The 71,067-nt window shown below is 42.5% G+C and overlaps 2 protein-coding genes, 2 long non-coding RNA genes and 1 pseudogene across 10 annotated transcripts; 2 read left to right on the forward strand and 3 right to left on the reverse strand.

Annotated features, from left to right (window-relative positions):
• Positions 1-717: 717 nt before the first annotated feature.
• On the reverse strand, positions 718-3,022 carry LOC147343550 (condensin-2 complex subunit H2 pseudogene; annotated as a pseudogene). Its single transcript, XR_015156099.1, has one exon. The product of XR_015156099.1 is annotated as a condensin-2 complex subunit H2 pseudogene (transcript).
• A 3,596-nt stretch (positions 3,023-6,618) lies between these two features.
• Positions 6,619-10,153, forward strand: CDKN2AIP (CDKN2A interacting protein). 2 transcript variants are annotated; one of them, XM_086379910.1, is made up of 3 exons: positions 6,619-7,057; positions 7,503-7,633; positions 8,051-10,153. In XM_086379910.1, exons 1-3 carry the CDS (start codon positions 6,786-6,788, stop codon positions 9,388-9,390), a joined length of 1,743 nt encoding a protein of 580 aa, XP_086236036.1. In that variant the 5' UTR covers positions 6,619-6,785; the 3' UTR covers positions 9,391-10,153. The 2 variants fall into 2 exon arrangements, with proteins under 2 accessions (XP_086236036.1, XP_086236037.1); XM_086379911.1 differs by having other exon boundaries at positions 7,503-7,602.
• A 3,270-nt stretch (positions 10,154-13,423) lies between these two features.
• Positions 13,424-14,762, reverse strand: LOC147343552 (uncharacterized). Its single transcript, XR_015156105.1, has 2 exons — positions 14,514-14,762; positions 13,424-14,205 (listed from the first exon to the last, which is right to left on the reverse strand). It is a non-coding gene; the product is annotated as an uncharacterized LOC147343552 (long non-coding RNA).
• Positions 14,763-24,301: 9,539 nt separating this feature from the next.
• LOC147343553 (uncharacterized) lies at positions 24,302-47,207 on the reverse strand. 5 transcript variants are annotated; one of them, XR_015156102.1, is made up of 4 exons: positions 47,074-47,207; positions 39,787-39,858; positions 25,715-26,189; positions 24,302-24,594 (listed from the first exon to the last, which is right to left on the reverse strand). It is a non-coding gene; the product is annotated as an uncharacterized LOC147343553 (long non-coding RNA). The 5 variants fall into 5 exon arrangements; XR_015156103.1 differs by having other exon boundaries at positions 46,943-47,083; XR_015156101.1 differs by lacking the exon at positions 24,302-24,594 and adding an exon at positions 24,904-25,617.
• ING2 (inhibitor of growth family member 2) lies at positions 47,064-53,994 on the forward strand. The gene is made up of 2 exons (XM_086379912.1): positions 47,064-48,340; positions 53,176-53,994. Exons 1-2 carry the CDS (start codon positions 48,160-48,162, stop codon positions 53,844-53,846), a joined length of 852 nt encoding a protein of 283 aa, XP_086236038.1. The 5' UTR covers positions 47,064-48,159; the 3' UTR covers positions 53,847-53,994.
• The last annotated feature ends 17,073 nt before the right edge of the window (positions 53,995-71,067 follow it).

Genomic DNA, 71,067 nt, shown 5'->3' on the forward strand with positions numbered 1-71,067 from the left:
ACTCTCATCTTAAATTTAAAAACTGCCTGGATCCATGACCCTCTCTAGCTTCCTCTCTCTTCTCTCTTTCACAGCCAGTGTCTCCGCTTCCTACTCCTGAAGTTACTCCAAGACAGAGCCTGCCTCCATCACTCCACCAAAACTACTTTTGCTAAGCCAATGGTTCCAGTCTCTAATGTGTGTGTTCTGTGTGCTCTGTCATGTCAGCCTCTTTGTGACCCCATGGACTTTAGCCCACCAGGTCCCTCTGTCCATGGGATTTTCCCAGAAAGAATACTGGAGTAGGGATTGAATCCATGTCTCCTGCATTGGCAGGCGGATTCTTTACCACTGAGCCTCCTGGGAAGCCACTGGATCATTAATACCAGTATTCCTCGCTTTTGATTTCTCCACAGGGTTGACCTAAAACAATAAGACAGTCAGTTGTTTTCCCAGTAAAAATGGATTTACTCAGGAACAGCAAAGGATTGCAATTTAGAACATGCAAATTTGGATTGCCATTTCCTTCTCCAGAGATCTTCCCAACCCAGGGCTTGAACCCAGATTTCCCGGGATTGTAGACAGACGCTTTACCGTCTGAGCCACCAGGGAAGTATATAGGCCAGATAGAAAAAATAGGCAAGTCCAAAAACCAAAGGAGAGGAGGGCTGTTTTATAGAGGAGAAGGAATTGGGTAGGGCTAGTATAAACAAAGAGTCCATTGGAGGAAACTGGAAGTTTGAAGTGTAGTGGCTTTTTAAATTTTTCATTTTTAATTGACAGATAATTGTGTTACAGTATTGTGTTGGTTTCTACCAAACGTCAACATGAATCAGCTGTAGGTTTACCCATGTCCCCTCCCACTTGAACATCCCACCCACCTCTTTCCCATTCCACCCCTCTAGGTTGTTACCGAGCTTGAGTTCCTCGGCTGATTTTCAGTCTCTCATTGACTAGGTTGTTGCCTGGGGAGGAGAAATTCATCCCCCAGCTGGGTTGTGAAGTAATAGCCTGTTTCCTGTTGAAGACACAAAGGCACCTTTTCTTACTGGGTCAGCAATTGACCTTGAGTGTAACGGCTTGAGCAGGCTCCCTTCTGGACTCCCCACTTCATCGTATTTTTTTTTTTTTTAAGGGACTGGTGAGATGGCAACACTTTATTAGGCTGGGCCAGCCAGGAAGCAAAGTGGACTGAGCCAATGCATGCCCAGCATCTGCGGGGGATGGGCTCCAGGGCACAACCCTGGTGCTCCCCACTCAGGGCGGCACCGTGGAGGGGGCACCGTAGGTCTGGAAGTGTTCATGGGCCCGCTGGTATGTGAGCAGTCTCAGGGACATGGTGGCCACGGCCACCTCTAGCCCCAGATGCTGGGTGATCTCCACTGTGTTGTCATTAGCCAGCTACAAGGAGGCCAGCACGAAGCGACACACTTCAAAAGCAGCCTGGCCTGCCACCAGCTTTGCAAAGGGACGCCACTGGTTGAGTTGGCTGAACCTCGAGACCTGGTCCCCACAGGTATGGATGTCAAAGGGCATGTGCTCCTCCTGTTCCTGGAGCAGGGTCTGGATGGTGTCCTCCCAGTCCCGGACGTGCTGCTTCAGCTCTGTCTCCTGGACGAGCTCCTGCTTCCAGGTGGTGACGAAGAGCTCCACATTCTTTTGGACCAGCTCCTCCCAGCGCAGGGACACTGGTGTGGCTGCCGCTTCCCTCTCTGCCTTTTCCCCGGGCTCTGCCGCCTTGGGCTCTGTGTACTCCTCGGGCTCTAGGAAGTCATCTGCTGCTCCCAGGTCTTCCACGGAGTCCTACAGGCAGACTTCCTCCACAGACCACGGCCCCTCCTCAGCCCTTGGAAGTGGCACTGCTCAGCCATCTTCCTTCTCTGCAGCTTCTGGAGTGTCTCCAGCTGCTCCCTCACATGCTTCCAGTACAGAACCTCCATGGCTGCGAAGGAAGGGCCCTTTCGCCAGGGCCTCCTGCTGCCGGCGTGGGGCCGAGTACTAGTGAAAGTCCTGCAGCTTGACGCCACCCTTCCTCTTTCGCTTCTGTCCTGGCACCTCCTCCACGCGGGAGGCACGGAGTAGGGCCTCCCTTTCCTGCAGCGCTCAGAATCCAGGGACTCGAAGGGCTCCAGGCCCTGCCAGGGGTCTGGGGTCTCCTTCAGCCAGGATGCAGGCTCCAAGGCCTCCTTCCGCTCCCGGAGTGGGCTCTTGAGGCTCGATCGGGACCTCAGGGGCTGAGGCCTCAGTGGGCTCCGCTGTCCGCTATGCATTCTCTTCAGCCTTTTCCGCACCCCAGCTTCTGGGCACTGGGCCCTCCGGAGAGGTGCCTGGCTCCTGGGAGATGCTGAGCACCCGGCCGGGACTCCCCCACAGAGAGACTTCCATGGGCTGCTCCTCAACCCTACCAGGCTCCTTCTGGTTCCTTGGCAGCAGTGCCTCCATGAGGGACACTCCCACCGGCTCCAACAAGAACGTTATTCTGGGGCGGGGATTCATCCTAAAATGCTTCCGGCGGGCCAGGACCTCCCCCTGCCGGCTGTACAGGGGGTTACTATTCTTCATCTCGTCAGGGGCTACCAGGGCATCAGGCAGGAGGCTGATGAGGGTCCTACTGGGGACCTGGTCACCCCGAGAGCCGCATTAACACAGGAGTCAGAGAGGTCGTCCAACGACAGGAACTTATGCGCCACCTTCTGGGGGGCCCTAGAGTTGCCTCCCCTACGGTCCCATCTTCCAGCTCGGAGAAGGGCTGCTTGGCCCGCTTCTGGCCAGAGATGAAGTTGAGAGCCTGGTGCGCCAGGGAGTAGAGCTAGTCCGCCTTCTGACTGGAGATACAAAGGAGCCTTGCATCAACTGTGCCGCTTCAGTGAAGTTCATTGTGGTTTTGCCTTTGTCAAAAGAAACGCAGATCTGGTCCAGCTCCTCTAGATATTCGCCCAGCTGGGCCGTCACGTCCACCTCCCAGTTTCTGCTGAGGTAGCGGGTGGGTAGCAGGAGGTGGGCGAAGAAGCTCCTCAACGTCCTCCATGTTCTGGAGGGGCCGGATCAGCCCGGGGACCGCAGTGCCGGCTTCAAGAGGGGCCAGTGTGCTCAGCCCGCCACTAGTTCTGGAGCCATTTTCCTCCACTCCATTTTAAATGGTTTCTCTCTGTTCACAGAACAGCTTCTGACACAGGGGACTATGCTCTTCTTAAAACAGTCTCGTCATTGACTTTCAGGACACACACACATCACCACTGTGATTATGTTATCAAAAGCTCGGCCTCCCTGTACACCAATGCTGAATCAAATCCTGGAAACAGAGTTTTGGGAGAAGTAAAAAAGGGTAGATAGTTTTATTGCTTTACCAGACAAAAGGCGGCAGACTAGACTTCTGCCTCGAAAAACTGTGTCTCAACCCTGGAGAACTTGCTAAGGGGTTTGAACAGGAGTTCAAAAGGTGGGGGTCTCTGACAAGATTAGGGCATGAGCACGGCTTGTGTGTGTGTGTGTGTGTTGCTCATATCCTCTGTCCGTGGGATTCTCCATGGCAAGAATACTGGAGCAGGTTGTCATGCCCTTCTCCAGGGGATTTCCCAACCCAGGGATCTAACCTGGGTCTCCTGCATTACAGGCAGATTCTTTACCATCTGAGCCCCCAGGGAAGCCCTTAATCTTGTCTCACGTGATGGCCTCCTAATCTTAGTAAGTTTGTCTGATCCCTTTAATCTCATGTCAGGTGATTTCTTGATCTTCTCTGTGCTCACTTCTCTCCTAAAGGCCAGCCCAACCTGGTTCAGGGCACTAGTGGCTTGTCTTTTTCCAAAGGTCCAGGCAGAGCCTCCAAGCCAGGCTTTAACAATACATGAACTATGAACTTCCAGATGTTCAGGCTGGTTTTAGAAAAGGCAGAGAAACCAGAGATCAGATTGCCAACATCTGCTGGATCATCAAAAAAGCAAGAGAATTCCAGAAAAACATCTATTTCTGCTTTATTGATTATGCCAAAGCCTTGGACTGTGTGGATCACAGTAAACTGTGGAAAATTCTGAAAGAGATGGGAATACCAGACCACCTGACCTGCCTCCTGAGAGATCCGTACACAGGTCAGGAAGCAACAGTTAGAACTGGATATGGAGCAACAGACAAGTTCCACATAGGAAAAGGAATACCTCAAGGCTGTATATTGTCACCCTGCTTATTCAACTTATATGCAGAGTACATCATGAGAAACGCTGGGCTGGAAGAAGCACAAGCTGGAATCAAGATTGCTGGGAGAAATATCAATAACCTCAGATATGCAGATGACACCCCTTTATGGCAGAAAGTGAAGAAGAACTAAAGAGCCTCTTGGTTTTTCCTTTGATGAATTATCTGGCATGGGGGAGACAACAAGTATGATTCCACACCTAGATGATATCTGGACATTTTATTTTTTTTATTTAAATTTTTTATTGGAATATAATTGCTTTACAGTGTTGTTAGTGTCTCCTGTATAACCAGGTGAATCAGCTATATGTATCCATATACCCCTCCCTCTTGAGCTTCCCTCCTGAGCCTCCCTCCCACACATGCCACCCTTCTAGCTCATCACAGAGCACTAAGCTGAGCTCCCTGTGCTATACAACCTCTCCTTCTCCCGTGAGTTCACAAGTCCATTCTCTTAAGTCTGCATCTTTATTCCTGTCCTGCAAATAGGTTCATCAGTATCATTTTTCTAGAATCCACATCTATGCATTAATATACGATATTTGTTTTCCTCTTCCTTTTAAAAAAATATGCAGATTCTACTTCGCCAAAAAAGAGGCTAATGATTTACATTTAATAACTTCAAATTATATGTGTGTGTGTGTATATATATATAAACTTAGTCTAAGAAATAAAAATGACCTTTCAATGTTCCTAGCTATTCAAAAATAAATTACTTTTATTTGTAATATAGAGAAAACATGATTGCTAGTTTGGGGTATTTAATAACTTAGTAAATTGAGTTATTTGTGGTTTTCCTCAAATAACATAATTTCAGATTAGCATTACTGTAGAGTGCTCAGTCTCTAAGTCATGTCCCACTCTTTGTGACCCCATGAACTGCAGCCCACAGGCTCCTCTGTCGATGGGGTTTTCCAGGCAAGGATACTGGATATCTGGACATTTTAAACCAAGAATTTCCTTTTCTTTTTTTTCCCCTGTTGCTTTGGAGGGCACTCAAATAGAGCCTGGATTTCAAAATTGATTGTTAAAATTATAATAAAAGCATTTTGGGCTGAAAGCTGGAGTATTTATTTGAAGGAGCCAGATGCTTGACCTAAAAGATATGTCTTTTTTTTTTTTTTTAAAGGTTTACTTTGCATCTGAAGGTTCAGGGCATAGATCACGGACCACAAAGTTAAGAATAATAGCATATATCGTACTAAAAAAAAAAACCTGCCTTCTCACTATTAGGAGACAAATCACTGGACTAGAGGGAGGAAGGATTCGGAGAGAAAAGGAGAGAAGGGAACTTGTGAAAACCAATGAGGGTAGGGTAGGCTGAGAGGGAGGGACTGTTGACTCCGCCTCAGTTCAGTTCAGTCGCTCAGTCCTCCGACTCTTTGCGACCCCATGGACTGCAGCATGCCAGGCCTCCCTGTCCATCACCAGCTCCCGGATTTACTCAAACTCATGCCTATTGAGTCGGTGATGCCATCCAACCATCTCAACACCTAATATTGGAAACATAAGCAAGTCGGGAGTAATGTTAAGTGTGGACATTCTAAAATGGGGGGGAAAAATGCAAAGAAAAAAGTGCTCTAAGAGGGTAAAGTTGGGGTCATGGAGACAAATGACTTCTTTCCGTCCAGCTAGGCGTCACTCTTTATAAATTTAACGAAATACGGAGCCAGAAGTTCCTGGGGCAGCGTTTGGTATTGACCAAAAATCCACCCAAGAGGAAGCAGTACAGCTTGAGTTGAACTGCGGAAACCAAACCCATATCTGCGGGGTCAGGGCTGGTTTCAAAGACTGGACTCCACAGAGCAACATCGACCTGGATAAAAGTTATCATTGATCTTTAATAGCACAATTTAAACGAATATGCCCCTGCATATCCCTAAATGCCCCGAGACCCGAACGGCTTCAAAATGCCTCGCCTATCTATATTCGAAACGGCGCTGGATGCTGTTTTCCACATAACCAAAAGATGAAAGCGAGCTTTATTTTGGCCCTGCTCGAAACCAGCGTCCTGGGGCCGAGACGCCAGACCTCGCGTTGGGACAGCAGCTCGAGTCGGCGGGGACGCGCGCTACACGCGAGGACTCGGCCGGCCCCGCCCAGCCAGTCCGCATTCCCAGATGCCCTCGGCCGCCCCCAGGAGCGGCGGGCCAGAGGCGGGAGGGAGGAAGCCAGAGCGCGCGGCGTCACAAAGCCGACCCGGAACGGGGAGGCGGGCGCAGAGGTCGAGGGTACCCCAGGCCAACCCACAGGCGAACCGCCCTCTTGGGGCGGGAGGCGCGCGCCCGCCTGCCCTTGCTCCGCCTCCCCTCCCCCCGCTGCCGTCGGGGCCGCGGCGTCGCGGCAGCTCGCGCGCCGCAAAGCGTCCTGGGAGAGCCGGCTCGCGCCGGAAGGACGCGCGGGCGCTCGGCGGCTACGAGGTTATAAAAGGGAAGGAGCCGGCGGCGGGCGGAAGTGGGCGGTTCAGCTGCTCCCGGCGCTGTTGTTTGGGCTTCTGGAGGGGCGTTCTCTGGAGGGCCGCCGGTGCAGGCCGCAGTGACAGGGCCGCTCACCTCGCGCCCCGCGCCTGCCTCCCGGCTCAGAGTCCGCTCCCGGCTTCCGCGACCCGCAGGCCCAACATGGCGCAGGAGGTGTCGGAATACCTGAGCCAGAACCCGCGGGTGGCCGCTTGGGTGGAGGCGCTGCGCTGCGACGGCGAGACCGACAAACACTGGCGCCACCGCCGAGAGTTCCTGCTCCGCAACGCCGGGGACCTGGCCCCCGCCGGCGGCGCTGCCTCCGCTCCCCGGGAGGAGGCCGCCGATGCCGAGAGCGGGACCCGCAATCGGCAGCTGCAGCAGCTCATCTCCTTTTCCATGGCCTGGGCCAACCACGTCTTCCTCGGGTGCCGGTGAGTGAGCCCGCGTCCCCGAGCAGCTCTCCCGAGGCCCGGAGCCGTCGGCCGAGAGGGGGAGTGGTGAAGCGCGGGAATCCGCGGGACCTGCTGCCCTCTAAGGGCGAGAAGGGCGTCTCTTGGCAGAAGCCGACACAATTCACGGTCCGGAGGTGCCCCCGTAGCGTGGGGGAGCTGCCGTTGGTGTCGTTGGCGATGAGCTGACAATGCTCTTGTGGGGAAAGTGACACTAAATCTAAATTAGGATTGTAAGAAAGGGCCCCGCCTCCCAGACCCTGGGCGTTTGTGTGTGAAGTTCCAGGAAACCGAAAGTTCCTGGCGGTTGGTTCAGTTTCTTGTTTACTACCAGGAAATGCAGTTCCTGTGGCCTGCAGTTTTTGTACCCTAGAGGTGGCAGCGGAGCAGAAACACTTTCTGAAGCGTCTCTCCCTTCTTGTTACAGGTACCCTCAAAAAGTTATGGATAAAATACTTAGTATGGCTGAAGGCATCAAAGTGACAGATGCTCCAATCCATATCACAAGAGACGAACTGGTTGCCAAGGTGAAGAAAAGAGGGATATCGAGTAGCAATGGTTAGCAGATCATAGATGTGAACATACATAGGAGTTTAGAACTTAAGTTTGATGTAATTAGGAATTATCGTTACTAATTTTTTAATGAGTTATAATTTTTATAATGTTAATAATGTTAAATTATGTGTTTATATGCTTTAGGCTTTGAATTTGATAGTTTCCTTTGACTGCCATGAGATTTCGAAGTGTCAAATGTTACCTATGCTGTTAATGTTTTAATGTTAGAAATTATTGATGTTATTCAACGCTGTTTTAAGAATTAATGAAGTTATTCCACACTTTGTAAAGAATTTACAAATCCTGAAGTAATTTCACCTTACCTTGTGCCTTTGTTTTAATATGTGTATCTGTCTTGTACATTTTGAGCTGATGTGTGTGTGTGAAGTAGACTTATATATCTGCTTTCCTTTTTTTCAGAAGGGGTAGAAGAGCCAGCCAAAAAACGAGCCATAGAAGGGAAGAACAATTCTGCAGTTGAGCAAGATCGTCTGAAAATTCCTGCTAAAACATCAGGTCAGCAGGAGAGCAGCTCAACCTGTTCGGGTTCCTCTTCCAAATCACAGAGTAGTGGGAACTCAGCTCTGAGCTCCAGCAACCCGAGTCAGAATAGCAGCGCCACAAGTGATGGAGAGCGGGCAGTTGCCAGCCAAAGCAGCAGCAGCACTGCCTCTCAGGTGACAGCGGTAGGGTCTGGAAAAGCTTCTGAACCAGAAGTTCCAGATAAACATGGTTCCGCATCATTTGTTTCTTCATTGTTGAAATCCAGTGTGAATAGTCATGTAACCCAGTCCACTGATTCCAGACAACAAAGTGGATCGCCGAAAAAGAGTGCTTTGGAAGGCTCGTCCACCTCAGCCTCTCAAAGCGTCTCAGAGATTGAGGTGCCCTTATTGGGCTCCTCAGGAAGCTCAGAAGTAGAGTTGCCACTGTTGTCTTCTAAACCTAGTTCAGAGACAGCTTCCAGCGGGTTAACTTCTAAAGCCAGTTCAGAGGCAAGTGTTTCATCATCGGTTTCTAAAAACAGTTCTTCATCAGGCACATCTTCACTAACCCCCAAGAGCAACACCTCAGTGAACACAATGCTGACTTCCAAAAGCGCTTCACAGGTAGCTGCGTCACTGTTAGCTTCCAAGAACAGCTCCCAGACCAGTGGCTCTCTGGTCTCCAAAAACACTGCGATAGCAAGTGTGTCCCAGCTGGCTTCTAAGAGTAGTTCTCAGACCAGCACGGCACAGCTGCCTTCCAAAAGTACTTCACAGTCGAGTGAGAGTTCTGTCAAGTTCTCTTGTTGCAAGTTAACCAACGAAGATGTGAAACAGAAACAACCTTTTTTCAACAGACTGTATAAAACAGTGGCATGGAAGTTGGTGGCTGTCGGTGGCTTTAGTCCCAATGTGAATCATGGCGAGCTCTTAAACGCAGCTATCGAGGCTCTGAAAGCCACACTGGATGTGTTTTTTGTCCCGCTAAAAGAACTGGCAGATCTGCCTCAAAACAAGAGTTCTCAAGAAAGTATTGTTTGTGAATTGAGATGTAAATCTGTGTATTTGGGCACTGGCTGTGGAAAAAGCAAAGAAAATGCTAAAGCAGTTGCATCAAGAGAAGCCTTGAAGTTATTTCTCAAGAAAAAGGTAGTGGTAAAAATATGTAAAAGGAAATACAGAGGCAGTGAAATAGAAGACTTAGTACTCCTCGATGAAGAATCAAGGCCTGTAAACTTGCCTCCAGCATTAAAACATCCTCAAGAATTACTGTAATATGTCCAAAATATCAGTGTGTACATTATCTGGTATTTGAAGAGACAAACTGGCTTACTTTTGTATATGAAACACAAGCTTTCACAAATTTTGTATTGCTTTTTTCCAGTTTTGCAGAAAATTTACATTCTAGTTCTCTTCACACAGTGGAAGTTGTAAATAATTTGTGAATGACAGTATACATTAAAAGGTTTATGCATTACCGGCATACCAGTATGCTGTTTTATTTGCTGAAGAAAATACCGTCTTCTATTTTTAATGACACATTAGGTACGATGTGTAGTTCTGTAGTCTTGAAATTTTTGTACTACTTTCAATTTGGTGAAAAATGTATAAGTTGTCTACCATGCTTTTTCTTTTCCTAGCTGAATAAACTTTCACATCAAAGAAAAGGGGACCATAGTATTTGAATGTCTGAAAGTCTGTGAAGCTTAAGGTTTTAAGAATGTTGCCCATAATACTGAACATCTGTTAAAGAATAAGAGAAAATAGTTGCCTCAGACTATTTTTATGAGAAGTTGTAAGCATTTTTAAAATATAAAGCAGTGTAAAATACTTGTTTATTTTATTCTGAAGTTGTTTGAAATTCACCATGATTTTGACCTCTGCAGATTCTTTAAGTGGGTTAATTTATGTTTTGAGGTAAACTATATTACCCTTTTTCTTAAAGACATAAATGTGGGTTTCTATATTAAGCATATTTTGTGACTACTATAATTAACGGATTGATTTGTTTAGATATTAAATGCTTTAAGCTATTTTACCTTTTCGAGAAGTTGTGGTTTTTTTTGTTTTTTTTTTTCAGCCCCGAAGTCAGAACCAATTCTTGCGAATAGGCTTCATGTTACTAGTCATCGTAAGTTACAACTGGGTAATTTTTCACAACTTGATGCAGTTTTCTATGGATAGTGAGGTTAACAGTTTGCAAATCTAGAAGCAGAACCAGGTGTTCTATTTTTGTTTACAAATCTCAGAAAAACACTGGGCAGGCAGTAGAAAAGCTAAGCTCAGCTCTTTAATGAGCCTGTTCAATTGAATTACATTTGTAGGTAATGAAATGAAGTCCTGCTTCTGTGTCCTAAGTGATTCAGACTGGATTACTCTCTGGCCTTCTGGCTTTCTAAAATTGCTGCACTTTGACCATTGATGTGATAATGTACCGAGAAAAATCAGGACGTGACCTTTTACATGGCAGTTGTGTTGGAGTAGGAAAATTGGGCATAAACAGTAAAATTTAAGTATGCAGAAGTTACTTCTAAATTTTATATTTTAGAAATAATAGAAGACAGTACATATACTTGAAATAATTTTTATTTCACTGGATAACTTAAAAATGATTCATTTTCGAGCATGTTAAATTGGATACCAAAGTTTAAAATGCATAGTCTGTGAATGGGTTGCCTTTATATATTGTGAGGAGCAGTAACATGAGTGTTGTGAAAGCTGTTTTAATTACCTGTTTCCTCAGCCTTGTAATTTGTGGGTCAGTGATTACAAGAATAAATTTCTGTAATGTATCTAAATTAGATGGTTTAATAATTGTCTAAATTGGCTAAATTTCAAGTTAATATAAAAGCAATTGAAAATGTTTTAAATTACAGTAAACTTTTTATATGGTAGAAGTGGAGGAAGCTGCTTAGTGTAAAAACACACCTAATTTATAAAGACTTGCTATCACTATTTAAAGAATCCCTGGTTTAAGAGAAACGCATATTTTACAGTTCTTCATAATAGCATAGGACAGAAGAAAAGCAGCTTTGGAATCTTATTCTTGAGATAGAATCTTGGCTCTGCCCCTTTAAGTAGGCATGTAACTGGGATTTCAACCTTTTAACTTCAACTGTAAAATAGACAAGCTGCCTCAGAACTTAGGGGAACAAACAAGGTAATACCTGCAAAGCGCACCATAACTGAGGAATTGCCTGGATGTGTGTTCTCATTTTCTCAGATTCTGATGAGTAGCTTTTTTCATTTGGCCCATTTTCAGATGAAACTAAAAAAGTAATGTGGTCAAAGAGCAAATTCAAATCCTATCTGATTCCAGAGTCCAAGCTCACTATGTTTTATTGCTTAACAATCTTTCTCACTTCTCTAAAGGCCAACATTTCTGAAAATTCCTTAAACTGGTTTACTACTAGTTTTAAGTGACCACATTATTCCAAAGGCTCATTTCCTTGAACTGAGTCACTTTCAGTTCAGTCCAGTCAACTGCTCAGTCGTGTCCGACTCTTTGCGACCCCATGAATCGCAGCACACCAGGCCTCCCTGTCCATCACCAACTCCCAGAGTTCACTCAGACTCACGTCCATCAAGTCAGTGACGCCATCCAGCCATCTCATCCTCTGTCGTCCCCTTCTCCTCCTGCCCCCAATCCCTCCCAGCATCAGAGTCTTTTCCGATGAGTCAACTCTTCACATGAGGTGGCCAAAGTACTGGAGTTTCAGCTTTAAGCATCACTCCTTCCAAAGAACACCCAGGGCTGATCTTTAGAATGGACTGGTTGGATCTCCTTGCAGTCCAAGGGACTCTCAAGAGTTATCTCCAACACCACAGTTCAAAACCATCAATTCTTCCGTGCTTAGCTTTCTTTATAGTCCAATTCTCACATCCATATGTGACCACTGGAAAAACCATAGCCTTGACTAGACGGACCTTTGTTGGCAAAGTAAGGTCTCTGCTTTTGAATATGCTATCTAGGTTGGTCATAACTTTCCTTCCAAGGAGTAAGCATCTTTAAATTTCATGGCTGCAGTCACCATCTGCAGTGATTTTGGAGCCCCCAAAAATAAAGTCTGACACTGTTTCCACTGTTTCTCCATCTATTTCCCATGAAGAGTCACTTTAGGAGCCCTAATACTTGTACTTTTTATACTGTTCATGGGGTTCTCAAGGCAAGAATACTGAAGTTTGCCATTCCCTTCTCCAGTGGACCACATTCTGTCAGACCTCTCCACCATGACCCGCCTGTCTAGGGTGGCCCCACAGGGCATGGCTTAGTTTCATTGAGTTAGACAAGGCTGTGGTCCTAGTGTAATCAGATTGACTAGTTGGTGATGGCCAGGGAGGCCTGGCGTGCTGCGATTCATGGGGTCGCAAAGAGTCGGACATGACTGAGCGACTGAACTGAACTGAATGTTTGTACTGCTTCCTCTTAGTACTTGCATGTTTTGAATATTCTTAACTGGGGAATTGTCCCATATGGGTGCAGTTGAAGTTTGCTAATAAAATAATTTGCAATCAAGTTTACTGAATAAAATGAGATATTGAGATGGGAAATTCTGGTTTTTCTTCTAAATCTGAGAGAAGATGCTGTCCTAAAACTAATTTCCCTCGATGGTGCTAAAGTCCAGGAATTTTTTTTTCTCCCCTGATAAAGTTGACTTTAAAAAATGGTATTGTTACGAGTTTTTAACCCAAATTTGGGGGCCTTCCACTGCTGCCATTGGCTGAAATAATTGTCATGAGGATAACATGTAATTCCAAGGCTTTTGATACATTATCAAAAGCATGCTCCATTTTAAATTAGATATAAAAGGGCCATCTATTTTCCCTGCCAAGTACAACTTTCCTTGGTACAGATTTCTCCTTTCTCTTTGATTTCCTGAGAAATGAGAAGGTAACCAAAGCAAGCAGCGGCTGGGAACCAGGCATCTTGTGTTGTTTGAGAGGAATTTGTCGACTTTGTCTTAAAAAGGGGTGCCATCTATTGACTCACTTCCTAGATGCTGGCAAATCGATGGGTATCTGTTTAAGCATGACTTAAAAGAAATTTGTGTGGTTGATGATTAAAGGAATTCTTTGTGGCTTTCTACGGTTTAAACAAATAGATAAAGGCAGGGTTGTCAAGTCACTAATGTTGCTACTCCCTCTGCAAAAGAAAATGGATAGAAATTTCAGTGAATGTAGCTTAGTTGCCGTTCAGCTAGAACCATTCCTTTCTCCATTTCTTTCCTTATTACCAGTTTTACTCTCCACTTTTTTGTTTTTTCTTTAAAAAGACTACTGGAGAAAGATCATTGTCTTAAAATACTAATTTTTAAATTTCTCTTTATTCCTTTGTGGTTTACACAGCAAGAAAAATGGTATACTTAGTGGACAAGCTCGCAAACAAAACTGACTTAACTTGGTGGTGGTGGGGGTGGGGCTGGGGGAGGGGGTCGTGGTGCAGGGAGGTGGCAGAAGGTAATACCAAACAGGAAGGGTTAGATACAGGATATTCCTTTGAGTAAAAACTGGAGATTTCATATGCCAATCCTTAAACACTTTATGTGATCTTGAAATTTTCATGAGTAGAATCAGAATTCTTGGAAGGTGTTAGGAACAACCAAACTAACAGCATAAACAGTAAGCATACGTAGCTATAAAGCTGTGCTATGATACAGAAGTGGCACTGTTTTTTATATATATATATAATATACATAAAACTTGAAGTATAGATGCAAATGTAAGAAGATGATCACCTAGTGTTTTCCTTATGACTGTGTGCATGTTTGTCAGTTTAGCAGGGCTTGGACATTGAAATGATAAAATCCAAACTCTGAATATGCAATCAGTGGTTTTCAAACTTTTAGTCATAGTTCTTAAAAGATGGAATCCTGTGTGTAAAATTGACAGGAGCCGACCTACTTAGAAAGAGGGCAGCCATACCCCATGGCTGAATTCCTCTACCTTCTGTTCTCAATTCCTTGGCATCTCCTTGGGCTGAAAAGAAGGGGGTTTAGCAATAGATGAGACCTTGTGTAGATGCCAGCTTCCTTCTGCAACAGGTATTTCAATGGATGGAGCAGAAAGCCTCCAATTTACTCTGGAACTAATCTGTTTTAAAGTAATAATGTGATTAGAATTTGCAATTAGTAGAGACTCAGGCTAAAGGGACCATCACAGAAATTAACATTTAGATAACTCCCAAAATAGCTATCATTTTTTTCTTTTTGTGAAATATAATGACAGAAGTTCATATATAAAGCCCAATAATTTATAAATGCCCATATAATGAGATCATCTAGCTCAAAAAACAAAACTATCAGCACTGCAAGAACGCACCATGAGGACAGCTACCATTCACTGGGTGCCTGCAATACACTGATGCTTTATGGACAACTTACTTAAGTCAGTCTCCTTACCTGTAGTTGGATTGCTATTGTTGATCCTATTTCACGAATGAGAAAACTGATGACCATTTTGACTTGTCCTCCTCAAATCACAGGATGAGTAAATGTTGAAGTAGGAACTCGAATCCAGTGTTCTAGAACACTAAACAATGTTCAGTTCAGTTGCTCAGTCGTGTCTGACTCTTTGCGACCCCATGAACCGCGGCACGCCAGGCCTCCCTGTCCATCACCAGCTCCCGGAGTTCACTGAGACTCATGTCCATCGAGTCAGTGATGCTATCCAGCCATCTCATCCTCTGTTGTCCCCTTCTCCTCCTGCCCTCAATCTTTCCCAGCATCAGGGTCTTTTCAAATGAGTCAGCTCTTCGCATCAGGTGGCCAAAGTTTTAGAGTTTCAGCCTCAACATCAGTCCTTCCAATGAACACCCAGGGCTGATCTTTAGGATGGACTGGTTGGATCTCCTTACAGTCCAAGGGACTCTCAAGAGTCTTATCCAACACCAGAGTTCAAAAGCATCAATTCTTCAGCACTCAGCTTTCTTTATAGTCCAACTCTCACATCCATACATGACTACTGGAAAAACCATAGCCTTGACTAGACAGATCTTTGTTGACAAAGTAATGTCTCTGCTTTTTAATATGCTGTCTAGGTTGGTTATAACTTTCGAGTTGGTTCTAATTTGGGGCACTGAATATCAACCAGTGATATATGCTCTCCCATGATACTTGTTTGTATCCTAGAAAATAGTGTAATCACACTTTGAAGGAAATTTGAAATTTTTTATTTAACAATTTAAATTAGGAAGTTTCTAAAGAAGTAAACTTAAAAGGAAGTTGCTCATATGTATCTGAAATAATTGTTAGGAAATAGTTGCTAGACATTCTATTTGTAGAATTTTAAAGGCACAGTCTACAGAGGCAGTGGTGTATAATCAATGATGTAACCAATGGTTGAAACAAATTTCATATGTAATAAAACCCATCCCATTATGCTTTACCATTTGTTTGTTGTTAAATCTTTTTCTACACTAGCTGATAAAAAAAGAGGATTCTCATGAAATCAAAATTAACAGAGGTTCACAGAAGCAACTCTAGTAAATCTTACCTGTGTGCACTGTGGTGGATTACTTAATGAACACCCATGCTCAGTGGCCTCCAGTTTGGAAACCAACATGGGATAAAGTATGTGGACCTTTGTCATCATTTTTCATTTCAAAACATTGAATGCAATTAACAAGAGAGCAGATCAGATCAGATCAGTCACTCAGTCGTGTCCGACTCTTTGTGACCCCATGAATCACAGCACGCCAGGCCTCCCTGTCCATCACCAACTCCCGGAGTTCACTCAGACTCACGTCCATCGAGTCAGTGATGCCATCCAGCCATCTCATCCTCTGTCGTCCCCTTCTCCTCCTGCCCCCAATCCCTCCCAGCATCAGAGTCTTTTCCAACGAGTCAACTCTTCGCATGAGGTGGCCAAAGTACTGGAGTTTCAGCTTCAGCATCATTCCTTCCAAAGAAATCCCAGGGCTGATCTCCTTCAGAATGGACTGGTTGGATCTCCTTGCAGTCCAAGGGACTCTCAAGAGTCTTCTCCAACACCACAGTTCAAAAGCATCAATTCTACACCTCTCAGCCTTCACAGTCCAACTCTCACATCCATACATGACCACAGGAAAAACCACAGCCTTGACTAGATGGACCTTTGTTGGCAAAGTAATGTCTCTGCTTTTGAATATGCTATCTAGGATGGTCATAACTTTCCTTCCAAGGAGTAAGCGTCTTTTAATTTCATGGCTGCAGTCACCATCTGCAGTGATTTTGGAGCCCAGAAAAATAAAGTCTGACACTGTTTCCCCATCTATTTCCCATGAAGTGGTGGGACCAGATGCCATGATCTTTGTTTTCTGAATGTTGAGCTTTAAGCCAACTTTTTCACTCTCCACTTTCACTTTCATCAAGAGGCTTTTTAGTTCCTCTTCACTTTCTGCCATAAGGGTGGTGTCATCTGCATATCTGAGGTTATTAATATTTTTCCCGGCAATCTTGATTTCAGCTTGTGTTTCTTCCAGTCCAGCATTTCTCATGATGTACTCTGCATATAAGTTGAATAAACAGGGTGACAATATACAGCCTTGATGAACTCCTTTTCCTATTTGGAACCAGTCTGTTGTTCCATGTCCAGTTCTAACTGTTGCTTCCTAACCTGCATACAAATTTCTCAAGTGGCAGATCAGGTGGTCTGGTATTCCCATCTCTTTCAGAATTTTCCACAGTTTATTGTGATCCACACAGTCAAAGGCTTTGGCATAGTCAATAAAGCAGAAATAGATGTTTTTCTGGAACTCTCTTGCTTTTTCCATGATCCAGCGGATGTTGGCAATTTGATCTCTGGTTCCTCTGCCTTTTCTAAAACCAGCTTGAACATCAGGAAGTTCACAGTTCACATATTGCTGAAGCCTGGCTTGGAGAATTTTGAGCATTACTTTACTAGCGTGTGAGATGAGTGCAATTGTGCAGTAGTTTGAACATTCTTTGGCATTGCCCTTCTTTGGGATTGGAATGAAAACTGACCTTTTCCAGTCCTGTGGCCACTGCTGAGTTTTCCAAATTTGCTGGCATATTGAGTGCAGCATTTTCACAGCATCATCTTCCAGGATTTGGAATAGCTCAACTGGAATTCCATCACCTCCACTAGCTTTGTTTATAGTGATGCTTTCTAAGGCCCACTTGACTTCACATTCCAGGATGTCTGGCTCTAGGTCAGTGATCACACCATCGTGATTATCTGGGTCATGAAGATCTTTTTTGTACAGTTCTTCTGTGTATTCTTGTCACCTCTTCTTAATATCTTCTGCTTCTGTTAGGTCCATACCATTTCTGTCCTTTATCGAGCTCATCTTTGCATGAAATGTTCCTTTGGTATCTCTGATTTTCTTGAAGAGATCCCTAGTCTTTTCCATTCTGTTGTTTTCCTCTATTTCTTTGCATTGATCGCTGAAGAAGGCTTTCTTATCTCTTCTTGCTATTCTTTGGAACTCTGCATTCAGATGTTTATATCTTTCCTTTTCTCCTTTGCTTTTCACTTCTCTTCTTTTCACAGCTATTTGTAAGGCCTCCCCAGACAGCCATTTTGCTTTTTTGCATTTCTTTTCTATGGGAATGGTCTTGATCCCTGTCTCCTGTACAATGTCACGAACCTCATTCCATAGTTCCTCAGGCACTCTATCTATCAGATCTAGGCCCTTAAATCTATTTCTCACTTCCACTGTATAATCATAAGGGATTTGATTTAGGTCATACCTGGATGGTCTAGTGGTTTTCCCTACTTTCTTCAATTTCAGTCTGAATTTGGCAATAAGGATTTCATGATCTGAGCCACAGTCAGCTCCTGGTCTTATTTTTGCTGACTGTATAGAGCCTCTACATCTTTGGCTGCAAAGAATATAATCAATCTGATTTCGGTGTTGACCATCTGGTGATGTCCATGTGTAGAGTCTTCTCTTGTGTTGTTGGAAGAGGGTGTTTGCTATGACCAGTGCATTTTCTTGGCAAAACTCTATTAGTCTTTGCCCTGCTTCATTCCGTATTCCAAGGCCAAATTTGCCTGTTACTCCAGGTGTTTCTTGACTTCCTACTTTTGCATTCCAGTCCCCTATAATGAAAAGGACATCTTTTTTGGGTGTTAGTTCTAAAAGGTCTTGTAGGTTTTCATAGAACCGTTCAACTTCAGCTTCTTCAGCGTTACTGGTTGGGGCATAGGCTTGGATTACTGTGATTTTAAACGATTCTGTCGTTTTTGAGATTGCATCCAAGTACTGCATTTCAGACTCTTTTGTTGACCATGATGGCCACTCCATTTCTTCTGAGGGATTCCTGCCTGCAGTAGTAGATATAATGGTCATCTGAGTTAAATTCACCCATTCCAGTCCATTTCAGTTCGCTGATTCCTAGAATGTCGACATTCACTCTTGCCATTTCTTGTTTGACCACTTCCAATTTGCCTTGATTCATGGACCTGACATTCCAGGTTCCTATGCAATATTGCTCTTTATAGCATCGGACCTTGCTTCTATCACCAGTCACATCCACAGCTGGGTATTCTTTTTGCTTTGGCTCCATCCCTTCATTCTTTCTGGAGTTATTTCTCCACTGATCTCCAGTAGCATATTTGGCACCTACTGACCTGGGGAGTTTCTCTTTCAGTATCCTATCATTTTGCCTTTTCATACTGTTCACGGGGTTCTCAAGGCAAGAATACTGAAGTGGTTTGCCATTCCCTTCTCCAGTGGACCACATTCTGTCAAATCTCTCCACCATGACCCGCCCATCTTGGGTTGCCCCACCGGCATGGCTTAGTTTCATTGAGTTAGACAAGGCTGTGGTCCTAGTGTGATTAGATTGACTAGTTTTCTGTGAGTATGGTTTCAGTGAGTATGGTTTGAAGGTCGGGAAGGGCGGCGGTGAGGAGATACCCCTCGTCCAAGGTAAGGAGCAATGGCTGCGCTTTGCTGGAACAGCTGTGAAGAGATACCCCACGCCCAAGGTAAGAGAAACCCAAGTAAGATGGTAGATGTTGCAAGAGGGCATCAGAGGGCAAACACACTGAAACCATACTCACAGAAAACTAGTCAACAAGAAAGATATGATACAGGTAAAATAGGTAAAATCAAAATACTATTTTGAAAACTCATTCCTTTCCCCTGAAATTGGCATTCTCTGGCAGTCATTCCACCATCATGGCTCATATAAAAAAGGAGAGAAGGATAAGGGGACTTCAGCAAAGTCCATACAGGACTTTCAAGAAAGTGAAAATGCACCATTCCAGCCCTGGCAGATTTTGAGGAGGGTCAAAAGATGGAATTCCAGCTGAGCTAAAGATGATGCTGTTGAAGTGCTGCACTCAATATGCCAGCAAATTTGGAAAACTCAGCAGTGGCCATAGGACTGGAAAAGATCAGTTTTAATTCCAATGCCAAAGAAAGGCAATGCCAAAGAATGTTCAAAATACTGTACAAGTGCAATCATTTCACACACTAGCAAAATAATGCTCAGAATTCTCCATGCTAGGCCTCAACCGTAATGAACTGAGAATTTCCAGATGTTTAAATTGAATTTATAAACAACAGAGGAACCAGAGATCAAATTGCCAACATCTGTTGAATCATAGAAAAAGCAAGAGAATTCCATAAAAATATTGGCTTCATTGACTATGCTAAATAAAGCCTTTGACTGTGTGGATCACAACAAACTGGAAAATTCTTAAAGAGATGGGAATACCAGACCACCTGACCTTCCTCTTGAGAAACTTGTGTGCAGGTCAAGAAACAACAGTTAGAACCAGACACAGAACAATGGACTGGTTCAAAACGGGGGAAGGAGTATGTCAAGGTTGTATATTGTCACCCTGCTTATTTAACTTATATGCAGAGTACATCACGCGAAATGCTGGGTTGGATGAAGCACAAGCTGGAATCAAGATTGCCAGGAGAAATATCAATAACCTCAGATATGCAGATGACACCACCCTTATGGCAGAAAGTGAAGAAGAACTAAAGAGCCTCTTGATGAAAGTGAAAGAGGAGAGTGAAAAATCTGGCTTAAAACTCAGCACTCAAAAATGAATATCATGGCATCCGGTCCTATCACTTCATGGTAAATAAATGGGGAAATGAAACAGTGATAGACTTTACTTTCTAGGACTCCAAAATCACTGCAGATGGTGACTGCAGCCATGAAACTGCTCCTTGGAAGAAAAGCTATGACCAACCTAGACAGTGTATTCAAAAGCAGAGACCTTACTTTGCCAACAGAGGTCTGTCTAGTCAAAGCTATGGTTTTTCCAGTAGTCATGTATGGATGTGAGAGTTGGACCAAAGAGAAGGCTGAGCACTGAAGAATTGATGCTTTTGAACTGTAGTGTTGGAGAAGACTATTGAGAGTCCCTTGGACTGCAAAGAGATCAAACTAGTCAATCCTAAAGGAAGTCAATCCTGAATATTCATTCGGTTCAATTCAGTTCAGTTCAGTCGCTCAGTCGTGTCGGACTCTTTGTGACCCCATGAATTGCAGCACGCCAGGCCTCCCTTTCCATCACCAACTCCCAGAGTTCACTCAGACTCACATCCATCGAGTTGGTGATGCCATCCAGCTATCTCATCCTCTGTCGTTCCCTTTTCTTCTTGCCCCCAATCCCTCCCAGCATCAGAGTCTTTTCCAATGAGTCAACTCTTCCCATGAGGTGGCCAAAGTACTGGAGTTTCAGCTTTAGCATCATTCCTTCCAAAGAATATCCAGGACTGATCTCCTTTAGAATGGACTGGTTGGATCTCCTTGCAGTCCAAGAGACTCTCAAGAGTCTTCTCCAACACCACAGTTCAAAAGCATCAATTCTTCGGCGCTCAGCCTTCTTCACAGTCCAACTCTCACACCCATACATGACCACTGAAAAAACCATAGCCTTGACTAGAGAGACCTTTTTTGGCAAAGTAATGTCTCTGCTTTTGAATATGGTATCTAGGTTGGTCATAACTTTCCTTTCAAGGAGTAAGTGTCTTTTAATTTCATGGCTGCAGTCACCATCTGCAGTGATTTTGGAGCCCCCCAAAATAAAGTCTGACACTGTTTCCACTGTTTCCCCACCTATTTCCCATGAAGTGATGGGATCAGAGGCCATGATCTTCGTTGTCTGAATGTTGAGCTTTAAGCCAACTTTTTCACTCTCCTCTTTCACTTTCATCAAGAGGCTTTTTAGTTCCTCTTCACTTTCTGCCATAAGGGTGGTGTCATCTGCATATCTGAGGTTATTGATATTTCTCCTGGCAATCTTGATTCCAGCTTGTGCTTCTTCCAGCCCATTGTTTCTCATGATGTACTCTGCATAGAAGTTAAATAAACAGGGTGACAATATACAGCCTTAATGGACCCCTTTTCCTATTTGGAACCAGTCTGTTGTTCCATGTCCCATTCTAACTGTTGCTTTCTGACCTGTATATAGGTTTCTCAAGAGGCAGGTCAGGTGGTCTGGTATTCCCATCTCTTTCAGAATTTTCCACAGTTTATTGTGATCCACATAGTCAAAGGCTTTGGCATAGTCAATAAAGCAGAAATAGATGTTTTTCTGGAACTCTCTTGCTTTTTCCATGATCCAGTGGATGTTGGCAATTTGATATCTGTTTGCTCTGCCTTTTCTAAAACCAGCTTGAACATCTGGAAGTTCACAGTTCACGTATTGCTGAAGCCTGGTTTGGAGAATTTTGAGCATTACTTTACTAGCATGTGAGATGAGTGCAATTGTGCAGTAGTTTGAGCATTCTTTGGCATTGCCTTTCTTTGGGATTGGAATGAAAACTGACCTTTTCCAGTCCTGTGGCCACTGCTGAGTTTTCCAGATTTGCTGGCATATTGAGTGCAGCACTTTCACAGCATCATCTTCCAGGATTTGAAATAGCTCAACTGGAATTCCATCACCTCCACTAGCTTTGTTTGTAGTGATGCTTTCTAAGGCCCACTTGACTTCACATCCCAGGATGTCTGGCTCTAGGTGAGTGATCACACCATTGTGATTATCTGGGTCGTGAAGATCTTTTTTTGTACAAGTCTTCTGTGTATTCTTGTCACCTCTGCTTAATATCTTCTGCTTCTGTTAGGTCCATACCATTTCTGTCCTTTATCGAGCCCATCATGGTCAAGAAAAGAGTCTGAAATGCAGTACTCGGATGCAATCTCAAAAACTACAGAATACTCTCTGTTCATTTCCAAGGCAAACCATTCAGTATCACAGTAATCCAAGTCTATGCCCCCACCAGTAACGCTGAAGAAGCTGAAGTTGAACAGTTCTATGAAAACCTACAAGACCTTTTAGAACTAACACCCAAAAAAGATGTCCTTTTCATTATAGGGGACTGGAATGCAAAAGTAGGAAGTCAAGAAACACTTGGAGTAACAGGCAGGCAAATTTGGCCTTGGAATACAGAATGAAGCACGGCAAAGGCTAATAGAGTTTTGCCAAGAGAATGCATTGGTCATAGCAAACACCCTCTTCCAACAACACAAGAGAAGACTCTACACATGGACATCACCAGATGGTCAACATCGAAATCAGATTGATTATATTCTTTGCAGCCAAATATGTAGAGGCTCTATACAGTCAGCAAAAACAAGACTGGGAGCTGACTGTGGCTCTGATCATGAACTCCTTATTGCCAAATTCAGACTGAAATTGAAGAAAGTAGGGAAAACCACTAGACCATTCAGGTATGACCTAAATCAAATCCCTTATGATTATACAGTGGAAGTGAGAAATAGATTTAAGGGACTAGATCTGATAGAGAGCCTGATGAGCTATGGACGGAGGAGGTTCGTAACATTGTACAGCAGACAGGGATCAAGACCATCCCCATGGAAAAGAAATGCCAAAAAGCAAAATGGCTGTCTGAGGAGGCCTTACAAATAGCTGTGAAAAGAAGCGAAAAGCAAAGGAGAAAAGGAAAGATATAAGCATCTGAATGCAGAGTTCCAAAGAATAGCAAGAGATAAGAAAGGCTTCCTCAGCGATCAATGCAAAGAAATAGAGGAATATTAATTATAAGGACTAAAGCTGAAGCTCCAGTACTTTGGCCACCTGATGCAAAGAGCCGTCTCATTTGAAAAGACCCTGATGCTGGGAAAGATTGAGGGCAGGAGGAGAAGGGGACGACAGAGGACGGACGAGATGGTTGGATGGCATCACAAACTCAATGGACAGGAGTTTGAGCAAGCTCCAGGAGATGGTGAAGTACAAGGAAGCCTGGCGTGCTGCAGTCCATGGGGTTGCAGAGTTGGACATGACTGAGTGACTGAACAACATCATCAAAAGAGGGGGAGCGGGAATTTGAGACAAGTGGATCCTGAGGGACATGGACTTCACCTGTGTCAGTATCTCAGCAGTGGAAGTAATGACAGTTTCCATGTATGAGCCTGTCTCATCTATCCCCTGGCTCTAATCAGAGAATGCATCCTTCCTTAGGAGGGCCCAAGAGATTGAAACAAAGAGGGTTTGAGTAAGAAATCCCCATTATCTTATCCTGCCAGAGTTGCTTCTTTTTGGGGTGACTTTTCAAAGTCTGGGAAAACAGTATAGAAATACAGATAATCAAGTAAATTGAATTCATAGTATTAATACTTTGGTATGATTTAGGAATACGTTTTATGATCCTTGGGATATTTTGTGTGTTTTTGTTTTTCAAGGTGTTCAAAATAAATATGGCATATTAGAAGGGGGGAAGAAATTAACCAACAACCTTAAATCCAAAGCTGCTGAGTTGCACAACACCAGGAGGCCGCATTCTAGTGGAGTACTGTGGATGTTGTGCAGTACACTGATGTCCTTGGAGTGTGGAACAAGGTGGCCCTTTTTGGAATTTCTGAGATTGCTGTACAAGTAAACTTAGAAAACTCTTACTTAAAAAAAAAAAATTTGAAAGAAACATTGGTGGTTTTATGAAGATGAAAATCCCAACAAACTGTTCTTGGGGGCAGCATATGCTAAAGTGACTTGATAATGCTGGGGGCACTATTTATACTTGGTCAGGTATTACTTTGGCCAACACATTCTTCTATGGGAGAAATTATTTCAAGACAGTAGCCTAAAAGATCATACCAGGTGAAGTAAAGGCTACTTGAGTTATGATAAAGAATTGTACCTTACCACTGAGCAAGACATTGTGTGGAAGGTTGTACAACTTAAAAATGAGTTCTGCAGAGCAGGTTGATAAATTAAAATGATTTACTTATTTAGTGATATCGGATCACAAGTACTTCCTCAACCATTTAATCCCAAAAGTCTAATAAGGGAACCTCTTTTTACTCCATGAACCTTCAAATAAGAGACCGTAAGGGTCAAGTAATAGAAGCAAAATGGAAGCTTCAATGGCAAACAAGTTGTTGACAGTTTTTCAAGACTTCGTTTGGAGCATAATAGATTGGAGAGAATTGCAAGTTTGCCCTAAAGAGGCTGGAGGGTGTGGAAATGGATGGAAAGTAAGTGCTCTATGGCTGACTTCATTTACCTGTTGCCTGCTTGACCTCGAAATTGTTGAAAGTCAGCTTCTCACTGTTGAGCAAAATACACCTTAATGTTGTAGCTCTCAAGTATAGCTGGACAAATGGTCAAAAGGCATGCATAACTATTCAAACAATCATCTATACATTCTTTATAGTTATATAAGTATATAATAGTTAAATAATTGTAGGCATTTGAAAAATCATGTTAACTTTAAACACCTAGCATGTCAGTGCAAGTATCTCAGGGTGTAAAAGGTTCATGAAGAACATGGCAACACACATCCTGCTGCAGATAATATGTAAACATCTCAAATCAGTTCTGTTTAAAGAAAAAAAAAAACAAATTTACAAATCCTGATTTTGTGTATTTCAAAGAAAAATTTTATTTGAAAAGGGCATCTTTATTCCATTATACTACTACTTTCAAAACATTTTTAGGGCACCTCATTTGGAATGGCCTTTTGTTCCAGAAGCATATTCTTTTGAATTGCCTTAGCAATTTAGTGGTAGAAAATATTTGTATTTTGTTGATTGACTTGTTTTTTATTTACTTGAGTTTATGGTACAAAGTACACTGATCAGACAGGTCCTCAAATATTCTCATCAAGTTAGAAGATTCCCAAGCCCTCACTTTAGAGTTTAGAGCTGCGGGACCAGAACAAAGGGGAGTTACTTCTGAGTTTCCAAAGCTGGCAATAGCTCTCAGACCAGCTAAAGAGGTGGTCTTGAGCTGGGCATGTTGATTGACATCTGAACTGAGACCATGAGGCTAGAGGGGAGAGAGGTGTGAGGGGAGGTGGGGGTTGGGGATAGTACAATAAAGTTCTCAGGGCCTCAGGGGTCATTCTCCAGAGGGATGTTTTAACCACTGAAAGGGGAAGGTGTGCTGGTACAGATGACCTGTAGGTCGACTTAAAGAAAAATTAGCTATTGTGATACCCAGTGAGTTCTTCCCAGGGCCCACACTGAGAGAGGATGGTCATTACAGCCACCCAGCTACCCAGGTGGTGGAGAACACCCTCTTCCCATTCTCAGAGTCTTTTCCTCCAACAACATCTCAAATGATTATGCCCTGGAAAGAAAAGAGGGCAAGGGCTTTACCTTAGACACTTCCCCAGACAAGTGATAAGAACAGGCTGGTGCTGGAATCTTTCCCACAAAGCACTTACCTCTTGTTTTCCTTCCTCCTGGATGTCAAGCTGCTACTGCTCCCAGCTGAAGCGGCTCTTTGCTGTCCATGCTGTGGACACCTTTGCCACCAGATGTCTGCGGATTAAATCCACTGGGGAGTGGCTGCTGAACAGCGTTAACAATCTCACTTTGCCAACATCATTGGGTTACGATGAAGAGTTGTGCCTTATCACCAAGCAAGACATTGTGGGGAAGGTAAGGAAGTAAGTGTTAGTTGCTCAGTCACGTCCAACTCTTTGCGACCCCATGGACTGTAGCCCGCCAGTATCCTCCGTCCATGGGATTCTCCAGGCAAGAATACTGGAGTGGGTTACCATTTCCTAGTTTTTTGGTCATCACAGACTTCCTGGAGAAGACTGTTCTCATTAAAATAACCTCCAATGTTTTGTTCCATTCTGATAGTTAAGAGATGGCCATCACAAACACAGTACATGCTCTAAAATCCGACATGACCTATAAAAAGAATAAATCATTCAATCAATAAAATTGGCGAAATATCAGCAAAAAAAAAAAAAAAAGACTTGTGATGTAATAACCAGTGGATGTCACACTAATGAAAAGGGAGAGGAGAGAGCCAGTTCTCTCTTTTGGACAAAGTTCATCTTAGGAGAGTCTGATAGCAGCCTAGCTCTCTAAATCTCCCTCCTTCCTTGAGAAGTCTTCGTATTGCACACAACCCTCTGCCTCCAGGAGGCAGCATTAGGGCATTGATTTCTCAGGGAATAAAAAACGCAGGAAACAGATAAACATGTCATTCATCAAACATGTACTGGGCATCTTATCTGCCAAACACCTAAGGAGTTTACATTGACTGGAGAATATTTGGAATGGTGCTAACAGGTTTCAGGAGCAAAGCTGCCTACTTCCAATTCTGCCAGTAGTTCAAGCTGCAACGACGTGATCTCTTCCAAATATGCCAGCTTTCATGTTTTTCTATTTCTCATTTCCAGCCCCTCTTCCTGTGATCAGCTCTCTTTAGATGGATGATAGTTTAGGAAATGCTCTGATCACTTCCAAGTGAAGCAAAAGAATGGTTACTATTCAGTTCAGTTCAGTCACTCAGTCGTGTCCGACTCTTTTTGACCCCATGAATTGCAGCATGCCAGGCCTCCCTGTCTATCACCAACTCCCAGAGTTCACTCAGACTCATGTCCATCGAGTTGGTGATGCCATCCAGCCATCTCATCCTCTGTCATCCCCTTCTCCTCCTGCCCCCAATCCCTCCCAGCATCAGAGTCTTTTCCAATGAGTCAACTCTTCACATGAGGTGGCCAAAGTACTGGAGTTTCAGCTTTAGCATCATTCCTTCCAAAGAAATCCCAGGGCTGATCTCCTTCAGAATGGACTGGTTGGATCTCCTTGCAGTCCAAGGGACTCTCAAGACTCTTCTCCAACACCACAGTTCAAAAGCATCAATTCTTCGGTGCTCAGCTTTCTTCACAGTCCAAATCTCACATCCATACATGACCACTGGAAAAACCATAGCCTTGACTATCCTTGTTTGAACAAACTCAAAAGATTCCAGACGGTACATGAAAGGCTTCTGTCTGCTTCTTCGATCACCCTGGCCTCATTCTCTTCTCTTCAGGACTTTAACACTTGCTGCATCCTTTCCCTGCAATGCCTATTATAAAGGCTCATTCTCATCCTTTGGGTCTTATCTCAAATATCCCTAACTCTTTTTATTTTTTCACTGGAGTGGGTTGCCATTTCCTTCTCCAGGGGATCTTCCTGACTCAGGGATCAAACCTGGGTCTCCTGCATTGCAAGCAGACTCCTTACCATCTGAGCGACCAGGGCATAAATATCACTAACTCTTAATAGAGTATCCCTTATCCTAAGGAATCACAGGTCCTTCTTTATCTTATTTTTTGCTTAGTCATTTTTTCCTTGACTAGTATGGAGGCTTCATGAGACCAGGCACCTTACTGTCTTGTTTATCAGCGACTGGCACTTAAGTAGGTGCTTGGTAATTTTTAAAATTGTAGTAAAATACACATAACACAGAATAAACCATTTTTAAGTGTACGGTTCGGTGGCATTAAGTACATTCATATTGTTGAGCTGACATCAATACCATCCATCTCCAGAACTTTGTCAGCCCCATGCCTTCTACCCCTGGCAACTATGGTATTCTACTTTCTGTCTTTATGAATTTGACTACTCTAGGTACTATTTGTGGAATTTCTCTATGTGAAAACCTATGTGTCCTTTTGTAACTTGCTTATTTCATTTAGCATGATACTTTCAAGTACTGTCCCTACTGTAGCACGTATCAGACTTGCCTACCTTTCCAAGACTTCCTTTTCCTTTCATTTATATGTACATATCGCACACTTTGTTCATCCATTCATCCATCGATGAACACTAGGAATTTCTTAATTAGAAATATAAATTAGGCTTAATTGAGTTTTAAAATCACAACTAGCTAACTAATGAACAATTAGTATGTGCTTAATTTTATAGCTAAAATCCCACTTGCAAAGCCAAGAAAGTAATAAGCATGAGCACTGAATTCTGATGGGGACAAGAAAAAAGGTAAGAATATATCACATGTTTTGGAAATATTCATAAGTCCTTTAGCATCAGACTACTTTTATTGTCAAAGAAGTGTTAACCCCTCAGTTGTGTCTGACTCATTGCAACTCCATGGACTGTAGCCCTCTAGGCTCTTCTGTCCATGGGGTTCTCCAGGCAAGGATACTGAAGTGGGTTGCCATTCCCTTCTCCAGGGGATCTTTCCGACCCAAGGATCAAACCTGGGTCTCCTGCACTGCAGGCATATTCTTTACTATCTGAGCCACCAGGAAAGCCCATTGATTGTCAAAACAGAATACAAATGCAATTTCATTCCATTTTCTTAATTTAAAAACAGCACCTAGAACAGCAGGCAATGCTTTATTAATTAACAGCAATCTTCTTAAAAAATTATTTTGTGCTACCTAGATAAAATTTCAGTTTCACAGTTATGAAGCCAAGATTAAAGGAAGAACTGAAAGAACAAGTTGCCTGAACATGAGGAAAATGTAATAGAGGAAAACAAAGAGAAATCTGGATTTTATTTATCTAATTACACCAAGGGGAAGTGGAAAATTGAAGAGGATCAGAATATGCCACCCCCAAATATGCCACTTTGGCATAAGCATTGTTTTGAGTTGAGGGCAACTGAGAAGCAGCAGATGCAAGAAAAACTCTCTGCTCTCCCCTTTCTGGCTAAAAGCTGAGCACAGGTTTACTTTTGTGAGGCTGTCACCCTCTCCTGGACCAGGAAGGGAAAAACAACTTTTGTCACGGGTGATGGAGATGGTGCCGAGATGAGTCCACATAAATAAAACCTTTCTCAGTAACCCATCTTCCGTTACTGTCCTCCTGTATTTACTTTCCCACAACTTACCACCCACAGAAGTCCAAACCCCTTTCACTTTGCCTTGTCACTTCTCTAGGATTTAGCACCCATTGTTAAGATGGTATATAAGCCCCCTGCGTTTAATTGATTCTTTGGATATTCACTTTATATGAAGGTCTCCATGCATGTGAAAATATTAAAATCTTAACATCAAACAGACAATAAAGAAGGCTGAGGGCCAAAGAACTGATGCTTTCAAACTGTAGTTTTGGAGAAGGCTTGAGGGTTCCTGGGACTGCAAGGAGAGCAAACCAGTTAATCCTAAAGGAAATCAACCCTGAATATTCATTGGAAAGACTGATGCTGAAGCTGAAGTTTCAATACTTTGGCCACTTGATGTGAAGAGTCCACGCATTGGAAAAGACCCTGATGCTGGGAAAGATTGAGGGCAAAAGGAGAAGGGGGCGACAGAGGATGAGATGGTTGGATGGCATCACCAACTAAATGGACGAGATTGAGCAAACTCCAGGAGATAGTAAAGGACAGGGAAGCCTGGCATGATGCAGTTCATGGGATCATGAAGAGTCAGAAACGACTTATTGACTGAACAACATCAAACAAAATTTGTATGCCTTTTCTCCTGTGAGTGTGTCTTTTGTCAGTCTTATTCACAGGCCCCAGGCACAAAAATCTAAGATGAGTGTTTTCATCCTCTACATAATAATTTGAGAACTTAATCCACAAGGAATTTGCTCAATGAGTTTTCTTTTAATGAGGAAGGAACAGTGGTATAGTAGAAAGAACTTTGAAGTTAGATAAGCCTGGCTTGAAGTCTTGAATATACTGTTTAATATATGACCTTGGGCAAAGTATTTAAATTCTGTGCCTCAATTTCTGCATCTATAAAACAGATAAGACTGACTCAGTGTAGTTGTTGTGAGGGTTACGTAAGATGAAATATGTAAAATATTTTAGTTTGTATCTGTGTTGTTAAAGATGGATGGGAAGAGCTAAGAGTTTAGGAAGCAGGATAGATGAAAAGCGAACCTTAAGCTTTTCTCTCTTTCTCAACTTCGGGCTAATATGGAAACATAGAGGGGGCCCATTGGGTTAGCTGGCAGTTTTGTGCAAAGAACTTTGCAACTGAAAGAGGTATTTGAGAAAAACCCAAGACCTCAAAGAGTACAACATAAAGCACAGAAGGGAAGCAGCTGCTGTGGGTATTGCTGAATGATTCACAGGAAGAAGGAAGAAAGGAAAGAAAAGAGACTGTCTGGCTGAATATCAATATGTAGCAAGAGCTTTTACCCGATAATTCTGCTTTAAGGGGCCTCTATTAAGGACATAATCCAAAATACATAAAAGCATACAGATGGTCATCTCAGTCTTATGAGATAGAAAACCCCAAAACAACCTGAATGGCCAAAAATTATAATATTTTTATATGGTAGAATATTACTAGGACTTCCCAGGTGGGCCAGTGGCTAAGACTTTGCACTCCCCATGCAGGGGCCTGGGTTCTATCCCTGGTCAGGGAACTATATCCCAAATGCCACAACTAAAGTTTCCGAGTGCCACAACTAAGACCCAACGGAACCCCCCCCCCCCAAAAAAAATTTAGTCATTATATACAAATGAGTATAAATAAATATTATCAGCTCAATTATGTAAAAAAAAAAAACAACAAAGGAACAGGTGAAAAAAGACTGGAAGGACATATAAAAATAATGTTAAAAGTACTTTGGGTGGTAGATTGTGAATGTGGAAATTCAATGTATTTCTTTTTAGTGTTGCCTATTTTGAAAATTTCTACCCTTAATTAGTGTTATTTTAGATTTTGCTTTAATGTGAACCATTTTTAAAGTTTTTACTAAATTTGTTACAATATTGCTTCTGTTTCATGTTTTGTTTTTTTTGGCCTCAAAGCATGTGGTATCTCAGCTCAATTAGGCATCAAACCCTGACCCCCTGCAGTGGAAGATGAAGTCTTAACCATTGGATCACCAAGGAAGCCCCCAATGTCATGTCTATAACCTTCCCTCTCTAAAAACAAACAAACAAACATCAGCACCACAACAAAAAAAATTATTCAAAAACTATACACAGAAAAATATCTGTAGTGCAGGCGATCTTTGATATTGATTAAAAGGAGATCCAGTCCCTTCATGTTTCAGAATTGTAGGTGGCAAGATGGAACTTAAAGAGCCTCAGACCAGTGTTTCCTCCAGAGTAGGGGCATCTCTTCCCACTTCATAGGGAGAAAGCCCTCAAGAGAGAGTCTGCACACTTTCAACAGTAAATTGAGAGTCTCAATGGAAGCCTCAGAACTTTGTACTGTAAAGCATGGAAGAGAGAACCCTGGTGAGACTTTGGGGACTATAGTTCCCAATATTCCACATTACCATAAAAAGACCTCAACACAACTACTGGAGAACATTTGATCTGGAATAGGACCATGTGCGTATGTTTGATAACAAGAGATTTAAATCTGATTACTAAATCAGACAGCTTCCCATTCCCCGGTTACAGCAAGAGTTTAAGACTATGTTTTTATATCACAGGCGCTTTTGTCCTTCTGAGAAGGCAACTAGGAACAGATGACTGTACCACGGCTCAGACAATGTATTTTCCTCTTGCTGACATTTCACTGCAAATAACATTTTCCATGGTCCATTCCACAGGGACTTTTTTCTTTTTGGAGTTCCATGGTTCTTTGAGGTCAGAATTTTCGACAGTTATAGGCTCTGTGCCCCTCATCTGATTTGCAGGAAATATGTGAGTAACTTCAGGCCAAATGCCAAGGATACCAAGCTGATCCCAAAGTGTCAGCAAAGCTTCTTTCAATCCTACCTTCACAGGAGCTACTCATCTCTTCGTTTTTAAGATTTTCTAGGTGAGTCAGTTCAGAGAAGGCAATGGCAACCCACTCCAGTATTCTTGCCTGGAAAATCCCATGGACGGAGGGGCCTGGTGGGCTGCAGTCCATGGGGTTGCTAGGAGTAGGACACAATGGAGCGACTTCCCTTTCATTTTTCACTTTCATGCATTGGAGAAGGAAATGGCAACCCACTCCAGTGTTCTTGCCTGGAGAATCCTGGGGACGGGGGAGCCTGATGGGCTGCCGTCTATGGGGTTGCACAGAGTTGGACATGACTGAAGCGACTTAGCAGCGGCAGCAGCAGGTGAGTCAGTTAATGAACTGTGTCTCCTTGGTTTATAAGCAAACATATTAGACCTTCTTGACAGTTCTCACTGAAATCACTCTCTCTTGACTTTCTGAATGACTCCACAGCACAGCTAAGTTTAAAGTAATCTTCACATAGCTTCTTTCCTGTTTTTAATCTTTAATGTGGATAAGGGGTCAAGACTCATGTATTCACTCTGAAATTTTTGCATGGTGGTCTGTTTAGAATAAAACACGTAAAGAATTCTTCTCTCAGCTAAAATGTTATATTCTAACATATATATGCATAGAAAATCTCTGGGAAGACTGGTAAGAAATTGGCTTTCTCTGGGAAAAGGGGTGGGGAGACAGGCATGAGACTGTACATACACAGTATATCCCTTTTTACTGTTTGGATTTATCATCTGCATGTATTTTTTAAAGATGTTTGAATAAATTTAAAAAATCATAAATGAAAGATAAGAAATCCTGCTTAAATTGACACTTATATCATGTTCTTGGTTGGGACGACTTATCGTTGTAAAACTGTTTAGCCCTCCCACAATTATCGATGAATGTACTGCAATTCCAATAAAATTCTAGCAAGATTTTTTACGGGAGTTTGACAAATGAAGGTCAAAATATCTACAAATAAATAAACCTCCACAAACTCCCTAATTTGAGAAAAAGGAGGGATTCACCTATCAAATATTAAGACGTGGTATTGAGCCAACAAAACTTAAAAACTGTACTTCAGGTAAGGGACAGACAAAACAAACAAGGAAACAGAATAGGAGTGTGCATGAGGGTTGAGTCAAGTCATAGGGGAAAAGAAGGATTATTTAATGGATCATGGTAAAATGGTTTGCTTCAAGAAGAAAAAAATAAAACTTTGTCTCTACCATACACCATATACAAAAATAAATCCCAGTTGGATTAAAGGTGTAAAAGATTAGAAAATATTAAAGAGAGGAAAGTTTCTTTAAGATTTCTTAAAACAAGCCTCTCAATTCACAAATGGATACATGAATACACCAAAAGTAGTTTTGTTTAAGTAGTTTTGTTCAAAGAAAACATACTGGCAATGTTTACACATAGCTAACAGACTGGTAAGAGATATTTATAGTATTTAAAATCAATAAGGGGAAAAATAGCTACAGAGAAATCATGCAAACCAGTAAGAAAAAACAGGAAACCCTACAGGAAAATGGTCAAAGAATTTTCATAAAGAGATTCTCAACCTCACCAGTAATTAAATCCAAAGTGAAACAGTTATGTGTTTGTTTTTACCCAGTAAACTGACCAAGATTAGGAAGTTGGATAGAACCAAGTGATGATGAGGATGTACAGAAGAAACACCCCAAATGTTGTTAACTGGTGTTAACTGAGTGTTAACTGGTGAAGCCCTTTCCAAGATAAATTCGGAAGTATTACATGAAAGTGATAAAGTCCACATGCTATTACATAGTAATTTCATTCCTAGATATACACTAGAGAAAATTTTAAATGGTTCACAGGGTAACTTCACAAGTACTCACTGTTGTGTTGTTTGTGGTGGCAAGGCTGGCAGCAATTACTATTACCCAATAATGGAGAATACTAAACATTTCTCATACCTTGTAAAAATGCTAAATACATTGCAACAGTTAAGCAAATAAGTGTCACTTTAAGAAAAAGACTCTTCTCTAAAAATCTAAATTTATATAACAAACAACATGAGAATTTGTATTATTAAAATATTCTTTTAATTTATATCAGGATAATGGAAAAATTTTTATTAGAAACCAGAATACCTGACTCTACCATTCAGGAGCTATTTCACTTGGGGCTAGAATGTAGCCTAGATACTTAATCTATTCAAGCCAGTTCCTTCATCTGTGAAATGCTGTCTGCTTCAGTGTCAGTGTGAAGAATAAGCATGAAAATATTTTGTGAAATATGAAATGTTATAAACAAAAACCTAAGGATTCATTAAAATTACCCTTTTGATGTAAAGTAGCAACTCCTTTAATATATTTTTAAATGGGTTTATAAGAACAGAATTTACACATGACTCAAAAGGAAATGTGCTATAATACAGAAAACTCTATTTCTGGGTTAGTTACTCCCAAGCACAGTAGGAGGTAGAATATATATATATTAGAACATTCTGGATAACGTAAAGACAGAATGAAAGTAGGCTATGGGAAGCTCCTATTTTCTCTTTAGAATAAACTCATTACTTCTTGAACAATTTTTAGAATTCCATTTTAATTGATTAATTTTAGCAAAACTTTTAGGATTTGTGTGTGTGTGTGTTTGTGTGTGTGTGTGTGTGGTGAGTGGTTGTCCTAGGGTTTACAATACACATCCTTAACTTTTCGGTGTTTCCTAAAAGATATTTACTTATTTATTTAGCTGTGTTGGGTCTTAGTTGCCACAACTCATGTAGGATCTTAGTACCCAGACCAGGGATCAATCCTGCATCCCCTGCATTGCATGGCAAACTCTTAACCACTGGAGCACTGGGGAAGTCCTAACTATCCAGTGCTTTTAATGTTGTAGCCACATAAAATAGAACACTAAAAATTGCATGCCTCATTCTTTTCCTTCTAGAACCCTACATGTTAGATCTTTTGGTATTATCTTATATAATAGGTCCCTGAGGTACTGCTCATTATTTCATTTTATAGCAATTTTCCTCTCAGACCTTCAGAGTGAATAATTTCTATTGATCTGTTGTCAAATTCGCAAATACCTCCTTCTGTTCTTAAGGTTATGCAGTGTAAATTTTATTCAGACATTATACTTTTCAGTACCATAGTTACCGTTCAGTTCTTTTAAAATTTCTTTACTGTTCTGAGATTTTCCGTATTTTCATTCATTACAAGTGTGCTTTGAGTCCTGAGCATAGTTGTGACAGCTACTTTGAAATCCTTGTGCTGAATTCCAACAACTGATTCACTGTGGGGCTAATTCACCACTGAACTAGGTTTAGAGGGTACATTTGCCTACTTCTCTGCATGTCTAGTAGTTTTAGATACTATCCTGGATGTAGAGAATGATGTACTTTAGAGCTCTCACTTCTGTTATGTTCTCTAAAGAGCAGCAATGTCTTTTTGTCTTTGTATACAGTGGACTTGACTGAACTCAAGTCAGTGCAGTGTTCTTGGGTTTATCTGGGCTGCTTGGAGTCCACCTTGCATTTGGGTAGTTTAGGAGTTAGCTAGAGACTTGGGCAGTTTCTACACAGACCTTAAGGCTCCCTCTCTGTGGCATTCCTCTTTCTGGGATTTCTCCTCCACTTTCCATTTTTTGTTGTTTTAATTGCCTCTTTTTCATCTCTTTGGTGAGGCAAGGATTCCCAACCTAGGGTTATGGCAAAGGCCTGACACATGACACCAGGCACTAGTCATGAGACTGATGGCAGTTTACAGTCAGTCACACGTACTCAGAGCCTGGGGGAGGATACCAGACACCATTTAGGGCTTGCAGGGATGTACCCGGTCCTCAAAACAAGAAGGGTTGTTTGGCTACAGGACCTTTTAGGACCATGGGAGCAGAGTGGGGAAGGGAACTTGGTGTTAGGCCATTTGTAGCCTTCCTGTTTCTGCCCAATGTCAAAGCAGCACATGATATTAACTCTAGGCCCTGTGTCACACTGTGGTTGTGCTGGAACCCACTCTCTGGCTCTTCAAGCCAGTACATCTGCAAGTTTCCAAGTTTACATCATCCTACAGAACTGGGTGCTGCAGGCTAAAAGACATAAAAATAGGAAACTTCTGAGTGCCATTTCATTCTTTTAAGTATTGACTTCCCTCCAGAATTTGCCTTCTTTTGCTTGCTCTCCAGTGCCTCTTGGTATTTTTAAAATATCTTATCCAGAATTTATAGCTGTTATTTGCAGAAGAGTGATTTGATGGGAGCTCTCTGGTTAATACCAGAAGCAGAACTTTTGAAGTTCATTCTTAATCTTTGGCTGAAAGCAGTTTAACTAAATAGCTGAAGAAATGACCAGATACAATTTATTGATTATAAAAGGAATTGGGTGGAGTCTTTGGAACAATAATAGTAAAGCATATTAACTCATAGCTGTAATTAATAACTGTAGGGCTCAAAAAGTATCATCCCATAAGATATGTACATTTTGATTTAGTACAAATTTTGATTCCACACAAATAATTCCAAGTTCAGTTGGACTCAGCACTCATCAGATAAAATCCAAGAAAAAAAATGTGTTTTATTTCATATTTTTTTACATACTGCTATAATAGATATGAAGGGGAAAAAGCCATTATTTGACAACATAGTCCCATATTTCTTCTTGAATATGCACCATCTTCCATAAACCATGATTGACTTCTACCAATTTTCTCTTATTCTGCCTTGCTTCTACATTTATTCCTAATTTGATTTTATTTATACTTATTCTTATAAGCATTTTCCTAACACTCTATATTCGTTCTTCTGTATCCCTACAAGACTATAAATGTCTCCTGGACATGGATCAAAGATTTGATTCTGTTTAAATCCATATACAGCACATACTTGCGTATGTCAATTATTCTTTTTTTCAGTGACTCCTATCAAGACTTGAATGGATAAATTGGGTTTTAAATTTCTTCAGAACTCTGGATGTGGCTGTTGTCTTTGGTGAGCCCAGAACCACTTACAAGAGTCAATGGCAGATTACGAACACGGCTAAGACTTCTTATGGCAAAGGATAGAGAGCAAAGTAACCGGAAAAGATGTGCTGGGAAGTCCAGAGAAGTTACTACAGGCTTCCAATGTCCTTGGTCTGAAGCTGCAAAGAATCCTCTCTCTCTCTCTAGCGGCAAACTACAAGCATATTTAAGTACCTCTACCTGTGGAAGCCCATTTGAGTCTCAGGGTCCAAGATTTTTACGGGGAGCTGTTAAAGTACACACATTATGCAGTACAATCAGCTACAGCAGCTGAGACTCAGGTCCCCAGCCGTGAGACCAGGTGGCCGTGTTGCGCAAAGGAACCTGACAAGCCAGTATGGCGTGTTCCATTTCTCCGGGTTCACCACAAAATCGTCACTAACATAAAAAACATTCCACAGGCCAAATTCCCAGGGCCTGCCAGGTCAGTCATGGTTTCCTTGGAGACATGCAAGAAATAAGCAACCAGACCCGCTGCAGAAACTTTTTCTCCCAAGGGTCTGTACGTCCTTGCTATCCCTTATTACCAACTCCCAGCTTACTGACAGAAGTAATACGAAGCTAGCTAAGTCCTGGCATGTGGGAAAATGTTTTTAAGACTATTGCACATCTAAATCATTTCCTCTAGTCTCTCTATCTACCCTTTCCAACACGTTCCCAGACTCAAATTTCTACAGTGGGCTCTTCTTTACAAACAAGTAGGCTACATTTAGGAAGCAACAGTTAATGCTGTTTGGAAGAAACATACGTGCTCAGTCGTGTCTGATGCTTTGCAACCCCATGGTCTGTAGCCCTACAGGCTCCTCTGTCCACGGGATTTCCCAGGCAAGAATACTGGAGTGGGTAGCCATGCCCTTCTCCAGGGGATCTTCCCAACCTAGGGATCAAACTTGGGGTCTCCTACATTGCAGGCAGATTCTTTACCATTTGAGCCACCAGGGAAGCCTACTAACCCCAACTGATATTACCTCCTGGAAATTTTCTATATCTAGTTCCTTCATTTCCTATAACCTCACTTCCTTGTTAATTACTCCTTCCTGGCTTCTCCGTCTCTCTCTTCCCAGGTCATTATTCATTACAGAAGTGCTGTCAGCCCCATTCTTTCTAGAAAGCAACACATCATACACCGAAGAATAGTTTCTGAAAAAGATCCCTTACATGAGGTATCATAACCACTCAAGTCACTATATTCAGTTGTTTTCCTGTGTGTTATATATGTAACACATATAATATCAATTTTATTAAAAAATTAATTGATTCCTATCCCAAACTGAAAAATACGCCCAGTGGGATGGAATCTATTTCTTGGAATCCTTTGAACCATGGAACAGAAATAATAATAACTGCTTCCTGTACCTCATCCTCTCTTTGCTTTATGACATCTGGACTCTTCTCCCAATCTTTTTCCTTTTTCAGCTGCTATATTCAGAGTCCTCTTCATTAGGTACTTCTGCTTAAATTTCAATCATGTAAAGACCACAGCTCAGTAAGGGACAGCAGGGACGGACTCCTTCTGCGGTAGACACGGTTCATAGGTCCCTTCTGTGGTTGTAGGCACAACTTATATGTGGCATGAACACAGAACATCAGCCTGAATATGAACTTTCAAACATTTAACTCATAACAATGATAACCTAAGGTATTCAAGTAAGATTGCACAAAAATTAAGAAAGCTCTTAACAAGTTGAGGGCTATACTGAACGAGGAAAAAGCTAACAGAACTTCTCCTAAACTGCTAAAAAAAACTTTACACACCAAAAAAATGTACTTCTGAGTGAAAACTGTCTAGATCAGTTTCTAAAGGGTGATGTCTTCAAATCTTCAAATTTACTAATTGTGGTATTTCTTAATGTATGCAAAGTACAGACATTACCAGCAATAGTAGCAGAAAAATCCTCATTAAAAGTGAACTGAAGCTAAACACTATGTGCTCCTTTCCCAGTGAGTAGTATACATATACATTTTGTTATTGTAGGATGCACGGAAATCTTTTTGCTTCTTTCATATTAAAAATAAAGTTTATATTTTGTTAAAGCAATAAATATATTTAAAAAATCAAATGTGCGAAATAATATATGTGAAAACAATGCTCCCTCTGACTCCAGATCCCCAGGCTCTAAAGCCAAGGCAACTATTATTATAGATTAACACTGGACTATTCTTCCAGAGATACTTAATGTGAATAGTAAATAGTAATAATTCTAAAGCTAACATCAAGGAACTATATTCAGTATCCTTTAATAAACCATAATGGAAAAGAATATGAAAAAGTGTATATGTATAACTGAATCACTTTTCTGTAGAACAGAAATTAATATAGCACTGTAAATCAGCTATACTTCAGTAAAATAAATTTAAAATAATAATAAAGCTAACATCATGTAAGGAAGTCAGTAGGCTCTTTTGAAATTATTTTTGATCAACATGCCACTTTTCAAAGATTACATTAGATAGGCTATTAGTCCAACCCTGAATTACAACTGTATTTTTTGTTATACGTAAGTGTTATGAATAGCTCCTACAGATATAATTTAAATGTCATGATCCCTAAATCTTAATTCTCATGTTATAACCACTACCATGAATGGCTCAAATAATCATTCCTTTCTCTGATTCTTCTATTTTTCCTATAACAGAAAGTTTTTCAGCCTCTAATACTTTCCACATAAATTTCCCCCCATATCTTTTATATCTTTGTTCTTTTAATCTAATTCTAGTATTTACTTTCAGCAGATAACAGGAAAAAATATTTCTACTGTCACTTCAGGCATTTCTTCAAGGTTGTCTCCCTGATGATGTCATTTCCATGACCAAAGGGTATTATGCTAAAGGATCTGGAATGTACACCAGAGTTAGAACATGCAAAAGATGCCACACCTCAGCTGCAGGTAGGTAATGAAGAACACAATCTTATGTTTTCTCCAGCAGAATGGAAAAAATGAGGGCAGTCTAGAAGACAAAAGAAAATGAGATAAATTATTTGTTAAATAAATATTTCCAAAATGTGGCTATTTTATAGAACTAGCCCATTTAAAAACACTTGTAGCAAAATAAGGTTATAATTTTCCAGAAACATATATACTGAGTAAATCGAGATACACTGGTTTCCATAGATTAAAGAATCAAGAGAACCCCAATTCATGGAAATAAATTAGATAAGCAATTTTTTAAAATCTGTTACCCTCAGAGGCTAAATCAATATTCACTGAAATGCTGGATTAAATTAACCAAACTAAGAGCAATTAATGAAACAATAGCTCCAATAAAGCCTCATTAAGTAATCAATTAGAATCATTACAAGGAACAAAAGATTTAGCAGAAAGCTCCTGGCCAGTAGCGTGAAAGTGAAGTCGCTCAGTTGCGTCCAACTCTTTGTGACCCCATAGACTGGAGCCTACCAGGCTCCTCCGTCCATGGAATTTTCCAGGCAAGAGTACTGGAGTGGGTTGCCATTTCCTTCTCCAAGGGATTTTCCTGAGCCAGGGATTGAACCCGGGTCTCCTGCATTGCAGGCAGATACTTTACCATCTGAGCCACCTGGGAAGCTCAGCCAGTAGCATGTTTTATTTTTAAAAGACCATTTTTATTTTAACCAGAGCTGAAGGCATGAGGCATTTGCCCTTGAAAATAAGTAACAGTCTAAAGGAATATAGGAGGATTTCTCATAATTTTGATTTTGTGATTATTTGGATAATTACCATTCAGGAAATTCTAATTTTCCTTTAGAGGTGATTTTGTCAAATTCGCTGCAAGACTTCTCAGAAAAAGTAATTTTATAATATCCCAAGTTCTTAATTTTCCCCCACTCTATGGGTACTGTTCTCCTTTCCAGTGATTATGAGCCAAGATTAACTAATATTTGTTTTACTCTTAAATTTTTAGGTGTATACTTATTTCATGTATCGCAGTGTGACCTTGGGCAAGTTACTTAACTTATCTGGGTCCCCATATTGAAGTGAAGTGAAGTGAAAGTCGCTCAGTTGTGTCCAACTCTTTGCAACCCCATGGACTAGCCCATGGAATTCTCCAGGCCAGAATACTGGAGTGGGCAGCCTTTCCCTTCTCCAGGGGATGTTCCCAACCCAGGGATCAAACCCAGGTCTCCCACATTGCAGGTGGATTCTTTACCAGCTGAGCCACAAGGGAAGCCCGTGATCCCCATATTATCACCTGTAAAAAGAAGTTAGTCTAGAGTTGATCTTTAACAGGGATTCTCAACCTCTTCACCATCTTTCCCTACAGACATTGTTAGGGGAACCATTGACTGAAACTGCCTGCCCTGGCCAGGCCAGATAGTAGCCATTTGCATGAGTTATCTTAAACAGGAGGTCCTACAAAGGAAGGCAGAACTAACAAGCTACCACCAACCCGAAGAATTCAGAAAAGTTCTAAAGCAGAGAAGAGAAGCCAGTCCCTGTCCTACCAACCTCCCAGAATCCTCCTTGCTGGAATCCATCTTGGCTGAGCAATGCTCACACACCCAGGGAGGACCCAGAGTCAGAATGATTGGCCAGAGACAACCGGGAAGCTAATCCTATCACCATAAGATCCAAGACTGTGGGCCATGCACGTAGCAGAGCTGTTCTCCTGGGTTCCCTTACCCCTTTGCTCTCCACTTGGGCCCCCCTTCCCAATAAATCCTCTTGCTTTGTCAGCATGTGTCTCCTTGGACAATTCATCTCCCAGTGTTAGACGGAGCCCACTCTCAGGACCTGGAAGGGGTGCCCCTTTCTGCAACAACACAACGGTTACGATGAATTAACATCAGTAGTGGTTCACCCAGCTACTGGGTGAGGGCACCTGTTGCCTGTCCTGTCTTCCTTTAGGGGACATCACTGATCTAAGATTAGTGTTAACTATACAAGTCTGTGGAGAAGGAAATGGCATCCCACTCCAGTATTCTTACCTGGAAAATGGGGTTGCAAAGAGTCAGACATGACTGAATGACTTTTACTTATACAAGTCTATAGTGATCAGATTAAAAATGACCATCTGAAATTGTGTAACCTTGAGAGCAATTTTTTTGTTTTTCCTTCATTCAACCTATATTTACTCAGCACTGTTCAGGGCTCTGAGACAACAGGCACAGTTCTTGAATAAAATCATCTTTTTTGAAGTACTTAGTAAAAAAGAAAAAAAACACATAATTTAAAGAGGGTTAGCCTATGCTACCATGGCTTTCAATACATTACCTCTTCACCACACTTCTTTGTCCATTTGATGAAATTAATAGGAGAATCTCTACACCAGATTAAGCATAGCATATGTCAAGCACTGCCCCAAGCTTTAATCTCAAACTTGCAAAAGTAAGAGGTCAAAACTTCAGTTTACAGATTTTGGCTACTCTATGATTCTAGGCTATTATTGGGTTTATTGCATATCTGCAAAAACATTTTAAGGTACGGTACCACTCACTGAGATAAAGGGGTATGGATGAGGACAAAATGTGCTGGCATCTCTTTTACCACACTTATGGATCAAGCTATTTCATTATTTGTACAGGTTAAATGATTTACACCTGCAATATCAACCATTTAATTTTGGACAGATTTACTAAGTTTCCCCAGCAAAATTAGGCCAGAGTTTCAATTCTGAACATGAATATAAATCTCTCTTCCCTAAATTTTAAACCCTTTCCCCTGCTTTTAGGAAACATAATTGCATAATTCAAACTCCTTCAATACTGTGACCTAGTTCCCCCTCTTGGTGTTATAAATGGCTTGTGTAACTATGGTAACCATCCAGGGAATATTGAATGTTTTTCTGGTCAGCAATATGCAAAGTATACCATATGTTTTATTTTTCTCTCTGGGATAACCAAAGTGGATAATACATGCTTGCTTTTCTTCTTAGTTATGGGAATGACATTTTATCATACTGAATTTTCTATGACGATAGACCAAGTCATTCACAGTAGCTCCGTTAAAAGGTTTTAGGATCGTCTCTTGCTGCTAGTGGTCATTCTAATTGCTGCACAGCACGATAACCCACAGCAGGATTGATTGTGTACACCAGTCTGTGCTGTCTACCTCATAAACATACAGGATAACAATACTAACATTAGCAATATTCCATCCTGAGAATCTGGTATTTTCTTAACTTCATCCTTTAGTCCTAGATAAAGTGTTTCCTTAAAGCAAAAAACTAAAATGGAATCATCTTGGGGGTCTACTTAGATACCAAGAAGACTCATTTCCAGTTTTTAGTGATTTCATATGTCTTCTTTTTTGCTCTGTTTTCCTACAATTAAGGTGCGCTCTCGTGCTCTGCCGTGACTGACTCTTTGTGATCCCATGGACTGTGTAGCCTGCCAGATTCCTCTGTCCATGGGATTCTCCAGGTAAGCATACTGGAGCTGGGTTGCCATTTCCTCCTCCAGGGCATCTTCCTGACTCAAGGATTGAAACTCCATCTCCTGTATCTCCTGCATCTCCTGCATTGGCAGGTGGATTCTTTACCACTGAGCCACCTGGGAAGCCCCACAATTAAGGTATGCTACTTACATAATAAAGCAATCAAAAATGCTTTAAAATTGAGCTCACTGGAGATGTAGATTCTTAGTATTTGCGCTTATTGTTGTTGCCTATTGTACTAATGAACTGATTTCAAGTTTTAGGTTTTTTCAATATAATTAAAATGCTTCATTTGGACTTCTAGGACAAATTATACTCTAAAACAAATGCCTAGATTTTTAGAAGATTTATTTGCAATAGATGTAATTACATTTCTACAGGGGGCTATCAATTAGTAAACTTTCAATATGAAGATTTTGTTTAAAAGTGATTTCCTTGAATTTCACTATATTTTACATAATGCTTTCCAACAATCCAAACATCTTTAGAAAAACACTGCTATCTGCTTCACTGAATTAAATAGGGAATTAACTGCCTCTTAGTGGTTAGAATGGAGAAGGCAATGGCACCCCACTCCAGTACTCTTGCCTGGAAAATCCCATGGACAGAGCCTGGTAGGCTGCAGTCCATGGGGTCTCGAAGAGTTGGACACGATTGAGCGACTTCACTTTCACTTTTCACTTTCATGCATTGGAGAAGGAAATGGCAACCCACTCCAGTGTTCTTGCCTGGAGAATCCCAGGGACAGCAGAGCCTGGTGGACTGCCATCTATGGGGTCGCACAGAGTCAGACACGACTGAAGTGACTTAGCTTAGCTTTAGTGGTTTAGAAAAGGCCTCACTAACCAAATGCAGTGTGGAACAACTGTGCCAAGTACACTCGTCAAACAAACCAAGTGTGAAAAGGCATCAATTAGACAATAGGGAAATTTCAATAGTCTGGATATTAAATGATAGATAACTTTTGAATGTGATAATGATGTTGTAGATTGTGTTCATATTTAAAGTATTTATGGAGAAAAATCATAATAATGCATAAAGGATAAGGGAGTGAAATATTATGGGCCATATATTGATAAATGTTCAAGCTGGTGAATGGTATATTTGGATTTATTGTACTATTACCTCTACTTTTGTGTGTGCTTGAAATTTTCCAAAGTTTTTAAAAATATTAAAAAGTAGAAAAAAAGAAAAGGATTTCAAATTTAATTGGCCTGACTCAAGCAGTAGCTGAGTTTTCTCAAGAGGTGTCTTTAGGAAACCTTCAGCACTGCTTGCTAGTTAAAGTTTTCCATCAGTTTGCAGAGAGTTGTTTTTTTTTAAGAAGAGTTGTGTGTGTTTAGTTGCTCAGTGGTGTTTTTAGTTGCTCAGTGTGTGTTTAGTTGCACCTTTTTGAGACTCCGTGGATTGCAGCCCACCAGGTTCCCTGTCCACGGGATTTTCCAGGCAAGAATACTGGAGTGGGTTGCCATTTCCTTCTCCAGGGGATCTTCTTGGCCCTGGGATTTGAACCTGTGCATCCCCTGCATTGGCAGGTGGGTTCTTTACCACTGTACCACCTGGGAACCCGCCTTCATAGTTTGAAGGGGCCTCCCGAATACCCTGCCAACCCTTTACAATATAAATAAGGGCCTCCAGGGACCTCTTGGGCTTCCCCTGTGGCTCAGCTGGTAAAGAATTCACCTGCAATGCAGGAGACCTGGGTTCAATCCCTGGGTTGGGAAGATCCCCTGGAGAAGGGAAGGGGTACCCATTCCAATATTCTGGCCTAGAGAATTCCCCATGGACTGTATAGTTCATGGGGTGGCAAAGAGTCCGACAGGACTGAGCAACTTTCACTTTCACTTTTTTCCAGGGACCTCTTAAAAATTTCCTACCAGGAACCTCTTACAGTAACAGATTTATAAATTAATGTTAACATCAGACAGTTCTACTAATTTGAAGGTGTCAGTAACTTATCTTTTTTAAGGTTACTTTTGTACTTTTTCACTTTCATACTGAAAAGCAAATAAGATGTCTTTTTTCTTTACTCATACAATTAAACGTCACCAATTAACTTCTATATTTTGGAGAATTGGGGACTTTTAAATATTGCATTTAGCAGGGTAAAGGAAAAGGCCCCAAATTTCCAGTTAAGTGACTATTGAGAAGAAAAGAACATGATAAATAACCAAGGTCAAGGGCTGAGTTTGGGGAGTACAGTGATTTTTTTTTCATCTCCCCCCACGCTCTGCTTTCACAACTATGGTAGGAATAAATGTTGATTATCTTTTATAAATCAGCATAGCAAGAAAGCACATCTCTAACAATTCACATACACACATATATTACCGTATCAGAGTGTTCTTTATAGGTTTAGAGCAACACAAGCTGAAAAGTCATTATTTAGATTTTTTGCTTCTTTTCAGCTTGTTCAATAGAATTGTGAAAGGTGAAACTAATGTTTTCATTTCCATATTCATCCTTCCTTCCTCGCATGCTGTTCATAGTTCCTGGAGGGAGTGCTTTAGGTATTATGAATCATTGCTTTCTCTCTCTCACTTCTAGTTTCTAACAATGTGTCATACCGGCCTGCAAATCACTTCTTAGGCTGAATAAAACCTATAGGCGCATTTTGTGTCAAATCTGAATCAGTAAATTATAGGGCATCTTGTATTATTTGGGGCCTTCATTAAAAACTGGCTGATTTAAATATATTAGTACACAAATTAGCAGAGTTTAAGAAAAAGGTGATTAAAATTCAATTCTTAGCGGTGACTTTTTTCACAAGACCTGGCCACTTAATCTGAAAGACTTCCAGAATGACAACAAGAAAATCCCTAGGCAGTTCTCAAAAATATCAACACAATACACTGTACTGCCTAGGTTGATTTAATATTCGAGTGATCAAAACCTTGAAGCCTCACAGCACAAACACACGACAGTTTCTGAGTCCTAAGCCATGTTATCTTGTTCCCAAGACTCAAATTTCCAAGAGTGCTTTTTTTTTGGTTTGAAACTTAAAATATCCTCCAGATCAAGGTCTAGATTGCTCTTTGCATGTCAGTGGTTATGTACTATTAACAGCTGTTTCAAAAGAGCTCTAAATAGGTCACCAGACAGGTGGCCCACCACTGCGAACCAACTGCATGTAAGGAGAAATTCAAATTTATCGCCCATTCAGGTTTTCTTTTTAACGCAGAGGTACTACTCACAATAGTGCTTGTTTACACAGGCAATTGTTAAAGTTCCCCATGTATTTGTTCTCTTTACACCCATTTCTTTGAAAAAATACACGCTGTTATATATACACCGAGTCCATACGGAATTCAAATCAACTCCTCTGCTGGGCATTTCATTTAACACCAGACAGAAATTTAAACCGTGAGTGCCGATCACGTAAGACGAGGTAAGTGCCTGACTTCTCATTAGGTTTATCCCGGCGTCTCCATCACCCCTTCAAGCTGGGCCCACAGTGGTTTTGTTTTAGGTCGAAATGTTAAGTTGACCGTGCCCCTATCGCCGCCAGGAAGCCGTCACCTCCGATGTTTCAAGTTTAAACGTTCTGATCCCCGAGAGTAAAACATTAAAAACAAAAACAAAACAAAACAAAAAAAACGTTGTCTGTTGGACAAACAGGTACAGGGCAGAGTCTGCCTAAAATAAACGCGAGTCTTCAAAAGTTGGAGGGCGGACCAAACCTGCAGGTCCTGGGGCGGCGGGAGACCCCCCGCAAGGCCGGGCGCAGGACGAAGCCGAGAGGGAAGATCCCAAAGGCGGGCGGCCTAAGGCAGAAAGAGACGCAGGAGGCCGCGGGGGCGCCACCGCCTACCTCCGCGATCGGCCCCCGGTGCGCCAGGAGCCTGAAGGCCGCGGTGGGAGGAGGTCGGGGCCCGAGCGCGGCGCCGGCCCGGCGGGCACACCGCCGCCGCCGCCGCCGCCGCCAAGCATGCCCGAGAGCCGCGCCCGCCGCGTCGTCCCCTCAGGCCGCCCTCAGGGTCGCGGCGGGAAGCGGCCGCCCGCTGCCGCTTTCTGAGGCTCTCCAGGGGCAGCGCTAGGCCGCACCTGATGGGGGCGGGGGCGGGGCGGAAAGTCGGAAACACCGGGCCGAGGGAGCGGGACCCAGCTTCCCTCTCCCTGAGGGAAGGGCGGAAGGAAGGCAGTCGCCCGCCCTCGCGCTACTGTCCCATTCAGACACTGAGCGGAGAGGCGGCGGGGCCGTGCTGCCCCTTTAAAAGGAGGCGGGGCGCAGCCTGCCGTTTGGCCGCCCTCCGCACCCTCCCCCCGCCCGGGCCGAGAGTTGACAGACCAATCGCCCGGGTGGCGGAGGGAAGGCGGGAGAATGCGAACCCTGCGGTAGGGCGGTAGGGGCGGGCCCCCGGGCCTCCTCTAGAGGGAGCCCTGCGCAGGCGCAGAGGCGGCCGCAGCCGGAGGGGCGGGGGCAGCCCAGCGAGAGAGACTCTTCAGCAGGCGCGGGAGGGTGATTGGGGGAAAAGCGGGCAGCGAGAGGCTTGTCATGGGGATCCGAGTTACGGGGCGGCACTGGTAGCATCTGGGGCCTCCCGGGGGGACCGGAAGTGTCAACGCTCGGGACCCCGGCGCCAGCTCCGCTAAGGGAGATCGGGAGTGGGAGGGTCCCCGCTGCTCTAGTCCTGGGAAGGGAGGGGGGAAGGAGGGAGCCGCGATCTCGCCCCGCCCCTGGGCTTGTTACGGCGGGGGCGGGGAGTGAGGGCTTCTTTCGGGGGGGGAGGGAGCGGAGATCGGGGGACTCAGCAGTGCCCTCCCGAGCGGCGGCCGGTGTCCCCGCGGCGCCGGGCTGCCGAGCCGAGGAGCCGCGGCGGCCGTGGCTGTTGCATGTGTGGCTGCTGGATGCGGAGGCGGCGGCGGCGGTGGCGGCGGCGGCGGCAGCAGCGGCAGGATGTTAGGGCAGCAGCAGCAGCAGCAGCAGCAACTCTACTCGTCGGCCGCGCTCCTGACCGGCGAGCGGAGCCGGCTCCTCACCTGCTACGTGCAGGACTACCTCGAGTGTGTGGAGTCGCTGCCCCACGACATGCAGAGGAACGTGTCCGTGCTGCGGGAGCTGGACAACAAATATCAAGGTAGGGGCCGCGGATCCTCCACCCCGACTCGGGGCCCGGGCACGGTCGCTCGGAGCCTGCCCCAGGGAAAGTGCCACTTTTCCAGCTCACCCCGAGTGTACACAGTGTGTGTGGGGGTCTGGCATGTGGGACCCGGGGCAGCGGGCCCCCGCAGGTGGGGTTCCGGCCCTCCCCCTTCCCCCGCTGCGGACTTCTTGTGTGGGGGGGTTTGAGGGTGGAAGGGAGCGGTGGCCGCCCGTCAGCCCCCGCTGCAGACCCAGCGGCTGTAGCCGCTGTGAAGACGAAATCAGCCATTTTTAAGCAGCAAGCTCATTTGTTCCGGGTGTTCGCCCGCCGGGTGCCGCAGACCCCTCGGCGCCCCGGCCCGGGGAGCGTGCAGCCGGGCGGTGGAGGGACGGGTGCCGTGGGGAGTGAGCGGCCGGCCGCGGCCGGACTCCCGCGGGCCCACAGGGCCGGGCTTCCTTCAGCCCAGCCCGCCTCAGGCCCCCACCCCCTGAGCGCAGATGCACTGGAACGTGCTGGGGGGGAGGGGGCGAGGGCGGACTGCGAAGGCGGCCTCCGGGGAGGTCCCTCCCCCGGCGGTCCGGAGCTCCGGGCTCGGGAATCGAGTCTTCCCCCGTCTCCCGCCCCAGGGAAAGTTCCGGGCCGCAGCCTTTCCCGGCTGCTACAGCCGAATGGTTGAAAGGCTAGGGGGCTCCCCACGGGGGAGCCGAGGGGTGTGTGTATGTGTGTGTCTCTGTGTGTGGGGCGAGGAGGACCCCTACCCCCCGCCTGGGGGCGGGGCTTGCAAGGTGACGTAGATGTGGGCGGGGCGCGGGCACGCGCGCTCCCGCCCGTCCGGAAAATGGCTCGTCGAGGGCAGGCTCGGGCGGCTGTGCAGGACGTTAGCTCGCCCTCAGCGCAGTCAGCGTTGGGATTCGGGACACGTTTGTCTGTGAATTTTCGACTCCACCTCCTCCCCCCCCCGCCCTAATCACTCAAATCACGACAGAAATACAGTCAGCCTCCGGGACCGTCGCCGATCCCGGCACCGCGTAGGTTCCGGGCCCTGCGTCACTTCCGGGTCTTCTAAGGGTGTGATCTGGTTGACTGGGCAACCGCCTGGCGTCCCTCAACTCCGGAGTCCCTCCTCCGCCGAGTTTAAATGCTGTGGCAAAAGCCGCCCTTTGTGGTCAGACCCAGACAGCTAGGACAGGGAATCGACTTTTCTTACAGAGCGTGTTATTTGTTATTTGTCATTGGTGACCCTTTCACCTGCAACTGCAAGGGGAGGAGTTAACTTAAATGGGGAGCCGTTTGCGGTTAATAATCCCGAATCAAGCAACCGACCTTGGACCTGATGTGAAATCAGCCCTCTGAACTTTAAAAAGATAACTTCTTGGACCCATTCTCAGTTTTTCGACCCGTCGCTAATCCTACAATTTAGTGTCTTAACGCATTTCTGGGGTGGTATTTTGGGGCCTGCAGCCTGATAGAATATTTAGTTGTCTCTGTGTCTTGTTTTTTAACCTATTAAAAAACAGTTTAAAGGCAGTTTATTTCTGCCTTTTGAATCCATATTGACAGGACTGGTCTCTTTTGGGGTGGGGGAAGTGATTAATACAGATTACTTACTGGTTGTCAGTTGCTGCACTGCGTTCAGAACATTATCCCATTTAATCTTCACAGCTCAATGAAGTAAACATTCATTTTTCAGACAAATTTAAATTTACAAGGAGTTTGAGTAACTTGTCCAATTAAGCGGGGAATGTTTGACTCCACAGCGGGGCTTCTTCAGGTGCACATGGTCGTTTCTAAAGTATTTAAATCTTTTTTTTTTTTTTTTAATGCTCTCCAAAGGTGTTTTCTATAGACATGGAGCACATACCTGAATTGTAACCTAAAAATATTACATGTGTGCCTAAGAGTTGTATGTGGAACCTTTTTAGTTTTCCAATGATAATTCTGAAGTTTGTAAAACTTGGATGCTTTTACATTTCTTTAAAGACCTGTTTGAGTTCACAGAAGTTAAGATACTTTAATTTGAATTGGCGAGCGATAATTTGTTATAGGAAATATGCAGTCTTGACCATGTAGATTTGACCACGTGAGAAACAGTATTGGGCCTTGAAAGACTGCTAAGTCGCTTCAGTCGTGTCCGACTCTGTGTGACCCCATAGACGGCAGCCCACCAGGCTCCCCCGTCCCTGGGATTCTCTAGGCAAGAACACTGGAGTGGGTTGCCATTTCCTTCTCCAATGCGTGAAAGTGAAAAGTGAAAGTGAAGTCGCTCAGTCATGTCGGACTTTTAGCGACCCCATGGACTGCAGCCTACCAGGCTCCTCCCTCCATGGAATTTTCCAGGCAAGAGTACTGGAGTGGGGTGCCATTGAGAGATTATAAAAAGTTGTAGCTCCCTTAAGACTATCAGATCAGATCAGTCGCTCAGTCGTGTCGGCTCTTTGCGACCCCATGAATCGCAGCACGCCAGGCCTCCCTGTCCATCACCAACTCCCGGAGTTCACTGAGACTCACTTCCATCGAGTCAGTGATGCCCTCCAGCCATCTCATCCTCTGTCGTCCCCTTCTCCTCCTGCCCCTAATCCCTCCCAGCATCAGAGTCTTTTCCAATGAGTCAACTCTTCGCATGAAGTTCGTTTCAAAAGTAATACAAAAACAGTGATCTAGTTTCACTCTATGCACATGATTCCTAAGCTCAACTTTCAGTTTTCTGTTAGCTTTGTATACTTGTGTGTTTTTGATTTTTCATGTCTTTAATTTCTTTGCTAGTTCTTAAGTATTTTCTGCTTTTTTATTTCATATTTACAGTAATAGTGATATAAGTTATTTAGACAAATTTTTTTCCTATTTCATACATTTTCAGAAATTACTGAAGAACCCTAAAAGTAGACTTAAAAACTTTTAAAGATAGAGGAATGAAGAAAACAATTGCATAATTGAATGAAGTATTTATTATGTGTGTGTTAGTCGCTCAGTCGTATCTGACCCTTTGCGATGTCAAGGACTGTATCCTGTCAGTTTCCTCTGTCCATGGAATTCTCCAGGCAAGAAAACTGGAATGGGTTGCCATTTCCTTCTCCAGGGGATCTTCCTGACCCAGGGATTGAACCCAGGTCTCCTGTATTGCAGGCAGAATCTACCGTTTGAGCTATCAGGGAAGCCCAGTTTATTGTGGGGTATTGTTATTAGAGAACCTCAATTTTTGTTCCGGTATTCTTGTTCATAATTTCCTTCATAATCAAAGGTTATTTACACCTTTGAGCTAAAATTTCGAATTTAATATCCAGTGCCTTCCATGCAGGTGTGTAGAATGTGCTTAAAGGGTAGAGCCAAACTGACAGGTATGGTGCAGTTCAAAGTCTAGGGTGGTTACCTGTTGAGTTTCAGTGTCTTCACATGCAGAAGTGGTGGCTTGCTCACAGGATTGTGATCATGAGAAAGTTGCATGGAAGGGACTCAGTGAGTGTTAGTGGCCTTTCTTCCGTCACTATGTAATTAAGGTGTCTTGCAAAGGTGAATTTTTACCTCATATATAGTATCTGTGTTACTATAATTAGCTTCTAATTCCTGATTATTGGATAAGGCTGCCTTTATTTTTTAAACTTCAATTTTTGTGTGTCTGAGGGGAAAATATAGAACTTTTTTTTCCTGGAAGAAAGTTGAGTTCTAAAGAAATCCACTTACATACCTAGCTGGGAAAATGAGCAAGATGTGAACATTATTTAAAAATACTCTGTGCGGGTGTGAGTACCCTCAGACATGTGGGGGCACATTGTCCAGTAAATAGTTGTCCTTTGTGTGAGTACCTACAGTTTCCAAGGAGGTTCTATTTCATAAGTTGTGTTGAATACATGCTCTATGTTACCTTACTTGGAGACACCCCCCAATGTATGTTACTCATCTAACATTTTTGTTCTTGTCGTTAGAGTAATGACATTAGAAGATAAAACAGTGATATGGCATGTGGTGTGATAAATTCCAAGTTAATTTTTGTTTCTGCGCTGTTTCTAAGAACTCTTTCAGGTAGCATTGTATCTCATAAGAACAAGAAAGAGGACAGATTTGAATAAGACACTTATGTAAATTTGGTGACATCTGGAACTATATTTTCAGATTTTTGTATGTCTTCTAATGACTCAGCCATTTTTAGTTGATTGAAGTGTATCCCACATTCTCTAAAGTACCTAAATCAGCAGATCAAAAAACTGAGGACCAAATGCTGAGTTATCTACAAAAGCACAGTGACCCATTGCTGACTTAACTATAATTTTGTTAATAGCTTAGTCAGTTGATGCCAGAACCTGAACCTAAACCTGTTCTGGAAATAGTTTGATTTTCAGCGTCTCCCATGTGATGCAATAAAAGAGCCATTCAAGCGAATATCATGGAAAGCTAAGAGTTATTTGTGTCTGCTTTGCTTAATCTCCAGGGGATGATCTGAAAGTCGAGGTAGAGAGTGCCTCTGGGGCCATGTAGCAAGTCACGGATTGAACTGTCTAGCCTAGTCCCCGTGAAAGACTTATTTTTAATTAGCCACACATCTTTTGTCCTTTCTAGTGTAGATTAATGAATATTAGGGAGGGCTCATTCTTTTTATTAGCTTATTTCTAAAAGTACTTTCATGTTGGATAATGTGTGGTCTTGGTAAGGACAATAAAATGTTTTTACTGTATTCATACTATGCAGGAATGTGGTTTTATGGTTGAGTTCTTTTTTTTTTTTTTTGAGTTCTTTCTTACTGTACCAGTTCTGGGAAAAATAACTAACTTGAAAAATGTTATATGTGCCAACGTGCATTTTCTTTTTTTTCTGATTTTTTTCTTTTCTTTTTTTAGAAACATTAAAGGAAATTGATGATGTCTATGAAAAATATAAGAAAGAAGATGATTCAAACCAGAAAAAACGCCTCCAGCAGCATCTCCAGAGGGCATTAATCAATAGTCAAGAACTGGGAGATGAAAAAATTCAAATTGTCACACAGATGCTCGAATTGGTGGAAAACCGGGCAAGGCAAATGGAGCTCCACTCCCAGTGTTTTCAAGATCCAGCCGAAAGTGAGCGAGCTGCGGATAAAGCGAAGATGGACTCCAGCCAACCAGAACGGTCTTCCAGAAGGCCCCGCCGGCAGCGGACCAGTGAAAGCCGCGACCTGTGCCACATGACGAACGGGATCGAGGACTGTGACGATCAGCCCCCCAAAGAAAAGAAATCCAAGTCCGCCAAGAAAAAGAAACGCTCCAAGGCCAAGCAGGAAAGAGAAGCTTCCCCTGTCGAGTTTGCAATAGATCCCAACGAACCTACATACTGTTTATGTAACCAAGTGTCTTACGGGGAAATGATCGGATGTGACAATGAACAGTGTCCAATCGAATGGTTTCACTTTTCGTGTGTTTCACTTACCTATAAACCAAAGGGGAAATGGTATTGCCCAAAGTGCAGGGGAGATAATGAGAAAACAATGGACAAAAGTACTGAAAAGACAAAAAAGGAAAGAAGATCGAGGTAGTTAAAGGCCATCCACATTTTAAAGGGTTGTCTTTTATATAATGCTTTCAGAATTTACTTTCAGAAAATGTTTTAGGGTAAATGCATAAGACTATGCAATAATTTTTAATCATTAGTATTAATGGTGTATTAAAAGTTGTTGTACTTTGTCTGTGACCTTAATTTTCTGCACTGAATTACCAAATATTTTAAACCAGGTAGTCTTCAGATCGCCTGATGAAAGGAGCAGGGACTAGAAAAGGGTGGCTTGAACATGATAAAAACTTCACACACCATGCCTGTTTCATCTTCACTGAAACTGCAATGCTAATTTGGGGGGAAACACCAAAGTTTTGCTAGCATTTTAGTTCTGTGTGCTTAAAAAAGTTTAGATACAGTTGAGAGTTCTCTGTAAGCCTTCAGGTTATCTTGGATAATTTAAAATATGAACACTATACCATTCAGAGCTTCTTTCTCCCTGGCCCCATTTACACATACACTTGTTGATCTCTAGTCTTCCAAGAATTTAAGGAACTAGAGATAAGAATTTGGGATTCCATGTGGAATAATGTGCTCTTATCGGAGTATTTGCTGCTGTATTTTCCATAGTAGCGTTTTGATACACTGTCAGTAGCCAGTTTATAAATACCTTGAAGCTGCTTCACAGCTACGTTGAGTCTAGTGCTTCATAAGGGAGTTGTTTTGTTTTAATTGAGGCTGGTAGGAGCAATTAGAATACCAAAAATGCTGCCATGGGCTTGTATTGGCAAAATTTGGGTTATGCAGTATCATGGTTCAAGGCGCTTGAGCAATTTTAAAGAAGCATCTTTGTTAAGTATTTTTCATGTTGACCCATGGCTGGGATGCCTGGTCACAGGCCTATCAGCGGGAAAAAGGTGTATACTAGTCTTTAAATATTGCCTTTATGTCAAACAGTAGTTTAAGTAGTTTTGCTAGTGGCTGTAGTTTGTTTCTGTCCCAATCAGAAATTATATATTATTTTAAGTAATAGTGTATTTACTTTCTTAACTTTCTGGAATTGGTGCTGTTTGGTGTCTTCATGTTTAATGAACTAATTTCATTATAACAATGCAATTAATAATGTATTTGTAAATTGAATTTTCCAAGATTAATATTTTAAGGGTGAGCATCTTGATGGATACATATCCATATATTTGGAGAATTTTTGGTTTTTCAGGGGTGGGGGCAGTGGATTGAGTAGTCCTTAAATCTATATGTAACATACTTTTTAGTCCTCATTTCTTCCTAATCTGATGATCTGAATTCTTTTTGATTAACATGTGAAAAATCCTGTTTGCTTGTTTGGAAAAAAGAAAAAAAAAAGAAAAAAGTGTTTTTCTCTTCTAGTTCTCCTGTGTGACTTTTAGGCATAACGTTTCAGCTCATCTGGGTGTCAGGCTGCTCATCTGTAGTATGCAGTTGCCTTAAGTATCTCTATGGTTCTTTTGAAATCTATAGAGTATTTTCTATTGTAGTAATGGGCTGCCCTGGTGGTTCAGAAGGTAAAGAATCCGCCTGCAATATAGGAGACTCAGGTTTGATCCTTGAGTCAGGAAGATCCCCTGGAGGAGGAAATGGCAACCCACTCCAGTGGGTTGCCTTGAAAATCCCAGGGAAATCCCATTCACAGAGGAGCCTGGTGGGCTACAGTCCATGGGGTCACAAAGAGTCAGACACAATTGAGCAACTAACACTCAGGGATTTAAATAATCAACTTGTTTTTCACTAATTTTGTCCTTCATTCTGAGGTATGAGGACAGTTCAAAGGTGAGCTTAGAGATGGGTAAACACACAGTATTTGATTAGCTTCTGTCCTAAGGATATTTTGATTGATGACTACAGTTGATTATGTTGAGCAAGAAATATTGAATTGTGGAGAAATCCTTTTCTCTTCTGAGATACAGCATTTTGTCTTAGTGATTATGTCCTTGTGACCCGGATAGAGCTGCCTACCTGCCACTGTTGAAAACAGCAGTATGTGCAAAGCCCCCCAAAACTCGGAGGTGTGACTCATAGAGGTCAACACTTCTGTGCATCAATTTGCCTCAGCATGTGGGGGAAAAGAAGAACCTACAAATTGAAGTCTCCAAATTTGGATTAAGCTTGACAGGAAAAGCAACGGAAAGTCCTGAAAGGTGTGTTCTCTTTCAGACCCAATGTTTGAAACACTTATTTTTATGAATTTCTTTTTTGTTTTCTGTACCACACAGGAAATAGAAGCCTTAAGTTTGTATAACATTATGACTGGCATTACTTTTTTTAAGTAGCAGATTTCATATACTATTTCAGTGCATGCTTCCCAACTCATAGTATGTACCAATGGTTCGCCAACTTGTCTCACATTGGTATTAACCTCAGGAGCTTCACAAAATACTGATACTTGGGGCCCACCCTTAGCAGTTGTGATTTAACTCATCTGTTATTAAATGTAGTTTTAATATTACAATTTTTAAGACCCCTAATGTACAGAAAAGTAGAGCCTCTGCCATGCTATGAAACTCTGGGCCGATTGAAAACCGCTAGTGGATTCTCTGCATCTAGGTTTGTGTGCCTGAAGCACAGGTAAGTGTGGATACATACCTGGGAGTTTTGTCCCCGGACCGTAAAGTTCCACCAACAATACTTGAAGAATCAGTATTTGGGTGCTTCTTGTTTTCTCAATAGTGATTATTAAAAAAAGAAACAGTTCCTATTCATGGACCAGACAGTCTAGGGGCGAAGGGATATATATATATGATATACACATATATATCATATATGTATATATATAAAGAGAGAGTATAGATAGTTCCAGGTACTGGGAATAAAGTGGGCTTCCCTGGCTCAGAGGAAAAGAAACCACCTGCTGTTTGAGGAGACGTGAGTTTGATCCGTGGGTCGGGAGGATCCCCTGGAGAAGGAAATGGCAACCCACTCCTGGGAGATCTTGCTTGGGAGATCCCATGGACAAATGAACCCGACAGGCTACAGTCCGTGGGGTCACAAAGCCGGACAGGACTTAGTGACTTGAGCACCCACACACTGGTGTTAGATCCCAAGAGGAAAGGACAGTAAGGAGATGGAAAATGAGTAGAAAGGGAGGTGAGTCTTATAGTTATGTAGTTAAAGACAGTCTCTAAGGAAGTGATCGTTAAGCTGAGACCAGAAATAAGGAAGTGAGGCAGGCAAAGAATTTTAGAGGAGGGAGAAATGGAACAGGCATGTCAGTTTGACTAGAGCATTTGACGCAATGGGGGAGGGCCTTCCTGGTAGCCATGGTAGAAAATGTGTGCAAATTTATCACAGGGAGCCTTGGTGAAGATAGGGAGATACAGGAGACAGGTCCTTCTGCCAAAAATTTTACTGGCTTAGACTAGGGTGGGAACAGTGGAGGTGGTGGTGGGTGGTAGGACTCTGTTTAAAGGTACAGGTGTTTGGAGCACTTTGGCCCAGAAGCATGACTCGAGTGTTGGGCTTGAGAGATCTAGATTTATGTTTTGCACTTACGTTCAAGGTGCCTGATAGAATTCTAGTGGGATTCCATCATGGAGTTGGGGGGCTGACGCTAGGGGAAGATACGGGAAATTAAACATTGGGGAGTTTGCCTAGGAAGGGAGTTTAAAGTCATGTGACTGAAATCACTCATGTAAATACATCAGTGCTGCTCAAATTTTAACAAACTTGTGAGTCATCTAATTTTCTGCAAATGCAGATCCTGACTCAGTAGGCCTGTCGTGGGGCCTGAGATCCTACATTTCTAGATCCTACAAACTCCTAGGTGGACACTGCTAGTTCAGGAACCCACATTTTGAGTAGCCACCATGTACATCCAGAAAAGGGAGGCGTGGACCTGCCTGACGGTACCACAGTGTTTGAAAGGGGCCAGCCAAAGGAGACTCCAAGTTCTGGGTGAGAGAAACCGGAAACAACGACACCAGAAACAAAAGTGAGGAAAGTGTTTCAGGAAAGGAGTGATCTTTCAAGTGTTTATCAAGTTAGGTGAGGACTGAGAACTCATGGTTAGGTGGGGGAGAGTGTTAAGTTTAACAGGCTGCAGGGTTTGGGGTGAAGGCTTGGCTGGGATAAATTGGGCCAGCTCCATTACTTTTTGGGGGAGCCAAGCTCCGGGGCAGGTGAAACTTCCTAGCCCAGGGGTCAAATGTACACCCCTGGCATTAGAAGCGCGGAGTCCTAACCACTGGACTTTACCAGGGAAGTCCGGAGCAGAAGATTGCAGCAGAGCCAGCAACTCCAGTTCTCACATCAAGGGAATAGCAGTGGGATGAGGGGCCAGGCAGCTCAGGGAGGGTTCTAACTGAAGGAGACAGCCACATGATTATGTGCTATATGGAATACTGCATTAGAAGGGGACAGATGAGACCTCTGGAGAGCAGCGGGTTACTGCAGGCGTGGAGTCCGAGTGGGCAGGCAGGAAGGAGCGAGAGCTAAGACTGTGAGGGCTTAGCCTCAGGCCCAGGGAAAGTGCCAGCTAAGGCGCAGAAGGGAGGGTGGTATTTTTGCTCATTAATTCAAATATCTATTGCATACCCATTAAGGTGGTGATGGTTTAGTCACTAAGTCGTATCTGACTCTCTGCGACCCCTGGACTGTAGCCCGCCTGGCTCCTCTGTTCTTGGGATTCTCCAGACAAAAATACTAGAGTGGGTAGCCATTCCCTCCTCCAAGGGATCTTCCTGACCCAGGCATCGAACCCAGGTCTCCTGCATCACAGGCAGATTCTTTACTGACTGCATACCTGTTGTACCTGTACTGTATTTACAAGGCACTATTTTCAGTACTAAGGATTTCCCTGGTGGCTCAGACGGTAAAGCGTCTGTCTACAATGTGGGAGACCTGGGTTCGATCCCTGGGTAGGGAACATCTCCTGGAGAGGGAAATGGCAACCCGCTCCAGTACTCTTGCCTGGAGAATCCCATGGATGGAGGAGCTTGGTGGGCTACAGTCCATGCGGTCTGTACTGAGGCTAAAGCATTTTCAGTACTGAGGCTAAAGCAGTGACTGGAATGATAAGTCTGTAAAGCTAGAGGTGCTTAAGTTCTGGAGCGAATGGGCGTCAGTGCAGAGAGCTTGCTAGATTTAGTCCTGGGAAAATGGGATTGTCCTCACAGCTTCCGTGTTGCCCGTGAAGAGCTGAGACGGGAAAGGTAGTGGAAGTCTGCAGGCATTGGTGGGAGGTGTGTGTCAGCTCTCACTGGGGAGACAGGGCAGGTGACTGGGCCCAGAGTGCTGGTTGGAGCACAAGGGCAACTGGAGTCTCTGGTCGTAACCTTCAGATGAACTCATTTTGTTGCCTGGATGCAGGTGTGACAAAAGAGGTGGACAGGAGAACTGAAAATTGCAAAATCTCTGCACAGTGGGTGGTTTAGTCGCTAAGTCGTGTCTGACTCTTGCGACCCCATGGACTATAGCTCACCAGGCTCCTCTGCCCATGGGATTCTCCCGGCGAGGATACTGGAGTGGGTTGCAATTTCCTTCACCAGAGGATCTTCTCGCCCCAGAGACTGAACCCAGGTCTCCTGCGTTGAAGGCAGATTCTTTACCTACTTGGTTATGAGGGAATCCCTCTGCACAGTAGGCACTTGGGAAAATGGCACCCCCCCCCATCCTTTTATATACCCACAGGTGGCTTCCTCTGAGAAATCTGTCTTCCTCTCTCCCACCTGAAATAAGAGGAGCAATTGGTATTAATAAACTCCACAGCCCTTCATCCCTTAAATCAAGTCCTTAGGGTTTGATATCACTCAAAATCTATTTTAAGTAAACTACAAGTTATCTCGAAATTGCTAGGTTGCCTAAACTCGACATCAGTTAGAGAAACCAAACCTCCTTTGCTGCTGCTGTTCAGTCGCTCAGTCGTGTCTGACTCTGTGACCCCATGGACTGTAGCCCGCCAGGCTCCTCTGTCCATGGGATTTCCCAGGCAAGAAGACTGGAGTGGGTTGCTGTTTCCTTCTCCAGGGGATCTTCCCCACCCAGGGATCAAACCCTGGTCTCCTGCTGGGCAGGCAAATTCCTTACTGATCAGAGCCACTTGAGGAGCCCACAGCGTGCAGCCAGGGCTCTGGACCGGACTCCTGCTGTGGGCTCCTCTGGGATCCCCGTCAGGTCACCTGTCCTTGGCTTGCAGTTTGCTCAGCTGTAAAATGAGTGAAGAAATGGTTATCTTGAAAATGTGGTTATTGTTATCCATGCCTCAGCATTACTCGTAGGAGAGAATTTTGGTCACAAAGTTCTCTAACTGGTTAGTTCACTAACTAGTTTATAATATAGCAGGATTTCTTGTTTTGGCCATGCCACAGGCAGGATCTTAGTTCCCTAAGCAGTGATGGAACCCACACCCCCTGCAATGGACTCACAGAGTCCTAACCACTGGCCCGCCAGGGAGGTCCTAAAATAACAGCTTTTAATCCATGTATATGGTTCAGTTCAGTTCAGTTGCTCAGTTGTGTCTGACTCTTTGCGACCCCATGGACTGCAGCACACCAGGCCTCCCTGTCCATCACCAATTCCTGGAGTTTACTCAAACTCATGTCCATCGAGTCGGTGATGCCATCCAACCATCTCATCCTGTTATCCCCTTCTCCTCCCCAGCATCAGGGTCTTTTCAAATGAGTCAGCTCTTCGCATCAGGTGGCCAAAAGATTGGAGTTTCAGCTTCAGCGTCAGTCCTTCCAATGTATATTCAGGACTGATTTTCTTTAGGACGGACTGGTTGGATCTCCTTGCAGTCCAAGGGACTCTCAAGAACCAGGACCTTTTAAGCAGCATTTTCTAAACAGCAGACACTAGAATGAGCCTGATATGTTTTTGCCATTTCCATAAACCATTCTAATTTTGTGTTTCAATGTCTATTTACTCTATATTTTTCTTGTAAGAAAAAAAAAAGACTCACTTTGTGATGTCAATTTATTTTTAAAAGGTAAATGGAAAATTAGTATTGTTTTCTATGAGTGAAACACTATAAAATATAATGAAAACAAAGCTGTGTTATTAAACTCCAGCTCGATAGTATTACCTGTGAAAGCAGAGGCCCAAATCACCCCTCTGTTTTGGGACCTTTTTCTGTTTTTTTTTTTAACATGTGGATTTTTTTCTTCCCTGTTCTTGACTGTCTTCAGATAGCAGCATTTTGCTATATACTTGGCTTTGAACAGCAAGATCGAATTATTTGACCAGGGCCCTTAGCTTATTTTTACAGGGACACTAATCTTAAAAACTCCCCACATATAAACGGTGGTGTCGGGCCAACTGGCTGGCTTTCCCCAGGGGCTCAGATTTTCGATGCGTGATAGAGGCTGATGGCCTCAGTGGGAAGCAGTGCTTTTGGTACTGAGAGGAGAACTTGCTGTTTTACTTACCAAGGTTGTAACTTGGTAGCAGATAATCCCAAGCCTTGAAAACAGACGGTTTTGTGCTTTTGTGCCTTCCCGAAACATAACATCCTCCAAACGGCAGAAAGTTTCTTCACGGGTTTTTAGAGCGTGTTTGCCTTTTGGCTTTTGTAAATTCATATTTCCTATCAATTTGAAATTCTCACAGATTTACTGATTGTAAACTCTGGCAAAATAGTAATTGAAAAGTTACTCAGTTTTGACTACAAAAAATTTGTAATAGCTTTGGGTCTGAATTCATGGTGCCTACATATTGCCCCGAGTATTTTCTACACCCACATCAGTTTCGTGTTACTTCAGGGTAATTCTGACTAAATTTAAGGTGTAATTTAGTGGAATTTTTCTAATTGTACCATGAAAAACAAAGAAGCTTCCAATGGCTGGTTAAGAGAAGAAAAAAATGATGAATCTAAAAGGAAAGGATCTAAATACTTTTCTTTCTACTTAACTCTTTATTAAAATTCATCTTAAGTAGATTTCTCTTTCCAGTAGTAGATTAAATTCTTAATTATCTGGAACTGAGATTTTAAAGCTTTCTTAAAAACGTCACTCTCACACCATTTGAAGATCTGAAACTAGGCATGGCTCCTTTTGAGCCGAGAGTACCTTTAGGATTGTGGAAAAGCACTTTTGTGCAGAGCTACTTTATGTGAGAGAGTTTGCGGTACCTTAACAAGCGGTTGGTTAATTTAGTGTGTTGTGAAACAGAAGCTAAAGGTGAATTTTACTTCTCTACATGCAGGATTAAGGTAGATGATTTGTTGCGGGTTTTTGATTTGTTTTTACCAGATCCTTGAATCTTTGTTTTACTTGTAATGCTCCACTGAGGTCAGTCCTTCTCAGGGTATAGGATGCAAATGGTAAGCTATAAAAGGGAGTATTATTGCACAAAATCGTTTGTAAATGGTCCCCAGGCATAAGCTGAGTGTCATTTGTTTCCTTAACATATTTTCCCATTTCAGACCTACGTTGTCCTGACTCTTGACATTAATAAGACAATTCAAAGATGATCTAAGTAGCCTGAAAAAAAATTTTGCAAAATCATATCACATGGAACTGGAAGAGCATTCCTGTGGTAACTAAGCAACATCTTCTGTCTTGGGGGTGGGATTCTGCTCCAAACCAGAGTTTCTCAAAGTGTTCCATGGATCCTAGAGTGCTAATCTGCCCGACAAAGCTGGGGTAACCGGCATGTTATACCCCACTTCTTAGAGATTCTGGAGAAGGGAATGGCAACCCACTCCAGTATTCTTGCCTGAAGAATCTCATGGACAGAGGAGCCTGGCAGGCTACCGTCCATGAGATTGCAAAGAGTCGGACATGGCTTGTGTGTGTGTGTGTGTGTGTGTTTTGGCTGCACCATGCAACATATGGGATCTTAGTTTCCCCCACCAGGGATCGAACCCATGCCCCCTGCACCAGAAGCATGGAGTCTTAACACCTTGACTGCCTGCAAATTCCGAAAGGTACATATTAGAGGTTCTGAGAAATCTTGCCACTGTAATACCTACTCAAACTCATTACTTGCTTCCCCTATAATACCTACTCATATCCCAAGGAAGTAGTGGGCATTTCATACTTTTTGAGAATATTGCCCTAAACCATCCATCAAATATTCTGGATAATTGTACTGTATAGGGAGTTACACCCAAGCCCTTGCCCTTGCAATATATCCTCAGTATTGATACCATTTACACCATTATTTAGGAGACATTAATCAGGGGTAGGAACTTACACATTCTTTCTGTTAGGCAGTAATACTTAATTGCGTGGAGGAAGTCTACATGTTTTAAGCCTTCCTAAATGAATCTGATGCAACAAATAACAATACTGTCTAAATAAGAATTATCTGTAGCCTGTTATCTCAACCTTGAAAATAATTTAACTTGTTCTGTTTCTTGATAAGTAGAACTGGCCTAGATTTCTTAGGTACACAGGGATTGTTGCCTTCCTATTTTAATCGGAGAAATGCTAGAAGAAACTACTTTTAATAATCTTGTATCCATTTCTGGAAAAACGTGGACAAAGGGCCAGTAATACTGAAGATCTGAACTGAGCTGCCTTTTATATTACCACATGGCTCAGGTAGCCGTGAGACCTGAACTCTGGCTTATTACAAAACATTAAGCAGAGAGTTCCCTGTGCTACAGAGCAGGTTCTTGTTGGTTATCTGTTTTACATACAGCAGGGTGAACGCGTCAGTCAAACTCCCGATCTACAGTACGTTTGCTATTTCTTTTTACATACCATCGCTAGAGAGGAGGTTCCTTTCACATTAGGAACAGATGAACAGGTCTGTTTTTCCACAGGTCTGACTCCTCTCCCATGATAAGGGGCAAAGCCTTGTTTGTAGTATCAAAAGTTATTTTGCTGCTGTGCTAAGTTCAACCATGGTGTGCATAGCATGTCATAAATTATGCACCGGTTATATGGCTGAGTTCATTATCCTCCCTCTTAAAATAGGCGGTCGTTCCCAAACAATTAGCACTTAATTATGTGTCTATTTTGTTTCTTAATTGTTCCATATGTTGGGATTTTATTTCTCCACCACACTACATGCCTCTGGATGGCAGAGATCAGGACTTAAACTTTTTGGAACTCCCAACACAGCAATCCCAAGTCTGTCCTAATGCATGCTGTCGCTGGCAGGCTTGGTGTTTTAAGAGAATGTTGGTAGAACAAGTATCAACTAATTCTGGAAAAATGGGCAATTTCTCTATAGTACAAAGAGTATGTGCTTGTTATCTGGCAAACCAACAATGAAATCGTTGGGTAAGAGTTAAAAGATAAGGAAAATAGCTTCTCACCCTTGTAAAGTCGCAGCACCAAGTATGTTTCAAGGAAACCACTGGATTGTGTGTATCAGAGTCATCGGTCTTTCTGCTATAAACAGCTAAATCCATTCTCAATTCTGTCTCTCAGACGCCCCTTCTGTGCTCCATTGTTGAACATTCTCCCTCTCGCTGACAACTTTTCTGCAGGAATGTTTATAGCATTCATTGGCTTTCATTATCCATCTGCTTTTCTAGCTCCTGGAAGATCTTCTGATTCCTAATTCAGAGACAGGAGAAAAAGCAGGGCTGTCAGAGCCAGGCAGACCTCAGTCCTAACCTAGGCTCTGACCATTTGCTGGCTATACACGTCTTAGCCATTCTGTCTTCAACTATTAAAATATAGGAATATTAATATTACATCTCAGGGTTAATTCTGACAATTGAAAGAAATACGATTCTCATCTACATTCTAATCGAGCTGGTACCCAACAGATGTAAGATTCCCTCACTTTCTATCTCTGTGAAAACATACAAAATAATATTGCAATGATGATAACTAATAGTTCATTTCTACTGTGTCAGTAGTACTAGGCTAGAAACTTGAGTCTTTTGTGGAGTATGCACTGTTGAATTCAACATTATCACTTAATCCTGTTTCTTCTCCTTTTTGCTGGCCTACGTAAGCCTTTGTTTTCTATGAAGCTAGAGATTTTCGATAGCTCAGAGAGCTCTTGATGCTGATGAAAACCATTACATCCTGTTCCTATCTTGTAATTACAAAACCTCTCATCTCACCAACTGGATTCTTTCTGAAGCACCCTTTCCATTATCTCTCTGCTCTCATCGTGAGTTTATGGCTCTTCAGTCTACATCAGACTGAGGGATTAACCCCCAATTTCCCAGCTCCACAGTCATCCCTCCAACCAAAGTTCTTGCTGTGTTTTGGGTCATGCCCGGCAGCATGTGGGATCTTAGTTCCTCAACCAGGGATCAAACTCATGTCCCTTGCATTGGGAGCAAAGAGTCTTAACCACCAGACGACCAGGGAAGTGCCCCAACCAACATCTTATTAGGAGAGTCTGCCTTCTCTTTCTTTTTTTTTTTAATTTAAATTTATTTATTTTAATTGGAGGCTAAATAGTTTACAATATTGTATTGGTTTTGCCATACATCAACATGAATCCACTACGGGTGTACATGTGCTCCCCATCCTGAATCCCCCTCCCACCTCCCTCCCCGTACCATCCCTCTGGGTCATCCCAGTGCACCAGCTCCAAGCATCCTGTATCCTGCATCGAACCTGGACTGGTGATTCATTTCTTATATGATATTATACATGTTTCAATGCCATTCTCCTAAATCATCCCCCCCCCCCCAACAGAGTCCAAACTGCTTTCTCTTTCTAACTCTCCATTTGTGATCTCTCTCCATCTTGCCCACTTCTGGTCATAGACACTTCCATATCTCATTCCTGATTTATTTTATGTAAACTTGGTTTATGCATTTCCATTGTTCAAACAAGAATTCTTTCCTCACCTTCCTTCATCTAAATCCTACACTTCCATTAAGGTCAAATTTTAAGTCCATAGAACCTTCCAAAGTCAACCAAACTTCAAAACTATATAATTAATATTTATTTTGCTTCAAAAGAGTTTTTTCCCAGGTTATATCTCCTCAAACACTACGGATTATAATCCTTCAAGGAAAAGGAAATTATATTCGACTACTCTAATGTTTCTCTCCAACTCTGAGCCTATTCAGACCTTGTGGAAACAGTAGGCACTTAATAAGTACAGAAGTATATCACTGTTACAGTAACCAGTAAGCCCTGGGACTCTCCACCCCAAAAACTTTTTGAACACCAAAAAATTTCAACTCTGGTCTGTGAAGAAACTCTTGTTTAGTTGATATATAGTAAATGTAGGGTAGTTTTGTTTTAAAATGCATGCGTATTTAAAAGCCAGCCTACTCAAGAAGATTCTGAGTTTGCAATCAAAGCTACATAAAGGATGAAAAAAACTGTGGATAGTTCAATAAGAATCATGTAGTGAAGAAAGGAGATAATTATGCCCAGAGTTTTGTCTCCAGACTGTTGAATGGTTACTTTCCTGAATGTGACCTTTTTGTCTTTGGAAAGATAACATGATTTTGCATATGAATATACACTTTGAGCAAGATAAGAGAGTAACATTTAACTAATAATTTTTTTGTAAGCACCACCATTGTTCCTCGTATCTTAAAAAAGCATGTATCAATCAAAACCACTATGAGGTACCATTTCACGCCAGTCAGAATGGCTGCGATCCAAAAGTCTACAAGCAATAAATGCTGGAGAGGGTGTGGAGAAAAGGGAACTCTCTTACACTGTTGGTGAGAATGCAAACTAGTACAGCCACTATGGAGAACAGTGTGGAGATTCCTTAAAAAACTGGAAATAGAACTGCCTTATGATCTAGCAATCCCACTGCTGGGCATACACACTGAGGAAACCAGAAAGGAAAGAGACACGTGTACCCCAATGTTCATCGCAGCACCGTTTATAATAGCCAGGACATGGAAGCAACCTAGATGCCCATCAGCAGATGAATGGATAAGAAAGCAGTGGTACATATACACAATGGAGTATTACTCAGCCATTAAAAAGAATACATTTGAATCAGTTCTAATGAGATGGATAAAACTGGAACCTATTATACAGAGTGAAGTAAGCCAGAAAGAAAAACACCAATACAGTATACTAACACATATATATGGAATTTAGAAAGATGGTAACAATAACCCTGTGTACGAGACAGCAAAAGAGACACCGATGTATAGATCAGTCTTATGGACTCTGTGGGAGAGGGAGAGGGTGGGGAGATTTGGGAGAATAGCATTGAAACATGTATAATATCATGTATGAAACGAGTCGCCAGTCCAGGTTCGATGCACGGTACTGGGTGCTTGGGGCTGGTGCACTGGGACGACCCAGAGGGAGGGTAGGGGAGGGAGGAGGGAGGAGGGTTCAGGATGGGGAACGCGGGTATACCTGTGGCGGATTCATTTCGATATTTGGCAAAACTAATACAATATTGTAAAGTTTAAAAATAAAATAAAATAAAAATAAATAAATAAAAATAAAATAAATAAAAACTGCTTTAAAAAAAAGCATGTATCATTCTAAGTATAAATACATTATTTAGTTTATTTTTAATATAATTATAAAGCACAGTATCATATAGCATACCCTCTTATGCATGCTGACTTGTATAAGTTGATGGGACAACAGTTAATGAATATCTGGTAAGAGACTAAAGAAAACAAAATAGTTGTTACCTGGAATCTTCTTGGAGCTCACTATTTCAGGTATATATATATTTTTTTTTTTTTTTCAGATTATTTTCCCTTATAGATTTTTATAACATATTGATTATAGATCTCTGTGCTGTACAGTAGGTCCTTGTTGGTTATCTATGTTATATAGAGTAGTATGTGTGTGTTAATCCCCAAATCTTAATTTATTCCCACTCCCGCCCCGGATTTTTTATTTTCATTTTATTTATTTATAGGAACTCCTGTTAACATTTTTTTTTTTTTTAATTTTGGCCACACCCGGGGGGATGTGAACACTAGTTCCCAGAACCAGGGATCGAACTCTGGGCCCCCTGCATTGGAAGCTGTAGTCTTAACCTTTGGACCACCAAGGAAGTCCCTCAGGCTTTTTATTTTGAAATGACTATCCTCTAGCTCCAAAGAGTTGGCGTTTTGCCACCAGCCTGTCTTTAGCCCTCAAAAGCTATTCTAATGCTTATCTTGTCTCCTAGACTCAACATTTTTCTCTTTTCAGATATCATTGCCAAGAAGCCCTCAATTTCAAACGAGTCAGTGACCCAGTAAATTACCTAATGCAGCCTGTAGCTCCAATAAGCAATCGCTGGTACCGGCTCAGAATACTCAAGTGGAAAATATCACTTGGGGCAGGTGACGACCAAGGACTTGGAAATGAGGGAAATAACAACACTTCCAAGGGATCCAAAGAGAAATATGCAGATCTCTTTGATGACTCTCAGGCTGGTTGAAGACCCCAACAATACAAGACAAGGTGTTTGCTTTTCTGAACACGAGTCACTGTTTCTTAGCAGAGACGGCTCAAAACAGCAGTCAGATCAGAATGGTTCACAGTGGTGGTATCATCCATGAACCAGATGCAGAGTCTACCTGGCAGGTGTCCCCATCAGTTAAAAAGATGAACGAATCGGGCAATTAATACCTAATGTCATAAACATTTAAATCATAACTTCCCTTCCTCTGAATCTATGGTAATCAAAAACTATTCTATGATTTGGTTTCTCAAATCCACAGAGAAAATAAGAGCTACATGAACTCTAGGCCTACTTGTCAGTAATATTTCTTATTGAAATGAATAAATTCAAATTTTGATTAATATCATTCGTTGCCTTGTCAGGCTTTCCCCCCAAATCTGATCAAACCTGGCACACTGACTCACTTTAGTTTCTAAATTCCAAAAAGCTGTGGGCTGCCTTGGAAATTCACTTGATCATTTCTTCATTCGATTGAATATTTTTGGAAGCTTCTTAAAGCCCAACTACTGTGCTTAGGAATATAGCTTTGAGCAAAACTGATGTGATACTGACAAAGAGCTTTCAACCCAATAGGTATAATAACGCATGACAGGGCTTTCTTGGTAGCAATGTTTTCTAAAAAAAGGAAACTTTTGAGTCTAGAAGAAATGATTAGATTCAGGAAGGCTTTCTGGAGTAAACAATACGTAAATAGAGACTGGAATTAAGAATTAGAAGATCACAGAGGAAAAGAGGGAAGGGGAAGCCAGATGAGGGCAATAGAGAGAAGTTGTTAGGCGGGGCATTTTATTTTTAAATTATTTTTTAATCTGAATTTTTTAATCGAAGTATAGCTGATTTATATCATTGTGTTAGTTTCTGGTGCACAACAAAGTGCATGAAATCCCATTTGCAGCTCCATGAATAGACCTAGAGATTATCATACCAAGCGAAGTTAACTCAGAAAGAGGAAAACAAATATCATTTATTAGTGCATATATGGAATCTGGAAAAATGGTACAGATGAACTTATTTATGGGGCAGGAATAGAGATGCAGATGTGGAGAACAGACATGTGGGGAAGGGGAGGGTGGGACAAACTGGGAGAGTAGCATTGATATATATACACCACCATGTATAAAAAGTCGCTCAGTCCTGTCCGACTCTTGCTACCTGATGGACTGTAGCTCACCAGGCTCCTCTGTCCATGGGATTTTCCAGGCAAGAATGCTGGAGTGGGTTGCCATGTCTTTCTTCAAGAGATCTTCCCAACCCAGGGATCAAACTCGGGTCTCCTGCACTGCAGGCAGATTCTTTACCAACTGAGCTACCAGGGAATTCCCAGGGAGAGGATATGTGTATACACATAGCTGATGCACTCTGTTGTACAGCAGAAACTAACACCATGTTTCTCTTCTCACCTTTGTAGCCAGATTTCTTGATGGATGTGTATAGATCGGCTGCCATCACATCCATGAAGCTTATGTCAGGGTCCGCAGTGCCCTTGATATTATTTCCTACTCGTTTTACCCCATTTAGGAGTACCATTGATACCAGGGCTATTTCTTTTAACACTGTCATCCTTTGGCATTAATTATCAGGACTCCTTGAGTCTTTATCCTTAGTGCTGTTCTCTTTCCATATTCTTCTGGGTAAATCTCAGCTTTTCCAGTATCTTTAATTGCTATCTATATGCCAGTGACCTCCAAATTGACTTCTCCAAGCCTCTCTTCTCAACTCTAGATTTACTTCTCCACTTGAATATCACGAACATTTCTCAAATTCACCATGTCCAAGACTGAGTTTGTTGTCTTCCTGCTCAAAGCAGATCCGTTTCCTATATTTTCTACCTTCATGATTAGAATCACCAAGCAGGTTACACAAGCGAGAACCTACATGTCATCCTCAATCTCTCATTTGTCATTATCTTCCAAATGTAATACAACACACTTCCACTAAACTCCTAAATAGTGGATTTTTCCCTCCAGTGTCAAACACTAGTCTAAACAACATCTAAGGAACCTTGGTGAAACCAGGGAGCATACAAATTTTTTGAGGTCTCCTTCTCTCAAAAATACCCTTCTACCTTCCCTTTAACTAGTATGCTAAAGGTTATCAGTTTCCATAGGATCTAAGAATGAACCATGGGATAACGATCAAGTCATTGCCTAATGACTTTATATTATGAACATTTATACATGAGTACTTAAATTATGAGCAGAATGAAAAATTATAAGCCTATAATAGCTAAATCCTTGCATTATTCATTGGTTACATTCTGCTTAAATTATATTCCGAATAAGGCTGACATTTGAAAAAATGAGAGTATAAGGGACAACACTTCATTATTAAGTGGTAAGTGATATGAATTGTAAAAGATGAAAATAAGCTGAAAATTGTACACAGAGCAGATTTTTTTTTTTAATGGAAAGCACCGATGAATGGAACTTGAGTGCAATATCCTATTTTACATATTCTCAATTTAACACTAAGAAAAACATAAATACTAAATGAAAACTTAGTACAAAGCAAATTCAAATGAGAAAAAAATATTTTCAAAGTGGCTTCATCAGGCAATGCTAGTACAATATACAGCAATGAAAACAATTAAATTAGTCTTTTCCAATCTCAAAGTGCTCTCTTGGAGACAAGCTATCAAATGTGAGGGAGTATTTTTAACACAAAAAAACCCTCTCTCTCCCCAAAGTACAGCCTGGCGACCAAACACTCTGCAATATTGCGCTGAGTGGCCAACCCTGAGTAACCATGACAACAGCCTCTGGAAAGGTTAGCACCGTGCCTCTTAGGGGAAAAAATGTAGTTCAAGGTCAAACTCTATGTTTGTGAAGAAGCCAGATCCTATTCCTCTCACAAAGTTGTCACTGAACAGCTGCCAAAATTTGAGCCTCCCTTGGCCAAATGGCTCTGCTGGCTTCCTTTCGTGGGTCCCACCAGGACTGCCCATGTCTGTTCCTTCTATCTTAGATAAGTGGGGT

The sequence above is a fragment of the Bos grunniens genome, chromosome 27 (genome assembly GCF_055505025.1).
Source record: "Bos grunniens cultivar Pamir isolate PY7600 chromosome 27, Bosgru_T2T1.0, whole genome shotgun sequence".
Classification (NCBI taxonomy): domain Eukaryota; kingdom Metazoa; phylum Chordata; class Mammalia; order Artiodactyla; family Bovidae; genus Bos; species Bos grunniens.

What these genes read in the sequence shown, in the direction of transcription:
- CDKN2AIP (XM_086379910.1), top strand. Translation starts at nt 6,786, where the DNA reads ATGGCGCAGGAGGTGTCGGAATACCTGAGCCAGAACCCGCGGGTGGCC. An exon ending in CACGTCTTCCTCGGGTGCCG is followed by an intron (nt 7,058 to 7,502) that starts GTGAGTGAGCCC and finishes TTCTTGTTACAG; the next exon opens with GTACCCTCAAAAAGTTATGG. An exon ending in AGGGATATCGAGTAGCAATG is followed by an intron (nt 7,634 to 8,050) that starts GTTAGCAGATCA and finishes CCTTTTTTTCAG; the next exon opens with AAGGGGTAGAAGAGCCAGCC.
- ING2 (XM_086379912.1), top strand. Translation starts at nt 48,160, where the DNA reads ATGTTAGGGCAGCAGCAGCAGCAGCAGCAGCAACTCTACTCGTCGGCC. An exon ending in GCTGGACAACAAATATCAAG is followed by an intron (nt 48,341 to 53,175) that starts GTAGGGGCCGCG and finishes TTCTTTTTTTAG; the next exon opens with AAACATTAAAGGAAATTGAT.